The sequence below is a fragment of the Salmo trutta genome, chromosome 3 (genome assembly GCF_901001165.1).
Source record: "Salmo trutta chromosome 3, fSalTru1.1, whole genome shotgun sequence".
Lineage (NCBI taxonomy): Eukaryota > Metazoa > Chordata > Actinopteri > Salmoniformes > Salmonidae > Salmo > Salmo trutta.
Genome location: NC_042959.1, coordinates 54,627,212 through 54,699,300, shown reverse-complemented (window position 1 = coordinate 54,699,300; position 72,089 = coordinate 54,627,212). Strand labels below are relative to the sequence as shown.

At 44.7% G+C, this 72,089-nt stretch overlaps 2 protein-coding genes and 1 pseudogene across 4 annotated transcripts; 1 reads left to right on the top strand and 2 right to left on the bottom strand.

Moving 5' to 3' along the window:
• Window positions 1–29,899: 29,899 nt before the first annotated feature.
• Window positions 29,900–30,622, bottom strand: LOC115165601 (fucolectin-7-like; annotated as a pseudogene).
• A 1,558-nt stretch (window positions 30,623–32,180) lies between these two features.
• Window positions 32,181–39,833, bottom strand: LOC115179227 (fucolectin-6-like). The gene is made up of 6 exons (XM_029740621.1): window positions 39,783–39,833; window positions 34,213–34,283; window positions 33,763–34,057; window positions 33,506–33,657; window positions 33,041–33,329; window positions 32,181–32,331 (listed from the first exon to the last, which is right to left on the bottom strand). The coding sequence occupies exons 2-6, from the start codon at window positions 34,277–34,279 to the stop codon at window positions 32,181–32,183; spliced, it is 954 nt and encodes a 317-aa protein (XP_029596481.1). The 5' UTR covers window positions 34,280–34,283; window positions 39,783–39,833.
• Window positions 39,834–52,136: 12,303 nt separating this feature from the next.
• LOC115179190 (SWI/SNF complex subunit SMARCC1) lies at window positions 52,137–69,895 on the top strand. 3 transcript variants are annotated; one of them, XM_029740561.1, is made up of 26 exons: window positions 52,137–52,380; window positions 53,484–53,603; window positions 53,840–53,925; window positions 54,143–54,317; window positions 54,423–54,492; window positions 55,057–55,126; window positions 55,239–55,314; window positions 55,474–55,599; window positions 55,857–55,975; window positions 56,124–56,257; window positions 56,762–56,821; window positions 56,939–56,976; window positions 58,064–58,185; window positions 58,287–58,358; window positions 58,542–58,655; window positions 58,942–59,095; window positions 59,383–59,553; window positions 59,654–59,912; window positions 60,151–60,312; window positions 61,757–61,839; window positions 65,258–65,399; window positions 65,503–65,669; window positions 66,063–66,197; window positions 67,585–67,852; window positions 68,049–68,165; window positions 68,266–69,895. In XM_029740561.1, the coding sequence occupies exons 1-26, from the start codon at window positions 52,195–52,197 to the stop codon at window positions 68,355–68,357; spliced, it is 3,318 nt and encodes a 1,105-aa protein (XP_029596421.1). In that variant the 5' UTR covers window positions 52,137–52,194; the 3' UTR covers window positions 68,358–69,895. The 3 variants fall into 3 exon arrangements, with proteins under 3 accessions (XP_029596421.1, XP_029596430.1, XP_029596440.1); XM_029740570.1 differs by having other exon boundaries at window positions 55,881–55,975; window positions 68,266–68,463; XM_029740580.1 differs by having other exon boundaries at window positions 52,138–52,380; window positions 61,784–61,839; window positions 68,266–68,463.
• The last annotated feature ends 2,194 nt before the right edge of the window (window positions 69,896–72,089 follow it).

Below are 72,089 nucleotides of genomic sequence, written 5' to 3'. Positions count from 1 at the left end.
TCTGGAAGTTTAGCGAGGATCTTTTGGTTTTCATTACAGTCATTAAGCACCTCCAGGCCCTTATTCTGAGACATAGCAGCCTCACAGCTGCGGAGAAAATCTACAAGGTCTCTAAGTTTAAGACTGTCCTTGGATCCTATCTTAGGCCATGCATTGAGCTTATCTCTGAAGGACTTGGCGATGAGGAATTTGTTTCCGTACCTTTCTTCAAGAATGGTCCACGCAGCATGGTAGGCTGACTCTGTTCCTAACATAAAGTAACTTTCGATGGCTTTCTTGGCAGGCCCACCGACATATTTTCTTAAGTAATATATCTTCTCAGTTGCTGGTATGTTCTTCCTGTCTATCAGAGTCTGAAAAGAGACCTTCCAGTCAGTGAACGAGAGTGGTTCTCCATTGAATGTCACTGGTTCTGGTATGGGGAGGCGGCTTTCACTGATTGATTCCGCTAGTAACCTGAACATGGTCTTAGTGCTATCTTCATGTTGTGTGCTTGTCACAACATGTTGTGGTGACCCTACTTATGTGAGAGTTCAGACATGCACAAGGAATTGCTGTCCTTCCAGTGCAGCTCTATCTGGTTACTTTGACCTTCTTCCCTGACCTTTAAATGACACCTTACAGTCTTGATAATAGACATTGTAACTGCTTCACACGTATCAACTCTGCGGTGTATATCGTTGTCGGGAATGTCAATTTGACGCAAATTTACATAAACAAGGTTTAGCTCTGTAGAGGTATGGCTGATCTTGTTTAAGAGGTCTTCTAGTAGGTCTTCAGAGCAACAGCCTGTCAGTGACAGTTTTGCTTCCTTTACCAGAGCCTTCCACTTCTCATAGCTGACCCTGAAACGATGTTCGAGCTGTCTCCACCTTTCGTCGCGCAGTTCTCTGCCCTTTTAAGTTAACCTGCGGACCCTCTCACCTTTTCGTGGCTCTTGTTGTGATGTCTCATTAGCAGCTTCTGTATCATCATTCGCTGGCAGCCGTGACTCAACACCAGTCTGGGTCTCTTCCTGCTGCTCTGTTTGTTCTGATGAAGGTTTGAAGTTTGCGAGGTTTTGCTGCAGCTGCTCAACTTGACCCACCCCATCTCTATCTCCTTTAGTGAAACTACCCTTTTCTGACATTCTAAATCAAATCAAATCAATTCTAGGTAAGGTTTGGATAAGTGAGTAGGTAATTTAAACCTTAGTACGTGGTATAAACATGTATAATGCTTGTAACAAAGGCTTGAACAAACACCTTACCAAACAATTACACTATTAACTTACAGGTGAAAATATAATGAATAGGTGTACGCTGACCCTTAATGTATTGTAGCAATATATATATTGTTTTAGTAAGTATCAAATAATATTTTTCCAGTAATACACATAATAGCGATACATTAAGATAGAAAGAGCAAATGCATAATACCAGCGTCTTGATGAAATACACAACTATCTCCAGTCCTTACGAATTGTAATCTTAAAGTCTCTAATTAGCAGTTCACAAGGCTAGGGCCACCTTCAAACGCATTGACTTGTACCTGTGTGTCTGACTTTCCTGTTAGCCTTGACCTTATGTTGCCTCACGATGCTTCCTTATGTGGAGATTTTCTTCTTAGGTTGCAGGTAGGTGAAAAACTCTTATCTGGCAGATGACAGGGCCTACCAGGATTTGGGTATCTTGTAGACTTTACAGCTGGATGAGATTCTTCTTTCTCTCTTGCTCGTGAAGAGCACTGAGTTCTCACTGTAGCTCCCTCCAGTAACCACGAGCACAACCGTTCCTTGATTTTGACTGCCGGCTTTATTCTGTAGTTTAGTGAGAATTATCACCTTCCGTGAGAACTATAAAGTAAATGAAAATACAGTTTAAGCACACTCTTACACCTTCTTGTCTTATGAGTGACTTATTAGCTTGGTATAACTCTGAAGTACTTACATACATAAACAGTTTAGCCGGAGCTATAACAGTATCAGATTGAACACACGAATAAAGGAAAAAATACCTCATTGGCTGCTTATTACAGAAGGGAGGAAATCAAACTTCACACTTATTATTCCTGGCATGAATTCACGCTTCATCCTAACATACACATATCAACCTTTACGAACTACACCCGGTAACATGAAAATTTAGCTAACACCGTGCAGGAATGCCTTCCCACCCAAAGATGTGTTGCTACGATAATGATCCCCGTTACAACAGTTATTAGCCACGTAGTTCCACCTGTCTTATCATTTCCCCCGCATAGCGAACACGTAAACAATTCAAACAAAAAAACAACGACATAGACTTACAGATTAATTGTCAGTTACACGGGGGGCCAGGTCTAGGACCAAAAGGCTTCTCAACAGCTTTTACCCCCAAGCCATAAGACTCCTGAACAGCTAATCAACTGGCTACCCAGACTATTTGCATTGCCCCCCCCCCCCCCCCCCTTTTACCCTGCTGCTACTCTCTGTTTATTATCTATGCATAGTCACTTTAACTCTACCTACATGTACATATTACCTCAATTACCTCAACTAACCTGTGCCCCGGCACATTGACTCTGTACCGGTACACCCTCTATATAGCCTCGCTACTGTTATTTTACCACTGCTCTTTAATTATTTGTTATTTTTATTTTTTACTTAACAATTATTTTTCTTAAAACTGTATTGTTGGTTAAGGGCTTGTAAGTATATCACTGTAAGGTCTACACCTGTTGTATTCGGCGCATGTCACAAATAAAAATGTATTTTTTTGATATACCACAGCTTTCAGCCAATCAGCATTCAGGGCTCGAACCACCCAGCTTATAAACATGAATATTGCATGGCCCAGTGACATTCTGCGCAATTACTAATTTTGTTCAACTCTCCTTTGTTCTCCAGAAAACATGCAGTTTATTTTATTAAAAGATTTTTTTTTTATTCAAGGCCCATATACAATGGTTCACAGTGCATTTTTGCATAGACAGTTATGCAACCACTTTTGTTCTTCAGTAATGTTGATGCAATGTTGCACATGTATACATTCGAAAGTAGTTGTAATTAATTCAAATTCTTAGTCTCATTACTTAATGTACACTTTATGTAACAACATGTTTCCTAAGTCTGTGTGGTTTTATTTGTTTTTGTGTGAAATATTTGCTTTTGGTGGATCCTTGTTGCAACAGAGCTTATGTCTAAAATGTTTGATGAGAGCACTTGGCAAATTGACTTTGTGCTGTATGACTAAGTCTGTGAAAAGATGGACACCTGCCTAATGACCTGCTCGCTTCCACTGGCATACCACACACACCTACAGCCCCTGCAAGGTGGGGGTGGCCCACGGGCTTTGGGCGGATTGGCCGTCTGGCATTTCTAGCAAATGCCCGAAGGACCATCCTTTATTAGGGTGGGCTGATCGAAATTGACAACAACAAAAAAGTATATATATATTTTTAAACAATGGACATGGCTGGTGGCCCATGAGCGAGTTATTTTATGACCTTTGTGCTATTTCTCTGTTGTCATAATCAATATTGAGCATTTGGCTGACCAGTGGTTAACGGCCAGCCGGTTATCTGATTCGCTAAGCTGAGGTTTCGCAAATTGACATTCAAAGTCCAACTTGCATCTTCAAAGAGAGTGAGACCCGCTCTGACTTTGTCAGTCACTCAGTCAAAACAGAAAACAAAATGAGGGTGCCAAAAAGGGCTCTTGAGGCTGATTTTGCGAAATGTGTGAAATGAATCTACTTATTTCCTAAAGGTTCTGGTTCTGCTGGTCCGAGTCCTGCGTCTGTGTCTCTGAGAAATGACAGATAATTTGCTGTGGTGCAGTCGAGGTTGGAAGAAAAAAGAGAAAGACACACACAAATCATGTAGGCTACTACTGCCAGTTAGGCCTAATATTATGACTGTATATTGTATGAAATATACAATATACAGGCACTATGTATATACAATATACAGGCATTGTATGAAATATACAATATACAGGCACTATGCATATACAATATACAGGCATTGTATGAAATATACAATATACAGGCAGTACAGAGGGTAGTGCCTACGGCCCAGTACATGACTGGGGCTAAGCTGCCTGCCATCCAGGACCTCTACACCAGGCGGTGTCAGAGGAAGGCCCTAAAAGTTGTCAAAAACCCCAGACACCCCAGTCATAGACTGTTCTCTCTACTACCTGTAACGCCCTGGCCATAGAGAGGGGTTTTTGTTCTTTATTTTGGTTAGGCCAGGGTGTTACATTGGGTGGGCGTTCTATGTTCCTTTTTCTATGTTTTTGTATTTCTTTGTTTTGGGCCGTGTGTGTGGCTCCCAATCAGGCACAGCTGAAGCTCGTTGCTGCTGATTGGGAGTCACACATAAGGAGCATGTTTTTCCTTTGGGTTTGTGGGTAATTGTTTCTGTCAGTGTTTTGTACCAGACAGGACTGTTTGCTGTCGGTTTACTCTTTTCTTGTTTTGTATAGTGTTCATGTTGTTTACATTAAATTCTAATAATGAACACTAACTCCGCTGCACCTTGGTCCACTTCTTCAGACGACAGCCGTTACAGAATCACCCACCACCAAAGGACCAAGCAGCAGGAGAACAGCATGGATGGATGGACGTGGGCGGATTTAAGGATGTTCGTGTCCAGGGCTATGGAAGAGTTAAGGGAACCCGAGAGGCAGCCCCAAGAAATTTTTTTGGGGGGGCACAAGGGCTGTGAAGAGGGGCAAGGATGGAGCCCCAGGCCAGCTCCCCGCACTAGCCCTGAGGTACGTGTCTCCAATCTGGTACGCCCAGTACCAGCACCCCGCACCAAGCCCAAGGTGCGTGTCCCCAGCCCCGCCAGTCAACAGTCGTCGGAGCTGCCCGCCAGTCAACAGTCGTCGGAGCTGCCCGCCAGTCAACAGTCGTCGGAGCTGCCCGCCAGTCAACAGTCGTCGGAGCTGCCCGCCAGTCAACAGTCGTCGGAGCTGCCCGCCAGTCAACAGTCGTCGGAGCTGCCCGTCAGTCAACAGTCGTCGGAGCTGCCCGTCAGTCAACAGTCGTCGGAGCTGCCCGTCAGTCAACAGTCGTCGGAGCTGCCCGCCAGTCAACAGTCGCCGGAGTGGTCAGACTGCGCCGAACTGCCGGAGTGGCCAGACTGCGCCGAACTGCCGGAGTGGCCAGACTGCGCCGAACTGCCGGAGTGGCCAGACTGCGCCGAACTGCCGGAGTGGCCAGACTGCGCCGAACTGCCGGAGTGGCCAGACTGCCCCGAACTGCCGGAGTGGCCAGACTGCCCCGAACTGCCGGAGTGGCCAGACTGCCCCGAACTGCCGGAGTGGCCAGACTGCCCCGACCTGCCGGAGTGGCCAGACTGCCCCGACCTGCCGGAGTGGCCAGACTGCCCCGACCTGCCGGAGTGGCCAGACTGCCCCGACCTGCCGGAGTGGCCAGACTGCCCCGACCTGCCGGAGTGGCCAGACTGCCCCGACCTGCCGGAGTGGCCAGACTGCCCCGACCTGCCGGAGTGGCCAGACTGCCCAGACCTGCCGGAGTGGCCAGACTGCCCCGACCTGCCGGAGTGGCCAGGGACGCCCGCCAGCCCGGTGAGTCCTGTGCCTACGCCTAGGGCCAGGCCTCTGTCATGTCTCCCCAGCCTGGTGAATCCTGGGTCAGTGCCGTCAGAGAAGCCAGGGTCGCCCGCCAGCCAGGCGCAACCATCGCCGCCCGCCAGCCGGGCGCAGCCAGGGTCGCCCGCCAGCCGGGCGCAACAAGGGTCGCCCGCCAGCCGGGCGCAACCATCGCCGCCAGCCGGGCGCAACCATCGCCGGCCGCCAGCCGGGCGCAGTCAGTGTCGCCCACCAGACCTTCGGCGCGGCCAGGTGCGCCACCGAAGAGGGCGACGTCAAGGGTGGAGCAGAGGCCACGTCCCGCACCTGAGCCGCCGCCGTAAGAAGGCCCACCCGGACCCTCCCCTTCAGAGTCAGGTTTTGCGGCTGGAGTCCGCACCTTTGGGGGGGGGGTACTGTAACGCCCTGGCCATAGAGAAGGGTTTTTGTTCTTTATTTTGGTTAGGCCAGGGTGTTACATTGGGTGGGCGTTCTATGTTCCTTTTTCTATGTTTTTGTATTTCTTTGTTTTGGGCTGTGTGTGTGGCTCCCAATCAGGCACAGCTGAAGCTCGTTGCTGCTGATTGGGAGTCACACATAAGGAGCATGTTTTTCCTTTGGGTTTGTGGGTAATTGTTTCTGTCAGTGTTTTGTACCAGACAGGACTGTTTGCTGTCGGTTTACTCTTTTCTTGTTTTGTATAGTGTTCATGTTGTTTACATTAAATTCTAATAATGAACACTAACTCCGCTGCACCTTGGTCCACTTCTTCAGACGACAGCCGTTACAGAATCACCCACCACCAAAGGACCAAGCAGCAGGAGAACAGCATGGATGGATGGACGTGGGCGGATTTAAGGATGTTCGTGTCCAGGGCTATGGAAGAGTTAAGGGAACCCGAGAGGCAGCCCCAAGAAATTTTTTTTGGGGGGCACAAGGGCTGTGAAGAGGGGCAAGGATGGAGCCCCAGGCCAGCTCCCCGCACTAGCCCTGAGGTACGTGTCTCCAATCTGGTACGCCCAGTACCAGCACCCCGCACCAAGCCCAAGGTGCGTGTCCCCAGCCCCGCCAGTCAACAGTCGTCGGAGCTGCCCGCCAGTCAACAGTCGTCGGAGCTGCCCGCCAGTCAACAGTCGTCGGAGCTGCCCGCCAGTCAACAGTCGTCGGAGCTGCCCGCCAGTCAACAGTCGTCGGAGCTGCCCGCCAGTCAACAGTCGTCGGAGCTGCCCGCCAGTCAACAGTCGTCGGAGCTGCCCGCCAGTCAACAGTCGTCGGAGCTGCCCGTCAGTCAACAGTCGTCGGAGCTGCCCGTCAGTCAACAGTCGTCGGAGCTGCCCGTCAGTCAACAGTCGTCGGAGCTGCCCGTCAGTCAACAGTCGTCGGAGCTGCCCGCCAGTCAACAGTCGCCGGAGTGGTCAGACTGCGCCGAACTGCCGGAGTGGCCAGACTGCGCCGAACTGCCGGAGTGGCCAGACTGCGCCGAACTGCCGGAGTGGCCAGACTGCGCCGAACTGCCGGAGTGGCCAGACTGCGCCGAACTGCCGGAGTGGCCAGACTGCGCCGAACTGCCGGAGTGGCCAGACTGCGCCGAACTGCCGGAGTGGCCAGACTGCGCCGAACTGCCGGAGTGGCCAGACTGCCCCGAACTGCCGGAGTGGCCAGACTGCCCCGAACTGCCGGAGTGGCCAGACTGCCCCGAACTGCCGGAGTGGCCAGACTGCCCCGAACTGCCGGAGTGGCCAGACTGCCCCGACCTGCCGGAGTGGCCAGACTGCCCCGACCTGCCGGAGTGGCCAGACTGCCCCGACCTGCCGGAGTGGCCAGACTGCCCCGACCTGCCGGAGTGGCCAGACTGCCCCGACCTGCCGGAGTGGCCAGACTGCCCCGACCTGCCGGAGTGGCCAGACTGCCCCGACCTGCCGGAGTGGCCAGGGACGCCCGCCAGCCCGGTGAGTCCTGTGCCTACGCCTAGGGCCAGGCCTCTGTCATGTCTCCCCAGCCTGGTGAATCCTGGGTCAGTGCCGTCAGAGCAGCCAGGGTCGCCCGCCAGCCAGGCGCAACCATCGCCGCCCGCCAGCCGGGCGCAGCCAGGGTCGCCCGCCAGCCGGGCGCAACAAGGGTCGCCCGCCAGCCGGGCGCAACCATCGCCGCCCGCCAGCCGGGCGCAACCATCGCCGCCCGCCAGCCGGGCGCAACCATCGCCGGCCGCCAGCCGGGCGCAGTCAGTGTCGCCCACCAGACCTTCGGCGCAGCCAGGTGCGCCACCGAAGAGGGCGACGTCAAGGGTGGAGCAGAGGCCACGTCCCGCACCTGAGCCGCCGCCGTAAGAAGGCCCACCCGGACCCTCCCCTTCAGAGTCAGGTTTTGCGGCCGGAGTCCGCACCTTTGGGGGGGGGTACTGTAACGCCCTGGCCATAGAGAAGGGTTTTTGTTCTTTATTTTGGTTAGGCCAGGGTGTTACATTGGGTGGGCGTTCTATGTTCCTTTTTCTATGTTTTTGTATTTCTTTGTTTTGGGCTGTGTGTGTGGCTCCCAATCAGGCACAGCTGAAGCTCGTTGCTGCTGATTGGGAGTCACACATAAGGAGCATGTTTTTCCTTTGGGTTTGTGGGTAATTGTTTCTGTCAGTGTTTTGTACCAGACAGGACTGTTTGCTGTCGGTTTACTCTTTTCTTGTTTTGTATAGTGTTCATGTTGTTTACATTAAATTCTAATAATGAACACTAACTCCGCTGCACCTTGGTCCACTTCTTCAGACGACAGCCGTTACACTACCGCATGGCAAGCAGTACCGGGGTGTAGCTCCCTCCAGTAACCACGAGCACAACCGTTCCTTGATTTTGACTGGCGGCTTTATTCTGTAGTTTAGTCAGAATTATCACCTTCCGTGAGAACTATAAAGTAAATGAAAATACAGTTTAAGCACACTCTTACACCTTCTTGTCTTATGAGTGACTTATTAGCTTGGTATAACTTTCGAAGTACTTACATACATAAACAGTTTAGCCAGAGTTATAACAGTATCAGATTGAACACACGAATAAAGGAAAAAATACCTCATTGGCTGCTTATTACAGAAGGGAGGAAATCAAACTTCACACTTATTATTCCTGGCATGAATTCACGCTTCATCCTAACATACACATATCAACCTTTACGAACTACACCCGGTAACATGAAAACTTAGCTAACACCGTGCGGGAATGCCTTCCCACCCAAAGATGTGTTGCTACGATAATGATCCCCGTTACAACAGTTATTAGCCACGTAGTTCCACCTGTCTTATCATTTCCCCCGCATAGCGAACACGTAAACAATTCAAACAAAAAAACAACGACATAGACTTACAGATTAATTGTCAGTTACACTCCCACCAATCACCTGTGATTTCTGTGAAAGGGGTCTGCAGGGTTTTTGATCGGCTTCCAGGAGGGTGACTGTCTTATGGATGGGCCTCTCCAGATAGGTGGGTTTGGTGATGCGTTTACCTTTCTCATCCAGGGTTGAGTCGCTGATCAGTAACTTGCATCTTCTCACCCGGCCATCCTGTCCCGGGTACACTTCTGTATCCTTTGCCAATTTCCACTGGTTGCGTGGTACAGTATCATCTTGCAATATGACAATGTCATTAATACTTGCGTTTCTTCTGTCTTTATTCCATTTCTGCCTGTGTTGGAGGTTTAGGAGGTACTCTTTCTTCCACCTTGCCCAGAATTCATTGGCTAAGAATTGTACTCTGCGCCATCTCTTGCGGAGATAAAGATCTTCCTTGATGAACTGTCCAGGTGGTGGTAAGAGAATTGTGGACTTCATTGTCAAGATGTGATTTGGTGTGAGCGGTTCTGGACCTAATGGATCATTCAGATATTCCCTAGTTAGGGGCCTACTATTTAAAATCGCCATGACTTCATAGAGAAAGGTACGCAGAGAAGCGCTGTCGAGTCTTCCGTCTGACTGATCAAGAATGGATGTCAAGACACTTCGTATCGTGCGGATTTGCCTTTCCCAAACACCACCCATGTGACTTGAAGATGGGGTGTTCATGATAAACTCGCATCCAAGTTCCTTCAATCGTTCTTGATCCATTTCTTTCCGGGCGTCCACAAACTCGCGTCTTGCGCCAATGAAGTTGCTGCCTTGATCACATCTGATTTGACGAACATTACCACGTATGGCGATGAATGAACGCAGGGCATTGATAAAGGCATCGGTGGTTAAGTCATGAAGCATTTCAATGTGAACTGCTCGAGAGCCCATGCAAGTGAGTAGGAGCCCATAACGCTTTAACTCTCTTCTTCCGTCCTTGGCATAGAAAGGTCCAAAGCAGTCCATCCCGCAGTATGTGAAGGGAGGCGTGGTCTCCATGCGTTCCTTCGGAAGATCTGCCATCCTTTGCTCTTCTGTACATCTTCTGAATTTCCTGCATTTCACACATTTGTAGATGTTCGAGGAAATTGCATTGCTGCATCCTAGGATCCATATACCGTTGGATCGCAGCTCATTGATCGTTATTCCACGTCCTTGGTGTCGTAGTCTTTCATGATAGTGCTTGACGAGCAGCACTGACAAGTGGCTATCTCTTGGCAGGATTGCAGGATGCTTCACGTGGGAATGAAGAGTTGCATGAGCCAAGCGACCTCCCACCCTGAGGATACCTTGCTCATCCAGAAATGGACTCAATTTATGCAACTTGCTTGGTTTATCTTTGGTCTTGATGTCTTTCTGGTGCCTAAGTTTGTGTATCTCATGGGAGAAGGCTGCTTCTTGAACCATCCTTATAATGGTGAGCTCTGCCTCTCTCCTTTCTTCTATGCTTGTAGCTTCACTAGACCTCAATTTTAAGCCTATGGCTTCCTTGACACGTCGTTTGAGCCTGGCAATAGCTTTTACCACTCTTGCCCAGTCTGAGAACTTGTGAAGGTGATCTAGTAACGATCTTTCTTCCTTTGCCTGGGTATCATGGACCAGGGATTTCTGCAGCTCTGGGTCATTGTCTGAGAACTCTCCCCCCTTGGCTTGTCCTTTGGGAAGTTCTTCTTGCCAAAGAAAGTCTGGACCTGTGAACCAGTTAGAAGCCATGAGCTGTTCTGATGTGAGACCTCTGGAAGCATGATCCGCAGGATTCTCTTCAGAGGTCACATATCTCCATTGTTCGGGATCTGTGCTTTGCTTAATGTGTTGGATACGGTTAGCTACAAAGACGTGGAATCTTCTGGCTTCATTGTTGATGTAGCCAAGAACTACCTTCGAGTCTGTCCAGAAGTATTCCTGTAGACCTTGTATCTCTAGCTCCCTTTTGAGCATGTCACTTGTTCGAACAGCTACCACCGCTGCTGAAAGTTCCAGTCGTAGTATGGTCGTAATCTTGGAAGGGGCGACTCTCGACCTCCCCATAACTAGGGAGCAATGAACTTCTCCTGCTGTGCTGATTGTTCTGAGGTATGAGCACTCTCCATAACCTGAGGTACTAGCGTCGGAGAAGTGATGGAGCTCATAACTCTGCACTTCCTTGAAACTTGATGGCAAGTAGCCTCGTTGGATCCTTACTTCCGACAACTTTTGCAGACTTTGGAGCCAGAATTCCCACTGGAAAGTAGGTCATCTGGAATGGGGTCATCCCAGTCGATCTTGTCACGACACATCTGCTGCAAGATCTGCTTCCCTGCCAGGACAAAGGGTGCCACAAACCCAAGCGGATCATATACAGAGGCTACTGTAGACAACACTCCTCTTCTTGTGAGTGGGCGTTCCTTAACAACTACCCTAAACTGGAACTTGTCTGATGCGACACACCATAGTACACCAAGCGCCCTCTCCATGTGTGGTTCACCCAGAGCCATATCCAGGTCTTTGGCACCCTCAGCACATTCTTCCTTGGGAATTGTGGCTATAACTTCCTTGCTGTTAGAGATAAACTTGTGCAACCGAAGTTTGCCGATGCTGCAAAGCTCTCTTGCCTCTTTCACCAGCTGGGCCGCTTCAGCTTCAGACGATACGCTCGTCAACCCATCATCAACATAAAAGTTCCTTTCTATGAACTGGATAGACTTCTCGCTGAAGCTTCCTCGTCCTTCGGCAGCGAGATCTTTGAGACCATAGTTGGCGCAACCAGGAGATGAAGCTGCGCCGAACAAGTGGACCTTCATACGATACACTGAGGGTTGAGACTCTAGATCTCTGTTCTCCCACCAAAGGAACCGCAGATGATCTTGGTCTTCTGCTTTCACATGAAACTGGTGGAACATGCGCTCTACATCACACATGATTGCAACTGGACCCTTACGAAAACGACAAAGGACACCCAGCAATGTGTTTGTCAACTCTGGACCGGTGAGGAGATGGCCATTCAAGGACGTCTCTCGAAACTTAGCTGAGCAGTCAAAGACGACTCGTATCTTCCCAGGCTTTTGTGGGTGATAAACCCCATGATGTGGGATGTACCATGCTGGATGCTTGTTAATTTCTTCCTTGGAGACCTTCTCAGCATCTCCACGAGCTATGGTCTCTTCCATAAATGCTGTGTAGTCCTTGTAGTACTGCTTGTCTCTCCTCAGCCTCCTTTCCAGGCACTTGAGACGGTGAACTGCACATGTTTTATTGTTCGGCAGGTTGGGTCTTTCTTCCTTAAACGGCAGTGGCATCTCGCAATGTCCATTGTCCTTGCGTCAGAAGCCCGCTTTCATTTTTGTCAGGAACCGGATATCCTCTTGAGATATGAGGTCCTCTTCTGCAGCTCTCTCATTGAAGTCGGATTCAAGCGTCTTGATAACGTCCAGTGCTGTGATTACCTCTCTTACGCGTGTTCTACAAACATAGTGTACTTGATTTGTGAGGTTGGAAGAAGATTGAAGACTTGGCATCACCTGTCTAACGATAACCTGATGACTCACTCCAATAGCGTCGCCATAGTCGATACATGGGTTTCCATAGCCGACTATGCTCCAGCCAAGGTCTGTTCTCTGAGCAAAAGGCTGATTTCCCTTACCAGACACAATTTCTCTTGGAAGGAGAGCCTGGGAGCAGTTGTAGCCAATTAAGAGACCGACATCACAGCTCTGTTGAGGAGCAATCTCCTCTGCAATGTGTTCAAGATGAGACCATGCTCTTGCCGTCTCTGGAGTAGGAATATGATCTCTGTTTGCAGGAATAAACTCTCTCGAGTAGGTAGTTGGCAGAGGGATTTTCTTCTCCAGGTAAAACCCTCTAACCTGCAAACCAGACAGCTTCTGGCTGGGCACGATGGTATTCCTTGAAGCCATTGTAGAGAGTTTCAGTTGTACTGGCTCCTTCTTTGTATTGAGAGCCTTTGTTGTCTCTTCAAGGATAAAGGTGGTGTCGCTCTGGGTGTCAAGAAGTGCATACACGAGAACTTCACGATCGGGCTCGCTTGTGGTTGACACCCATACTGGAATGATTGTGGAGGTGTGAGTGTTGTTAACCTCTCTAGGGTATGTGGGACGAAATCGTCCCACCTACTCAACAGCCAGTGGAATCCCGTGGCGCGATATTCAAATACCTTAAAAATGCTATTACTTCAATTTCTCAAACATATGACTATTTTACACCATTTTAAAGACAAGACTCTCGTTAATCTAACCACACTGTCCGATTTCAAAAAGGCTTTACAACGAAAGCAAAACATTAGATTATGTCAGCAGAGTACCCAGCCAGAAATAATCAGACACCCATTTTTCAAGCTAGCATATAATGTCACATAAACCCAAACCACAGCTAAATGCAGCACTAACCTTTGATGATCTTCATCAGATGACACTCCTAGGACATTATGTTATACAATACATGCATGTTTTGTTCAATCAAGTTCATATTTATATCAAAAAACAGCTTTTTACATTAGCATGTGACGTTCAGAACTAGCATACCCAACGCAAACTTCCTGTGAATTTACTAAATTACTCACGATAAACGTTCGCAAAAAACATAACAATTATTTTAAGAATTACAGATACAGAACTCCTTTATGCAATCGCTATGTCCGATTTTAAAATAGCTTTTCGGCAAAAGCACATTTTACAATATTCTGAGTAGATAGCTCGCCATCACGGGCTAGCTATTTTGACACCCACCAAGTTTGGCACTCACCAAACTCAGATTTACTATAAGAAAAATTGGATTACCTTTGCTGTTCTTCGTCAGAATGCACTCCCAGGACTTCTACTTCAATAACAAATGTTGGATGCCTCCTCTGACATGTGTCACAGGTGTTCCTGTTATCACAATCTTTCGAACGATGCCCAGGCCTTAAACAGCCGAAGCACAATTTATTCTCTTGAACAAACTTCTGTCGCTCTGCGGTGGGCTTATCCATGAACTTCCAACATTTGTGGAGACTATGACCTAACTTCTCACAGAAGACACAACTAGTGACAGTATCTTTCTCATCAGAGTTAGTTGCTAATACCCTTGCTCCAGGGCTTTGAATCCTTGGCGTCTTAGGTTTTCCATCTTCGCTTGGTTTCAAAGCGTGAAGGGATGTTACAGGATTGCAAGCGATCTTGGCTTCTTTCGTGTGAAACTTCACAAACTGACTGAAGCTGGGAAAGGTCTCAGTTTCTCCTAGGATGTCTATGACCTTTCTATTCTATCTTGAAATTAGCCAATCTGGAAGTTTAGCGAGGATCTTTTGGTTTTCATTACAGTCATTAAGCACCTCCAGGCCCTTATTCTGAGACATAGCAGCCTCACAGCTGCGGAGAAAATCTACAAGGTCTCTAAGTTTAAGACTGTCCTTGGATCCTATCTTAGGCCATGCATTGAGCTTATCTCTGAAGGACTTGGCGATGAGGAATTTGTTTCCGTACCTTTCTTCAAGAATGGTCCACGCAGCATGGTAGGCTGACTCTGTTCCTAACATAAAGTAACTTTCGATGGCTTTCTTGGCAGGCCCACCGACATATTTTCTTAAGTAATATATCTTCTCAGTTGCTGGTATGTTCTTCCTGTCTATCAGAGTCTGAAAAGAGACCTTCCAGTCAGTGAACGAGAGTGGTTCTCCATTGAATGTCACTGGTTCTGGTATGGGGAGGCGGCTTTCACTGATTGATTCCGCTAGTAACCTGAACATGGTCTTGGTGCTATCTTCATGTTGTGTGCTTGTCACAACATGTTGTGGTGAGAGACTGTGAAATGAGCCACTTCTGTGCATGACTTCTTTCACAGATTTGCAGTTAGAGAGTCCTTGAGTCCTCTGAGTTTTCATCTTGCTCATACACTTGCTTCCGCGCCTTGGCAGTATTTAGTTTCTTGAGCACTTCTAGGCGCTCTAACTCTCTACGCTTGTCTTCTAGCGTCCTTCGTCTGGCAGCATTTTCTACCTCTAACTTGACTCGCAGCCTAGCTTCTTCTAAGCTGCGTTTCACAGCCTCAGCTTCTTGCTCCGCTGTCCTCTTCTTATCTTCATCTTCGAGTCTCTGAAGCTCTTCTAGTTGGCGTTCTTGCTCAACCATTACTTCTAAAGCTGCTTGGTTAGCTTCCGCCGCAGCCTCTTGTCTCTTAACAGATGACACGCTTGAGTGTCTGGAGTTGACCTTTGAGACTGGGAGGAAGCACTTGAGGGCTGATAGTTGAGACTTGACTTATGTGAGAGTTCAGACATGCACAAGGAATTGCTGTCCTTCCAGTGCAGCTCTATCTGGTTACTTTGACCTTCTTCCCTGACCTTTAAATGACACCTTACAGTCTTGATAATAGACATTGTAACTGCTTCACACGTATCAACTCTGCGGCGTATATCGTTGTCGGGAATGTCAATTTGACGCAAATTTACATAAACAAGGTTTAGCTCTGTAGAGGTATGGCTGATCTTGTTTAAGAGGTCTTCTAGTAGGTCTTCAGAGCAACAGCCTGTCAGTGACAGTTTTGCTTCCTTTACCAGAGCCTTCCACTTCTCATAGCTGACCCTGAAACGATGTTCGAGCTGTCTCCACCTTTCGTCGCGCAGTTCTCTGCCCTTTTAAGTTAACCTGCGGACCCTCTCACCTTTTCGTGGCTCTTGTTGTGATGTCTCATTAGCAGCTTCTGTATCATCATTCGCTGGCAGCCGTGACTCAACACCAGTCTGGGTCTCTTCCTGCTGCTCTGTTTGTTCTGATGAAGGCTTGAAGTTTGCGAGGTTTTGCTGCAGCTGCTCAACTTGACCCACCCCATCTCTATCTCCTTTAGTGAAACTACCCTTTTCTGACATTCTAAATCAAATCAAATCAATTATAGGTAAGGTTTGGATAAGTGAGTAGGTAATTTAAACCTTAGTACGTGGTATAAACATGTATAATGCTTGTAACAAAGGCTTGAACAAACACCTTACCAAACAATTACACTATTAACTTACAGGTGAAAATATAATGAATAGGTGTACGCTGACCCTTAATGTATTGTAGCAATATATATATTGTTTTAGTAAGTATCAAATAATATTTTTCCAGTAATACACATAATAGCGATACATTAAGATAGAAAGAGCAAATGCATAATACCAGCGTCTTGATGAAATACACAACTATCTCCAGTCCTTACGAATTGTAATCTTAAAGTCTCTAATTAGCAGTTCACAAGGCTAGGGCCATCTTCAAACGCATTGACTTGTACCTGTGTGTCTGACTTTCCTGTTAGCCTTGACCTTATGTTGCCTCACGATGCTTCCTTATGTGGAGATTTTCTTCTTAGGTTGCAGGTAGGTGAAAAACTCTTATCTGGCAGATGACAGGGCCTACCAGGATTTGGGTATCTTGTAGACTTTACAGCTGGATGAGATTCTTCTTTCTCTCTTGCTCGTGAAGAGCACTGAGTTCTCACTGTAGCTCCCTCCAGTAACCACGAGCACAACCGTTCCTTGATTTTGACTGCCGGCTTTATTCTGTAGTTTAGTGAGAATTATCACCTTCCGTGAGAACTATAAAGTAAATGAAAATACAGTTTAAGCACACTCTTACACCTTCTTGTCTTATGAGTGACTTATTAGCTTGGTATAACTCTGAAGTACTTACATACATAAACAGTTTAGCCGGAGCTATAACAGTATCAGATTGAACACACGAATAAAGGAAAAAATACCTCATTGGCTGCTTATTACAGAAGGGAGGAAATCAAACTTCACACTTATTATTCCTGGCATGAATTCACGCTTCATCCTAACATACACATATCAACCTTTACGAACTACACCCGGTAACATGAAAACTTAGCTAACACTGCTCGGGAATGCCTTCCCACCCAAAGATGTGTTGCTACGATAATGATCCCCGTTACAACAGTTATTAGCCACGTAGTTCCACCTGTCTTATCATTTCCCCCGCATAGCGAACACGTAAACAATTCAAACAAAAAAACAACGACATAGACTTACAGATTAATTGTCAGTTACACGGGGGGCCAGGTCTAGGACCAAAAGGCTTCTCAACAGCTTTTACCCCCAAGCCATAAGACTCCTGAACAGCTAATCAACTGGCTACCCAGACTATTTGCATTGCCTCCCCCCCCTCTTTTACCCTGCTGCTACTCTCTCTTTATTATCTATGCATAGTCACTTTAACTCTACCTACATGTACATATTACCTCAATTACCTCAACTAATCTGTGCCCCGGCACATTGACTCTGTACCGGTACACCCTCTATATAGCCTCGCTACTGTTATTTTACCACTGCTCTTTAATTATTTGTTATTTGTTATTTTTTACTTAACAATTATTTTTCTTAAAACTGTATTGTTGGTTAAGGGCTTGTAAGTATATCACTGTAAGGTCTACACCTGTTGTATTCGGCGCATGTCACAAATAAAAATGTATTTTTTTGATATACCACAGCTTTCAGCCAATCAGCATTCAGGGCTCGAACCACCCAGCTTATAAACATGAATATTGCATGGCCCAGTGACATTCTGCGCAATTACTAATTTTGTTCAACTCTCCTTTGTTCTCCAGAAAACATGCAGTTTATTTTATTAAAATATTTTTTTTTTATTCAAGGCCCATGTACAATGGTTCACAGTGCATTTTTGCATAGACAGTTATGCAACCACTTTTGTTCTTCAGTAATGTTGATGCAATGTTGCACATGTATACATTCGAAAGAAGTTGTAATTAATTCAAATTCTTAGTCTCATTAATTAATGTACATTTTATGTAACAACATGTTTCCTAAGTCTGTGGGGTTTTATTTGTTTTTGTGTGAAATATTTGCTTTTGGTGGATCCTTGTTGCAACAGAGCTTATGTCTAAAATGTTTGATGAGAGCACTTGGCAAATTGACTTTGTGCTGTATGACTAAGTCTGTGAAAAGATGGACACCTGCCTAATGACCTGCTCGCTTCCACTGGCATACCACACACACCTACAGCCCCTGCAAGGTGGGGGTGGCCCACGGGCTTTGGGCGGATTGGCCGTCTGGCATTTCTAGCAAATGCCCGAAGGACCATCCTTTATTAGGGTGGGCTGATCGAAATTGACAACAACAAAAAAGTATATATATATTTTTAAACAATGGACATGGCTGGTGGCCCATGAGCGAGTTATTTTATGACCTTTGTGCTATTTCTCTGTTGTCATAATCAATATTGAGCATTTGGTTGACCAGTGGTTAACGGCCAGCCGGTTATCTGATTCGCTAAGCTGAGGTTTCGCAAATTGACATTCAAAGTCCAACTTGCATCTTCAAAGAGAGTGAGACCCGCTCTGACTTTGTCAGTCACTCAGTCAAAACAGAAAACAAAATGAGGGTGCCAAAAAGGGCTCTTGAGGCTGATTTTGCGAAATGTGTGAAATGAATCTACTTATTTCCTAAAGGTTCTGGTTCTGCTGGTCCGAGTCCTGCGTCTGTGTCTCTGAGAAATGACAGATAATTTGCTGTGGTGCAGTCGAGGTTGGAAGAAAAAAGAGAAAGACACACAAATCATGTAGGCTACTACTGCCAGTTAGGCCTAATATTTTGACTGTATATTGTATGAAATATACAACATACAGGCACTATGTATATACAATATACAGGCATTGTATGAAATATACAATATTCAGGCACTATGCATATACAATATACAGGCATTGTATGAAATATACAATATACAGGCAGTACAGAGGGTAGTGCCTACGGCCCAGTACATGACTGGGGCTAAGCTGCCTGCCATCCAGGACCTCTACACCAGGCGGTATCAGAGGAAGGCCCTAAAAGTTGTCAAAAACCCCAGACACCCCAGTCATAGACTGTTCTCTCTACTACCGCATGGCAAGCGGTACCGGGGGGCCAGGTCTAGGACCAAAAGGCTTCTCACCAGCTTTTACCCCCAAGTCATAAGACTCCTGAACAGGTAATCAAATGGCTACCCGGACTATTTGTATTGTTCTGCCCCCCCAACCTCTCTTTTACGCTTCTGCTACTCTCTGTTAATCATATATGCATAGTCACTTTAACCATACCTACATGTACATACTACCTCAATTAGCCCGACTAACCGGTGCCTGTATATAGCCTCGCTACAGCATATAGCCTCGCTACTGTTGTTTTTCACTGTCTTTTTACTGTTGCTTTTTATTTCTTTACTTATCTATTGTTCACCTAATACCTATTTTTTACTTGAAAATTGCACTGTTGGTTAGGGCCTGTAAGTAAGCATTTCACTGTAAGGTCTACACCTGTTGTATTCGGGCACACGTGACAAATAAACTTTGATTTGATTTGATTTCATACCCACCATGCCAACTATGGAAGGGGGATTCAGGGGAACATTTAGACACTGGGCAATGTGCAATATAGCCTAACAAGTCATTAGATTGGCTTTTACAACACATAGGTAAGGCAATAGCCAGCCATCTACTAGACATTTACACAGTGCATTTAATTAAACACAAGTCATCATGCATTACAATAAAGGTCAATTAGGGAACTGTGTATGTTAATTGTTTTATCAATGTATATTCGCTTCTGAATCTCAGTCTGTTCAGCCCATGCAAGTGAGTTCATGACCTGTAGTAACAACTGACTCTGGTGTCGGCTTACATTACATAGCCACCCCAATGAAGGCTGGAAAGTCCTGCCCATCTCCTACTCAACCTCCTGTCTGTTTCATTCGCAGAATGGACTGTCACTTCTTGGCCTGAAGATATGCATCCGCACTGTCAAACGAAGCACAAAGCTGGAAATCTATTGGCATCCACATGAACTAGTCTGGCATCTTTCTTTGACAAAAACAGATGGTATTGTAATGACCTGGCTAGATCATAAAGGAACAATTGTCCAGACAGACGATTGAGTTTACGAATTCCCGGTTTATTAACCCAACTCCACACAGGCTACTGTTTGGCCGTAGCCCACGCCAAATAAATTAAAGATACCCGTCTAAAACAGCCGTACACCTTCTCTTGTCAAGACCAGACGTAAGAGAGAGAACAATGGCTAAAAATAGTCTTAACTTGCAATGCTCCACCCCCCCACGCCACTCCACCAACCATGTCATTTCCAGAGAGGGGAATTGTGGGGGTCCCTGGGGTTTGGGGAGAAGAGGCCCCTCTGTACGGGGCAAATCTGTCCCGGTGCCGTGCCACATTTCTCCAGGATGCTGCAGGGCCACCCAGTGGCTGTCCAACTTGGGGCATCTGCCTTTCTTTCTCAGGGGGCTGTAGACCCAGACCAGCTCCCCAGCCACAAAGTGCCTTCCCCAGGTGTGCACGTCATAGTTCCTCTTCTGCCTCACACCTGCATTCACCAGCTGCTCTCTGGCGAAGTTGTGGGCTGTCTCCAGGCGGTCCTGGAGTCTCCGGGCATACTCCGGCCCCGGGGGAACAGCAGGGCTATCCAGGGCCCGCCAAACGCCATCTCTGAAGAGGTGCGGATCTCTCTCCCCAGCATGAGGAGGGCAGGCGTGCAGGAGGTGGAGCCTTGGATAGCGGAGCGGCATGCCATGAGGATCAAGGGCAGGTGCTTGTTCCAGTTTTGCTGGTGTTTGGCAGAGACAATGGCCAGCTGCTGTCCAAGCGTTTTGTTGAAGCGCTCAACAAGGCCATCACTTTGAGGATGGAGAGGAGTAGTGTGGGTCTTGTGCATACCCAACACATGGGACTCAAAGTTTATGCCTTGGTCACTGTGAATGGACTCTGCAGCTCCAAACCTGCTGAACATCCCGCTGTCAGTGCATCGATGATGGTCTCTGCCTCCTGGTCAGGCAGAGCATAGGCCTCGGGCCATTTTGTGAAATAGTCTATGGCCATGAGCACCTAGCGGTTTCCACTGTCTGTGGTGGGGAATGGCCCAACTACATCCACTCCCACTCTCTCCATGGGGGCCCGACTGGGAACTGTTGGAGTTGAGCATGAGAGTGGCCTGGAGGGCCCTTTCTCGCTGTGCAGTTGTCACAGCGGCGGCAGTCCTCCATATCCCTCTTGTGCTGCCCCCAGTAAAAGCCCTGACGGAGGCGGCGGAGTGTTTTTGTGACCCAAAGGTGTCCAGTCCCCACCCCCCCATGAGTGCTCTGGAGCACAGCCTCCCGCAGTGCTTTTGGGACCACCACCTGCCACCTCTCCTCTCCCGTAACTGACTCCTTCCATGCCCGCTGTAGCACGCCATCAGCCAGCCGCAGTCTCTCAAACTTTGACCACAACCCTTCGGTCACGAGTGAGAGCGCTGCCACCTCTTCCCACGATGGCCTCAGCTGTGCCTCTACCCACTGTAGCACCGGCTGTAGGTCTGTGTCCCGTCCCTGCTGCTGCCCCCATTCAGCCACATCGACAGTCTGCAGCTCACAGCAGACAGGCCCGCTCGCCCGACACACTGTGGCACAGACCCCTTCTTCTGCACACAGCTCTCTCTCACGGCCCTCTCTCCGCTCACAGTGGTAGAACCCGTCTGCAGTACAGGGCCGATGGGACATGGCGTCGGCGTGGGAGTGGCGGGCCCCTGCCCTGTGCACCACTGTGAAGTCATACGGCTGAAGCTCCTCCAACCAGCTTGCCACCTGCCCCTCTGGCTCTCTGAAAGACATGAGCCACTGGAGAGCAGAGTGGTCAGTCCTTACAGTAAAGGGCAGGCCACCTAGGTAGTACTTGAAGTGTTTGATGGAAGCCACAACAGCAAGGAACTTCTGCCGGGTGACACAGTAGCAGGGCTCATGTTTGTTGAATGTTTTGCCGAAGTATGCCACCACTCTCTCCCCCTTTGGCCCCACCTGGGCCAGCACCACACCCATGCCCACATTGCTCGCGTCTGTGTCCAGGATAAAGGGCAAGATGAGGTCAGGGGGGCAAGCACGGGGTCCCGATCAGTGCACATTTGAGGGTGTTGAAGGCCTCCTCACACTCCACTGTCCAAGTGAAGGCCTTGTCCTTCGGCAGCAGGCGGTTCAGGGGAGCAGCGACATTTGAGAAGCCCCGTACAAACCTCCTATAGTACGAGGCCAGGCCCAGGAAGCTCTTCAGCTGATGCTGGTCGGTGAGGGTGGGCCAGTCTCGGACAGCCCCCACCTTGTCCTCCATGGTGCTGATACCCTCCTTCCCCATTCAGCTATAGGTTGTTGTTACATTTCAACTTAAAACATTACATTTTGTTGCACTGCGTGCATCGCCAGTGTGGTTGAATGCAGCATTTCTGTATGGTGCACTGAAAATTGATTGTAGTTGAATAGCCAGTCTAGGCTACCGCTCAAATGTTTCTGTAATAGGCCTACATTTTTCTCCTTTGCATGGTGTTTTGTTGAAAGTTTGTTTTTTGGTTATTCATTGTCAAACTTTAAAAACTGAAGCCAGACTGCAACATTTTAGTAGCTTAGCTAGGACTGTGGCATGTGTCTGTACGCTTTCCCTCCGCTGCGCGCTCTTAAAAGGACCTACAAAAGCAGCACAATTGAAGTTGAATTCACATATGCGAGCACATCAGGCTGTAATTTCATAAAGTAGATGACTCAACTGTTGACTCGCTTGTGTGTGCTATTCAGCCCCGCGGGCTTTGTTTGACAAATGTAAGCTAGCCTATTAGCCACGTTTTGATGGACTTGTGGTCATTGCCCCTGCTAGTTTGATTGTATTGACATTCGTAAGCCTTAGTTACAGTCCACCGTTTTTGTTCAAAATATTGAGCAATTGAAACTGAAACAGTGCATCCAGAATGGGTGGAGGCAGCAAACAATGTACCAGGCCAGCTGTGATTTACAACTGATAGCAATATTTTTGGTACTACCGAGAAATATATTGGTTCATTATATTAATCATACATTAACCTGCATCCATCTATTATGCCAACAATGCCTTACTGTACGTTATGGAATGTTTAGTGAAATATAACCTATTTTTTTAAACGTCTTATAAAGTTGGTTTTAGAAGAATAAACTGGGAATTTGATATTTTTTACTGCTTTTATGATTGTCCATTTGTTCTCTTCATATCCGAAAAGTAGTTAAAACGCTGTCAGTTCCACTTCAAGGAAGTTATAAAAAAACTCAAAATAACCTATAATTTCCATTCTTAGAGCATTAATAAAACCTCTCAGGAAAACTTTCAAGAACCAGAGTAAAACGTTATCCATTTTCCTGGTCAGGAAATGCATGGTTTCATTCCCATAACCAATGTGAAACCAAAAACATACATTCCCACAACAGTGCAAGAGGCGTCACTACAGTTCCAGGTTCAAATCCAGGCTGTATCACATCTGGCTGTGATTGGGAGTCCCATAGGGCGGCGCACAATTGGCCTAGCATCGTCCGGGTTTGGCCGGGGTAGGCCGTCATTGTAAATAAGAATTTGTTCTTAACTGACTTGCCTAGTTAAATAAAGGTAAAATGAATTTTATTCTTGGCTGTATTGCTCTCTTTTGAGAGTATTGGTTCCTTATACTAACGCCTCCTTTTTTTATTTGTACATGTGTTTTGTTCTAGTAGAAATACATATGTAACTTTTTCTATTCTACCTAGTACTTGTATTTCTGTCTGATAGTAGGACATCTAGTGGCCATTTTGTGTAATAAAGATTATCACAGGTTTCTGTAAATATACCTGGCTCACTGTGTGGGCTTATCTGTCGCACTATTGTTTGTGGAGACAGGCTCTGATGAATGTTGACTGACTGAAAGTTCAGCCACTATTAAAGAAATGTGGATCTGACTGGAAGTGTGTAGAGATTTTTTCATGTAACACCATCTGCTCAAAAATTTGCTCACTGACAATATGCATAATTCAAAACAACACTGTACTTCAAAACAACATTGTGCATAACTAGGAAGATCTAAATGCATATTCCCATAAAACCAGTGGTGTAAAGTACTTAAGTAAAAATACTTTAAAGTACTACTGAAGTCGTTTTTTTGGAGTATCCGTATTTTACTTTACTATTTAAATGTTTGATTAGTTTTATTTCACTACATTCCTTAAGAAAATATACAAATATACAATTTCACAGTGGGTGTGAGACACTGTGGCTTGAAGGCCTCTCCAGGTCTCACACCCACTGTGAAATTTGGTGGAGAATCGTTGATGACCTGGGGGTGCTTCAGCAAGGCTGGAATCGGGCAGATTTGTCTTTGTGAAGGACGCATGAATCAAGCCACGTACAAGGTTGTCCTGGAAGAAAACTTGCTTCCTTCGGCTCTGACAATGTTCCCGAACTCTGAGGATTGGTTTTTCCAGCAGGACAATGCTCCATGCCACACAGCCAGGTCAATCAAGGTGTGGATGGAGGACCACCAGCTCAAGACCCTGTCATGACCAGCCCAATCTCCAGACCTGAACCCAATTGAAAACCTCTGGAGTGTGATCAATAGGCCAGCATCCCGGAGTCGCCTCTTCACTGTTGACATTGAGATTGGTGTTTTGCGGGTACTATTTAATCAAGCTGCCAGGTGAGGACTTGTGAAGCTTCTGTTTCTCAAACTAGACACTCAAATGTACTTGTCCTCTTGCTCAGTTGTGTGCACCGGGGCCTCCCACTCCTCTTTCTATTCTGGTTAGGGCCAGTTTGCGCTGTTCTTTGAAGGGAGTAGTACACAGCGTTGTACGAGATCTTCAGTTTCTTGGCAATTTCTCGCATGGAATAACCTTCACGAGTTTCAGAAGAAAGTTCTTTGTTTCTGGCCATTTTGATCCTGTAATCGAACCCACAAATGCTGATGCTCCAGATACTCAACTAGTCTAAAGAAGGCCAGTTTTATTGCTTCTTTAATCAGAACAACAGTTTTCAACTGTGCTAACATAATTGCAAAAAGGTCTTGTAATGATCAATTAGCCTTTTAAAATGATGAACTTGGATTAGCTAACACAATATGGCATTTGAACACAGGAGCGATGGTTGCTGATAATGGGCCTCTGTACCCCTATGTAGATATTCCATAAAAAATCTGCAATTTCCAGCTGCAATAGTCATTTACAACATTAACAATTTCTACACTGTATTTCTGATACATTTTCTGTTATTTTAATAGACAAAAAATGTGCATTTCTTCAAAAACAAGGACATTTCTAAGTGAAAGTGACCCCAAACTTTTGAACGGTAGTGTATCTCTGACCATAATCCAGTTTTGATTTCTATTTGCCATATATTTTTAAACTGTGCTATGATGTTTTTTTTAAAGTTCTGAACCTTTCTATTCTCATAGTTTCTACAGATTGTAAGTTAAAGATAAAAAAATTGCTAAGAGTATTATTATATTATTGATCGATTGACTATGACTTTTCAAATCACCCAGCAGTCCTATTTTGCAGAGTTAACTCCAGGTAAATGTTGCAATTCTTCAGCCAGTCCTGAACCTGCGACCAAAAACATGCTACATATGGACTGTACCAAAACAAATGATCAGCCAAATCTGTAGAGCTGGGATGGTTGTTTCCTCATATATATAACATTCTATTGGTTGCAAGAATTTCATATAATAATTTAAATTGAAAAACTCAAAATGTTGAATCCGGCACCGCTTTTTGCATCAGTTTATAAACCATGTACCATGGAATCGGTACATCGGAAATCTCTTCACAACTATTTTGCAATCTGTATGGCACAGCTGTAAATGTTTTGGTCCTTAAATGAAACTGGTACACTTTTTTATTTATCACAATTTTCTTTATTAACCAATTTTGGTCCTTAATGCTGGACCGACAGACAACTTCCTTACGTTCTCCCCCTTCCATTTGCCTTTTCCATTTTTGCGGTAATGCTGCAATTAGTTGGTTGTAATATTGGATAGAGCAGACATTTCCATATATTTTTGTTAGCTGCATGTGTGACATAACTTCACCAGTCCTATTTATGATATAATTTACAAAGATTATACTGTTTTTAAACATATTTTCCAAAATAGAGATATTTTGGAGATTATTTCATTTTCAAATAACCAAAAGTGAGAGGTTCTAATCTGAATAAAGGGAAACAGGCCATTCTTGAACATGGCTGAGCCATTCATACTAATTTGCTAGAGAACCAGTTTGGATTTAATATAACTTTTGTATAACTGAAGCCTTTAGTGAGAGGTATAACACTTTAATATTTAATAATTACTCTCCTCCAAATTCTAATTCCTTACATAAATAGACCCGTAAAAAAAATGTCTGGTTTCCATGCCAAATACAATTTAATATATTTTCCTCTAATTATTAAAAAAAACAGGTCGTTAGGTGTAGGCAGGGCCATAAACAAATTGGTAAACTAGGATATGACTAAAGAGATAATCAGGGTGAATTTTTCACAAATAGACAGGTTTTTTCCTTTCCATGGTAGCAAGAGCTTATCTATATTTGCTAACGTTCTATAAGAAATGTATTGTAGTGAGATCCTTTCTTTCTTTCGTGATATGAATACCGGGTATGTCCACTTCACCATCGAACCATTGTGTTGGTAAACTACACAGTAATGTAAAAGTTGTATTTTTTTGTGACCCAATACATAATGTACTACATGTATCATAATTTGGTTGTAATCCAGAGAGGTTAGAAAAATGATCTAGATCCTCTATGAGACTATGGAGGGATCCAAATTGTGGATGTAAAATAAAACATGTATTATCAGCATACACCTTTGTTTTTAAGCTCTGGATTTTTAGCCCCTTGATATCATTGTTGGATCTGGTTTCAATAGCTAACATTTCAATGGCCATAATAAATAGATATGCGGATAGTGGAGAACCTTGTTTTTCTCCTCTTGACAGTTCAATACTTTCTGAGAAATAGCAATTTTTGACTATTTTACACCTAGGGTTACTATACATAACTTTAACCCATTGTATAAGAGATTTTCTAAAATTGAAATATTCCAGGCATTTATATATAAATTCCAGTCGTACTTTTTATTTTATTTATTTTATTTATTTCACCTTTATTTAACCAGGTAGGCAAGTTGAGAACAAGTTCTCATTTACAATTGCGACCTGGCCAAGATAAAGCAAAGCAGTTCGACAACATACAAAAACACAGAGTTACACATGGAGTAAAACAACATACAATCAATGATGCAGTAGAAAAAAATAAGACTATATACAATGTGAGCAAATGATGTGAGATAAGGAAGGTAAAGGCAAAAAAGGCCATGGTGGCAAAGTAAATAAAGTATAGCAAGTAAAACACTGGAATGGTAGATTTGTTATTTGAAGAAAGTTAAAAGTTAAAATATAAATAATATGGTGCAAAGGAGCAAAATAAATAAAATAAATAAATACAGTAGGGGAAGAGGTAGTAGTTTGGGCTAAATTATAGATGGGCTATGTACAGGTGCAGTGATCTGGGAGCTGCTCTGATAGCTGGTGCTTAAAGCTAGTGAGGGAGATAAGTGTTTCCAGTTTCAGAGATTTTTGTAGTTCGTTCCAGTCATTGGCAGCAGAGAACTGGAAGGAGAGACGACCAAAGGAGGAGTTGGCTTTAGGGGTGACTTTATCAAAAGCCTTTTCAAAGTCAGCTATGAATACCAGGCCTGATTTCCCAGATTTTTCATAGTGTTCTATTGTTTCCAGAAATTCTCAAATTCTCAAAGAGAATAGTCTTTTTTCACTATCTAATCAATGCATGGGGTTGTTCAATAGACAAGTATTTATTTGAAATATATTACTTGATGGTTTCATTTACATTTTAGTTGTTTAGCAGACGCTCTCACCCAGAGCTCATAAGTCCATACATTTTCATACTTTTCTTTCATACTGGTTCCTTGTGGGAATTGAACCCATGACCTTGCAAGCACCATGCTCTACCAACTGAGCAACACGGGATATCAGAGAGACAAATAATCATGTTTTTTTTTTGCAAATTGCCTCACTCAGAGAAATAAGTAGTACTGCTAGGTTTTATACAGTCAAATGTAACAAAACAAATAACTCATTTTTTTTGTTATGAATCAGTACAGTAATATGAGATCTGTATGTAAGACATTTACATTCGACCTTAGTCATTTAGCAGATGCTCTTATCCAGTGACTTACAGTTAGTGATTTGATATTAAGATAGCTAGGTAAGAGAACCACATATCACAGTCAAATATACAGCATACAAGCATTCCATTCCAGCTAAATAATGGATATGTAGCGTTTTACAAAACGACACATTTTAATACACATCTTAAATCTATGAATAAAATATCTGAGAACAGTAATATTTTACACACACATGAAGGTACCCATAAGAAATACTTTCTAGTGAAAAAGCACAAATGTGAAAAATATAGTGTTTTGGAAATAAACTCTTCATTTTATTCCACTTCAGATATTCTACTGCAGTTGATGTTTCACGTCTACTCCTGCTCCCTCCCTCTCTCCGGCGCTCGACGTCGCCGGTCTACTAACCACCGGTCCTGGCAACCCATCATTACGCACACCTGCGCCTCATCATTAGGCACACATGAACTTCATCACTTCCCTGGTTACTCCCCTTTATCTAGCACTCCGTTGTTGTCACCCATTAGGCAGTATTGTTGCTGTGTTGTGTTTAGGCGCGACTCTTGTTCCTGTATCAACGCTATGTTTGTTCTTATTAAACTCACCACCTGCATTCATGACTCGCTGCATCTTCCTTACATGATGACTAAATTCAATTAGATTTGTAGTAGGTCTCCAACTTAAAGTGTCTAAAAATCATATCTGATTCCGGTGGAATGCATTGAAATGCGTGGCTTTCTTTTTGCAAATTAATGATTCTTTTTTTGCATTTATTATGTTACTTAACCCCTTGAATGTCTCAATCAATCAGAGAAGGTTACTGCTGGCAGCCAGCACTGCTGAATTTTTAGTTGTTGGACTCTAAGATGACAACCAGGTCACTCTCTCCCATTTAACCCGTGGATTCAGTTACTATTACAAGTTATAACATTAGAATTATCTACAGTGAGAATGAATGGTGCCAGTCAGGGAACAATTGAGCAGCCAGGTCACCAGTGATACAAGTCAGCATTTGACATCGGGAGATGTGGGAACCGACCATTATGGGGCAAACGTGAGCGTTATCTTGAAGTAGATTTCAGTTTTGCTAGAGCATTGTGGATGGGGATGGTGAATGGGCATACGCATCTGATTCCAAAGGTTGCATGTTCATATCTAGTGATAGAAAGTTGGTTTTTATATTTTTTTTGTGTTAAGCCTATACTAAACCTTTACCTTAACCATTCAGAGTTAATGCCTAACCCTAGAAATTTGGAGTTAATCCCTAAACTTAACCTTAAACACTTCGAAATGTGATGTTTGGAACAACATTTTATGTTTAAGAAACATGGATGAACGTCTAATTCTGATGTGAGACCTTGTAGCAATTGAGGCCTGGAAAAATACAGTAGACTGTAAAGAATAATCGCAGCCAAAGCCCCACACATAAAAACCAATTATATATATACATTTACTTAGACTTTTGTTACTTTCGTTGCTTTGTGCCGGTAACCCCCCCTCTGAAAAAAATGACAAAATAAAATACTTAAATGTTTCCTTACATCTGCAGGCCTGGTGCAATTGCAAAGCACATTATTACATAACCAAGTGTGTGTGTGTGTGTGTGTGTGTGTGTGTGTGTGTGTGTGTGTGTATGTTTTGTATGAGATGTGCATGTTCTAGATAAATGGTTGAACTGATTCCTGTCTCCCGTCTCATCATTGAATTATTACACAGACGTGGTTATGAAACCCATAACACATATGCCATAATATTCCTATTAAAATGCCATTGATCATTGTTTTCTAGAACGCATGAAGAAATGCTTCTGAAACGTAGGTGTTGTGTTACACTTTTATCTTCTCCACGTACATACAATAGCACAATGATAGGAGCAATTGCAGTATGTACACTTTTAAGAAAACATAGCTAAATTAATGTACTCAATATAACAATATTTACGGAGTGAAATAAAAAACTAAACTGTCAATGAATTTAAACATGGATTTTTCATACACATAGAGAATGTTACCTACAATATACACAATATTTCAAGTCCAGAAAACAGTGTATCCTGTGGTCTAGATTACATGATTGGTAATAGGTGCTCTGGATCTGCCAGTCCAGTGGTGACCCATAGACCTCCACCTCACACAGACTCAGGAGTTCACTTCTTCCTGGAATGACCACGTTGATGTTTCGACCCTCCATCCCGTTACACTGGAAGGTGCTGGAGAAGCCCCCAGGTATAGGGGAGATCACAGCACACCTGCACAATCAAACACACTGATAAGTTACTGCAGCAAAGGTATCTATGACACTATTTGCACCCTGTCATATGTGAATTACACACTTTAGCACTAACCAATTTTAGACTTTACCGACTGTAGCAAATCTAGTCAGTTAGAACGCTTATTGGTTCCTGGTATAACTCTTTTAGGTTCAGTGTAGAACCCTCTGTGTAAAGGGCTTTACACTTTTGTTCCCCTGGGATTGTTGTTGCCATTGTTGTTGTCCAGAGAGTCTCCGATGCGGATCGCAGCTCCATTCAGTCTGTTGTGAACACTGTCCACTGTGTTAGTGATGATGACGGAGAACACTTTGAGGTGTTCAGGAGGTCCAGTCGCTTTGGTGTGGGTGCAGGAACAATCGCCATAAAAACCATTTCAGTTCCCATCGATGGCATTGTTAGCAAACTCAAAACCCATACCATGATGACTGGGTGGCCTTTCCTTTCATCACCACATTCATTCCTGTTCTGAAATATCTGTGAAACACTTCATTATAACGGTTACGCTTTATATGAAGGGGATAAACATAATGCGTTCATAACACCTTTATGAAACCGTTCATGACCCTTTCGTCAATGTTGCAGTTTCATTCATAATAACCTTCATAAAACATTTGTTCAACATCAAGAACCTTAAAAATATAGAAATATTCATTACAAGTTATTGTAGTAGAAAAATCTAGTGGAAGTGAGCTGGATGGTTGTTGATCTTACTGACTGGGTTAGTCCTGCACACCACAATGCCTCTGAGCTAAAGCCAGGGCATTAGCTTGTGGAGCTAATGCAAGTTCTCATGTCTTGGTCAAGGTTACTCAACACATTACAATAACATCAATTGCTCTGGTGCCTTCCAGACCTGAGATCAAATAGCATTTGAAATCTTTCAGGGTTTGCACTTTTGGGACTATTCCAATGGTTCCACTGTGCCAGGCAAGCTCAATCATTTCACATGTACTATTTACACCCAGGTCTGACTGCTACCCCTAAAGCAGGGGTGTTAAACCCAATTCCTGGAGGGCAGAGTGTCTGCGGGTTTTAGGGCCTTCCTTTATTAATCAATTAAAATAATTGATTAGTTAGGAACTCCACTCACCTGGTTGTCTAGGTGTTTAACAAAGTAATAACAAAAATCATTAGACACATGCTCCAGGAGTTGATTTTGACACACTTGCCTTACTGTCATTATGGCCTTGAGCAAGGCATATAAACCCCTTCACTGCTACCTGGGCAATGCTCTGAGGCTTACCCGGTGCTCCCAGACTGTTGCGTGAATAGTGTGTCAAGGGGTTGGGTACTGTTACAGTATATACATTCATTTCTGTGAACTGATAAATAAAGAGCTATTCGAGGGGTCTTTTATTCAGAAAATGTCTTACGAATTATGTTGAATAAATGTGTTATGACTGTTGTTATGAATGCCACTGCATCACTTATAAAGCTGTTATGACTGGTTTCATTAAGGTGTTTTGTATAGGTAACCGCCAAAATAATGGAAACACTTGTGCAAATTAGGGATACAAAGTACTGTGCCTTTAGAAAGTATTCACACATTTTGTTGTGTTACAGCCTGAATTTAAAATGGATTAGATTGAGATTGTTTGTCACTGATTCCCATCTGACGTGGTTATGAAACCCACGTGAATAGACATAACACAGGCCATAATATTCCTATCAAAATTTATTTGATCATTGCTTTCTAGATGACATTAAGAAATGATTCTGAAACGTAGGTGTTGTGTTACACTTTATCTTCTCCAAATACATTAACACACAATACGGTACAATGTTAGGAGCCGTTACAGTATGTACAGTTTCAATAAAACAGATCTAAATGAATGTACTCAATATAACCATATTTACCATGTGAAATTAAAAAGCTAAACTGTTAATGAATTTAAACATGGCTTTTCCTTATAGAAAGAATGTTACCTACATATAAGTTATCTAAGTACATTAAGCCCACAAAACAGTGTGTCCTGCACTTCACATTCAGTTTTAGGAATAGGTGCTCTGGATCTGTCAGTCCAGTGGTGACCCATAGACCTCCACCTCACACAGACTCAGGTACTCCTTCCTTCCTGGAATGACCACGTTGACATGTCGACCCTCCATTCCATTACACTGGAAGGTGCTGGAAAAACCCGCTGGAATAGAGGAGATCACAGCACACCTGCAGGATGAAACAGAAACGGATTTAGTACAGCAGTAACAAACAGTAAGTGCCACATCTTACACAGCCCCTTGTGGATGTACAGCGAGCCATGTCAATGATATTGAAAATTGTACACATTACTTGATGTAGTATATCTAAAAGTCAGTGTGCACAGAGTAACGTAAAACAGTCCGAGGTTATATCGTTAGTATGGACTGATAGTCGCATAGTTCACCTGGGATTAATCTCTCGCGAACAGACTACGTAACATAAGGTATTGTAATGTCTGTCATAAGAGTCCAGGATACGACAACTAATGAGCAACGGTATATCCGCTGCTTTGGTTTTCTGTCACTGTTTATTTGGACGTATCAGGGTTGGGTTAAGGTGGTTGGGTTAAGGTGATTGGGTTAAGGTGGTTGGGTTAAGGTGATTGGGTTAAGGTGGTTGGGTTAAGGTGGTTGGGTTAAGGTGGTTGGATTAAGGTGGTTGGGTTAAGGTGGTTGGGTTAAGGTGGTGGGGGGATTTCAAGCGACGATTTCAAAACATTATTTCAAGCTAAAGGTTTTCAGAAGTGGGGGGACTAGGCTGAGGCTTTCCGATCAGGGGGATGGAGCCTTTGCTAGTCTCACCAGAATATTTTCCATAAATCTCCTCTTAAAACCTAATTGAGCATCTGACGCAATTACTGTACGCAAGATTTTAGTTCTGGGTTTCCGAGATTTACCTGGGATTGTTGTTGCCATTGTTGTCTTCCAAGGAGTCTCCGATACGGATCTCAGCACCATTCAGTCTGCTGGAATAAGAAAGATTATTTCTGTTGGTGATGGTGATGGAGAACACTTTGGAGATATTAAGCAGGTCCAATCGCCACCAGGGGTTAAGGTCACCAGAAGTGTGAGTGCAGGAGCCATGTTCCATAGCACTGTCACGGTTCCCATCAATGGCATTGTAAGCAAACCCAAACCCATGCAATGACGACTGGGTGGCTTTTCCCCGTAGAGCCACATTCTTTCCTGGATAGAACAGGGCAAAAGAGTTGTAGGGATTTCAGCATGGCTATAGGTGCCACCAGGCAAATGTTACCAATCTTTGCTATATTTTCAAGTAGATGTTAAACAAATGCTCTGAATATTGATTACTTGTAATTATAATAATAACCTATAAGAGTGATAGTCTTACTTATCCTTACCAGTTGGGGCGAGGTACCCATAAACCTCCACTTCGCAGAGTACTAGAGTGCTTGTCTTTGGTAGAACCACAGCCACATAACGTCCTTCAATACCTTTGTTCCAACTCAGAGTGAGAGATCTACCTGCTGGAATGGAGGAAATCACCCCAGCTCTAGAAGAGAGTGAGAGAGAATGAGAGAGAATGAGTGAGAGTGAGTTTTACATACAATCGCAATAATATTTTAATTTAAAAAATTTAACGTTTTTGTGATCTTACAGTGTGTTGTGAATGCCATTATCCCGTAAGGATTTCCCGATGCGAACTTCAGCGCCGTTGATATTTGTATGGCAGCAGTCCCCTCTGTTGGTGATGGTGACGGAGGTGACTATGTAGGTATCAAGCAGGTCCACTCTCCACCAGGGGTTAGTCTGGCTGTCAGTGTGAGTGCAAGACCCATGATAAAAATCTGAATCGCTGTTCCCATCAATGGCATTAGAGGCATGACTCCAACCGTTATATGGGTTATCGACGAGGTCTGACTGGGTAGCTTTTCCCCACAAGGCAAGATTTTCTGCAGGAGGATAAAATTGTTTGACTGCAGGGGAGCATTTTAATGGTGCATATGAGACAGAATAACGTGTGGTTATAATTTTCTAAATGACAAAAAGACCTGCCAATCTAAAGGGCATCATATATCTAGAGATAACAACAAAAGGAAGTGTTTACTTGGAACAATGGCACCAGATGGTGTTACTAGGAGAGTCAGCAAGAGGAAGAACATGTCCTGTCTCATCCTCCTGGAGTGGAAAGAAAAAGCCAATGTACCGATACTGTGGCATGATAGACAGAGGTACAGGCACATTGCAGATTCAGACAACTAAGTTTCACAGTCTCACGTCAGAATTAGACGTTCATCCATGTTTCTCAATCATCAAATTTTTAAGTTGTTGCAAACGTAACATTTTGAAGTGTTTTAAGGCAAAATGTAGGCATTAACTCAGAATTTTTAAGGGTAGGGTAAAGTTTAGGCATTAACTCCAAAATCTTAAGGTTAGTCATTAACTCAGAATGGTTCAAGTAAGGGATAAGGTTTGGGATAGACTTCACACATAAAGCTCAAAAACAGCTTTCTCTCACTGGATTTGAACTTGCAACCTTTGGCCAATTAGAGGCAGATGCTTATGCCTATCTGCGGTCTCTACCCACCTTTCCCAAGCAAAACTGAACGCTAATTGAAGGTAACAGCGCTCACTGCTGCTCCTAGTGGTCGGTTTCCACATTATCTCCCGATGTCCATAGACATGGATGAACGTTGTCTGAATCTGCAATGTGCCTGTACTTCATTCAAAGACTTGATCATGGACACTTACTGACAGTTGTAGCTGCTTTGTGTGATGTATTGTTGTCTCTACCTTCTTGCCCTTTGTGCTGTTGTCTGTGCCCAATAATGTTTGTACCATGTTTTGTGCTGGTACCATGTTGTGCTGCTGCCATGTTGTGTTGCTACCATGTTGTTGTCATGTTGTGTTCCTACCATGCTGTGTTGTCATGTGTTGCTGCCATGCTATGTTGTTGTTTTAGGTCTCTCTTTATGTAGTGTTGTGTTGTCTCTCTTGTTGTGATGTGTTTGTCTTATATTGTTATTTTATGTTTTTATTTTTAATCCCAGCCCTCGTCCCCACAGGGGGCCTTTTGCTTTTTGGTAGGCTGTCATTGTAAATAAGAATTTGTTCTTAATTGACTGTCTGGATTCGGTGGTACAACATTGCTCAGCAGCCTGTTCTCATAGACTAGACATAGCACAGTAATTTAAATATGTGACCCTTCAACTAACCCTTCCCCTAGCCCTAACATTAACCCTTTAATCTAACTCCAAAACTTAACCCTAACCTTAACTCTAACCCCTAACCCCTAACCTAGCTAACGTTAGCCAGCTAGCTAACGTTAGCAACCTAGCTGGAATTCATAACATATAAGGTTAGGAAATTCGTTACATATAGTGCGTTTTGAAATTTGTAATTACGTTTTGAAATTCATAACATGTAGTACAGATTGCAAATTCATAATATATATTACCTTTTGCAAATGTCTAAAATATCATGGGTTTGGCAAATTCATAACAAATAATTGAAATTGTAATTCGTAACATATCATACGAAATGGGTCATGGACATCCACAAGTTAAAACAAACCAAGTGAACTAAATGGAAGTTCTTGGATTTACATACAGAATAATACGAGGTGTTCTGAGACCAGGTTGGGCTCAAACACATGGCTCACATTGCAGTAACATATAAACAGACCCATATTACACCAGCATAAGCCTACATTTGTTCTTTGATACCATTTATATTCTTTACAAAGAAGTGCTCCCTGTTTTATATATTTGTAGGTATGTATAATAAAACAAAAGAGCAAATAGACTTTCCTCACAGATACAGTTGAAGTCGGAAGTTTACATACATTTAGGTTGGAGTCATTAAAACTCGTTTTTCAACCACTCCACAAATTTCTTGTTAACAAACTATAGTTTTGGCAAGTCGGTTAGGACATCTACTTTGTGCATGACACAAGTAATTTTTCCAACAATTGTTTACAGATTATTTAACTTATTATTCACTGTATCATAATCCCAGTGGGTCAGAAGTTTACATACACTAAGTTGACGGTGCCTTTAAACTGCTTAGAAAATTCCAGAAAATGATGTCATGGATTTAGAAGCTTCTGATAGGCTAATTTACATTATTTGAGTCAATTGGAGGTGTACCTGTGGATGTGTTCAAGGCCTACCTTCAAACTCAGTGCGTCTTTGCTTGACACCATGAGAAACTCAAAACTCAGCCAAGACCTCAAAAAACAAATTGTATACCTCCACAACTCTGGTTCATCCTTGGGAGCAATTTCCAAACGCCTGAAGGTAACACGTTCATCTGTACAAACAATAGTACACAAGTATCAACACCATGGGACCACACAGCTGTCATAACGCTCAGGAAGGAAACGCGTTCTGTCTCCTAGAGATTAACGTACTTTGGTGCGAAAAGTGTGAATTAATCCCAAAACAGCAAAGGACCTTCTGAAGATGCTGGAGGAAACAGGTACAAAAGTATCTTATCCACAGTAAAACGAGTCCTATATCGACATAACCTGAGGCCACTCAGCAAGGAAGAAGCCACTGCTCCAAAACCGCCATAAAAAAAAGATTACGGTTTGCTACTGCACATGGGGACAAAGATTGTACTTTGAGAAATGTCCTCTGGTCTGATGAAACAAAAATAGAACTGTTTGACCATAATGACAATCATGTTTGGAGGAAAAAGGGGGATGCTTGCAAGCCGAAGAACACCATCCCAACCGTGAAGTATGGGTGGCAGCATCTTGTTGTGGGGGTGCTTTGCTGCAGGAGGGACTGGTGCACTTCACAAAATAGATGACATCATGAGGCAGGAAAATTGTGGATATATTGAAGCAACAAGACATGTCAGGAAGTTAAAGCTTGGTCGCAAATGGGTCTTCCAAATGGACAAGGACCCCAAGCATACTTCCAAAGTTGTGGCAAAATGGCTTAAGGACAACAAAGTCAGGGTATTGGAGTGGCAATCACAAAGCCCTGACCTCAATCCCATAGAAAATTTGTGTGCGGAACTGAAAAGTGTGTGCGAGCAAGGAGGCCAACAAACCTGACTCAGTTACACCAGCTGTCAGGAGGAATGGGCCAACATTCACCCAATTTATTGTGCGAAGCTTGTGGAAGGCTACCCGAAACATTTGACCCAAGTTAAACAATTTAAAGGCAATGCTAGCAAATACTAATTGAGTGCATGTAAGCTTCTGACCCACTGGGAATGTGATGAAAGAAATAAAAGCTGAAATAAATTACTCACTATTATTCTGACATTTCACATTCTTAAAATAAAGTGGTGATCCTAACTGACCTAAGACAGGGAATGTTTACTAGGATGAAATGTCAGGAATTGTGAAAAGCTGAGTTTAAATGCATTTGGCTAAGGTGTATGTAAACTTCAACTGTAAGTAGTTTAATTGTGTAAAATACAATACCACAAAAAAATATTAATGTCAGGTTTGATTAAATCTACAATACCATTCACTGCTGAATTATTACGCCATAACTGTTATGTAAATCAATGGTTGATATAAGGTTGTAGTAAGACAGAAAATAGAATAGTGTAACGGCTGTTGAATGGAGTAGACCAAGGCGAAGTGTGGTTAGTGCTCATCTTTGTAATTTAATTGAAAAAGAACACTTTACAAATAAACAAAAGACAGACAAACAGTTCTGTCAGGTAACAAATGACTAAACAGAAAATAACCACCCACAAAACCCAAAGGAAAACAGGCTACCTCAGTATGGCTCCCAATCAGCGACAACGATGTACAGCTGTCCCTGATTGAGAGCCATACCAGGCCAAAACAAAGAAATACAAACACATAGAAAAACACCCCCTGACCAAACTACAATAACCCCTTTTACTGGTCAGGACAGTACACCCCCCCCAAAAAGGTGCAGACCCCAAATCCACCTGAAACAAACTCACAAAACAATAACCCCAAACTAGAGGGAGGGAAGGGAGGGTGGCCACCGTCAATGACGGTTCTTGTGCTACATCCCCCCCCCCTTCCCAATCCTCCCCCCTACGGAGGTGGCTCAGGAGCGGGACACAGACCCCGCTCCACCACTGGCTCACCCCACTTAGGTGGCGCCTCTAGAGCGGGGTCCCGCTGCGCCGGATAGGCGGGCGGCTCTGGCTGCGCCGGACTCACCAGGCTGGGGAGACATGCAGGAGGCCTGGCTCTGGGCGCCGGCACAGGACTCACCAGGCTGGGGAGACATGCAGGAGGCCTGGCTCTGGGCGCCGGCACAGGACTCACCAGGCTGGGGAGACATGCAGGAGGCCTGGCTCTGGGCGCCGGCACAGGACTCACCAGGCTGGGGAGACATGCAGGAGGCCTGGCTCTGGGCGCCGGCACAGGACTCACCAGGCTGGGGAGACATGCAGGAGGCCTGGCTCTGGGCGCCGGCACAGGACTCACCAGGCTGGGGAGACATGCAGGAGGCCTGGCTCTGGGCGCCGGCACAGGACTCACCAGGCTGGGGAGACATGCAGGAGGCCTGGCTCTGGGCGCCGGCACAGGACTCACCAGGCTGGGGAGACATGCAGGAGGCCTGGCTCTGGGCGCCGGCACAGGACTCACCAGGCTGGGGAGACTTGCAGGAGGCCTGGCTCTGGGCGCCGGCACAGGACTCACCAGGCTGGGGAGACTTGCAGGAGGCCTGGCTCTGGGCGCAGGCACAGGACTCACCAGGCTGGGGAGACATGCAGGAGGCCTGGCTCTGGGAGCAGGCACAGGACGTGCAGGGCTGGGGAGGCGCACAGGAGGCCTGGTGCGTGGGGCTGGCACAGTCTTCACCAGACGGCTAGCACGCACCTCAGGACGAGTATGGAGATCTGACTCAGGTGACATCAATTCGAGGACACGCTCTGTAGGGCGAATGTCGTGCCTCATGCGCCAACACAGCAGCTCTCTCATACGTCTCTCCTCCAATCTCCCCATCAACTCCTTCACTGTCTCTGCTTCGCTCCCTTCGCTCACCTCCAACTTCACCCCGAATGGCTCTGGTTCCATCCTCGGCACCGCCGACCGTCCCGTGTGCCCCCCCCCAAAATAAAATCTTGGGGCTGCCTCTCCTCCTCTTGCCGTGCCAGCCAATCCTCCCAGAAACGCCGTTCTGCCTTCGCTGCCTCTATCTCCTCCGGGCGGCGGTATTCTCCAGCATCTCTTCCCAAGTCCAGGAGTCCTGAACCCTCTGCTCCTCCTTACCACGCTGCTTGGTCCGCTGAAGGTGGGTGATTCTGTAAACGGCTGTTGAATGGAGTAGACGAAGTGTGGTTAGTGCTCATCTTTGTAATTTAATGGAAAAATAGAACACTTTACAAATAAACAAAAGACAACAGCCAAACAGTTCTGTCAGGTAACAAATGACTAAACAGAAAATAACCACCCACAAAACCCAAAGGAAAACAAGCTACCTAAGTATGGCTCCCAATCAGCGACAACGATGTACAGCTGTCCCTGATTGAGAGCCATACCAGGCCAAAACAAAGAAATACAAACACATAGAAAAAAGGACATAGAATGCCCAAAACACACAGAAAAACACCCCCTGCCACACCCTGACCAAACTACAATAACAAATAACCCCTTTGACTGGTCAGGACGTGACAAATAGAATATAAAGCAATTCCAAATACTATTAGATTGTCATATCCTCTTACCTTCACACTCAAAATAATGAAGTCACTGTTGATGTTGATGTGATGTTGATGTAGGTAAAGGATCTGTAGACTAAGCTGAATCTGACAGTTATTTATACACCAGTCACCAAGTTAATGACCATGTGATCTTTGTTTTCTACATGTACATTTGTAGCACGTGCTATTATCAGAATAGATAAGGCTGAGTAATCTTGGAGACAAATAGCTAAAACGTGATTCCAATTTATGGAGCTATACAGTATAATTGAATGATCAGGATATAGTGATATGGAAAGGAATAACAGGAAACATCTACACATGTTAAACATGTAACAGAGTAGTTAACATTACTACACATAGAATCTCAAGAGCATTTACAGGAACCAGGCAACATACTGCATGTATACTTGTACACTCCATGTATACTCCACATCAGATATGTTACTGCAGTTGATGACTAAATTCATTTAGATTTGTGGTAGGTGTCCAAATTTAAGTGATCAATTATTAAATTAGTTCAATGTTTCCTTACATCTACGGTCCTGGTGCAATTGCAATCCACACTCTTATACATCACCAAGTGTGTGTGTATATGTGTGTGCATGCGTGAGTACGTGTGCGTGTGGGTGCGCATGTGACTTAACTAAATTACTTGGTTTTGAGAATAAAAAAGACATAGCCCGTAATATTCCTGTCAAAATATCTTACAGAAAGAATGTTACCTACAATATAAATGATCTAAGTATGTTGAGCCCAGAAAATTGTATCCTGTGCTTCAGATTAAGTTATGGGAATAAATGCTCTGGATTTGTCAGGCCAGTGGTGACCCATAGACCTCCACCTCACACAGACTCAGGAGTTCACTTCTTCCTGGAATGACCACGTTGATGTTTCGGCCCTCCATCCCGTTACACTGGAAGCTGGGATAGAGGAGAGCACAGCACACCTGCAGGATGACACAGAAACAAGATTTAGAACAGCAGCAGCAGTAAGTGACATGTTTAATAAACATACAGTGAACCATTCAATAATGTTTACAAATGGTACACATTTCTAGATGTAGTAAATCTAAAAGTCTATTTGTACAGAGAAGCGTAAAACAGTCAATCTGAGGTTATGTCATTATTATGGACTCATAGTCCCATAGTTCACCTGGGATTGTTGTTGTCATGGTTGTCATCCAGGGTATCTATGATGCGGATCTCAGCTCCATTGAGTCTGCTGTAATAATGAATGTTCTTTCTGTTGGTCGTGGGGAACACTTTGAAGTTATTAAACAGGTCCAATCGCCACCAGGGGTTTAAGGTCATGGCAGGATCCATGTGCCAAATCACTGTCAAGGTTCCCATTAATGGTGTTTTGAGCATAATAAAATTCCCACATTGATGACTTGGTGGCTTTCCTCATAAAGCCACGTTCTTTCGGTACAAGATAGTACAAAAAGAGTTGTGAGAAACAACCTAATTGTGGTTACACATTTTAATGAGTCGGTCGAAGAGATGATTGCTCTGAATTAGTTAATAATTACCTTTATTATTCCTTACTCCAACAATACTAAATTGGAATTAGAAGTGATGGGGCTTATCCTTACCAGTTGGGGCAAGATACCCATTAACCTCCACTTGACAGAGTTTTATAAGTCTGTTCTGTGAATCTGTTCAATGATCTGTTCAATGATTCCCAACCAAATTTCCTGAGCTTGAGCAATTTTGACAAATATAGTGAATATACAGTATGTTGCCTTAAGAGGTTGGTAGAATCTTATTCAAAATGATTCACAACTGTAATGGCTGCCAAAGGTGCTTCCACCAAGTGTTAACTCTGGGGTGTGAAGACATACACAATAAACGCATCTTCATTTTTGATCAATTTGTAAAATGTTCTATCATTTTTCTTTCACTTTGAAAATGTGGAGCAAGTTATGTAGATCGGTAGAGGGGAAAAAAATCAAGTTTAATCCCTTTTTAGATGTAATTTAACGCAGCAAAATGTGAAGGCTGCAAGGGGTGTGTACACTTTCACTAGCGGCTGTATACACCAGTCAGATACCAGTTCAAAGAGAGTGAGACGTTTATTGCTTTGTTTTTTCACACAAAACATGCATGGTATTTTTCAGAACAGATAAGGTGCAATAACATTCAAGATAAATAACTGAAACGTGATTCCAGTTTATGGAGTTTTACAGTACGTGATCAAATGTATGGGATGATGTGTGATACAACAACAGGAAGCATTTGCAGAAAAACAACGGAGGACTGAGGGCAAAGGACAGCCATAGCAACAAGGAAACTGTTATACTTAGTGTACTTACATTACATGCTCTCTTATACCACTTCACATATTTAAATGTAATATGTCCTCAATTTAAAAATGATACCAGTAGAATATGTATATGAGGCTAATAATTTTACTAGATTTTGTAAATGCCTTATGCTGACATTAAATGTTTTAGTGCAAATCCAACCCTTGTAATGTAGATATGTATACTGTAGCTAAGAAAGTAATAGTAAGTGTATGTTGTATAGTAAGCTGTTAGTAGCCCATGTGCCTCACCCTAATAATTTGGTCTATTTTCACCAACGCGGTATTGTAAACACATCGTTCGTGGCCAATGTGTGCTTGTTTGCAAACTTTTTTTGTACAGCTTTGACAGTGCTACTGATCGTAGTAGTGGTGTTTGGCTTGCACATGCAAATTCAGCACACACAACATTCTATAATAGAATTGTGCTATTTGACGAGTCAAATTAAAAGCTTATTTAATGCACCGAGGTAAAGACAGTTGAAGTTGGATATTCGACGGATATTCGCGCTTTCAAAACTCAATAGCTTTCAAACCATTTGAGCCACAGAATCCAAAAAAGTGTCATGATGTTGAAGAAATTGCGCACAACATTGCAAAGGTCTGATATCCACGATTTGGACATTAATTCACTTTCCAAAGCTAATAAACATGTGGAAATGTGAGCAGTATATTGTATTCCAAGTTGAATTAGTTAGGGAGTGTAAACAAAGCTTATTGGTCATGTGACCTGGTGACTTCAAACAAGGTTCAGAATGTCCACTCAGTGGCCCTACACATTGCACACCATTTAGTTTGTACACTTTCATCTCACATGGTTTTACATGAATTTCTCAAAAGGTTCAATTTCAATAGCTCCTTGGTCATGTGACCTACTGACCTCAAACAAGGTTCAGAATGTCCACTGACTATACCTTCATATCGCACACTCCGATGTTTGTCTACTTTCATCTCACGCTATTAGACTTAAATCTTTAAGCTTTGCAGGCCTTCATTTTACATGGGTGTTAAATGTTTTTATTTAAGTCAACAAATGTTCCATCCTCGCAATAACTCTCTTTCACATGGACACTGAAAAGATCCGCAAATGGCTATATGTGGTATGGATCAAGGACAGGAGAGGTGTTCAAACAGAGGTGCTTAAAGGAAGGCGCACAGGTAGGCCTCATGTAAAACAATGTTTCATATGCTCTTTTTAATCACAGTAATAGGCAGTGATTTGTCAGTCACAGTGAGCTTGATAACGTGAAAGAATCCTTTTCATAGCATCACTTTCATATCCTGTACATTAAGACAAATCCTTCTACTTTGAGTATTAGAACGCAGTTTACATAACCTGATAGACTTGATATTTGAGTGCATTCACAACAAGCCACCTGCAGACAACTTACAAAATGCAATATTCCATTTGAGGGTTTGTTTTTCTGATGAAAATAGTTATTTGATGCATGGCCTACTATTTCTAACTGGAAAAATTAATTCCTATGTCTTTTGTGAGTAAAATCCTTTTTCCCAAATTGATTTAGGTACATTTTTGTGAAGAGGTATGAGGGTTGTGATATGGGTAATTTAATAGTAAAACCATTTAAGGGATCAATACATTTCTATATAGCTTCCCCAGTATCTTCATGAACCATCAGGCCAAGTGTTTTTGGTTGACCCTGCTGGACAGAAAGAGAAGGAGGAATCGGAACACGCTGCATTCAAATTCAGGTCTTAGTTATTCCAATGTACTGGATCTAATTCACATTAGCATTTTACATACATTCATAAGTGTAATACTTTTTTATGACATACTGTGAAAAACTCTCTTGGCTGCTGGCTCTGTCACTTTCAGACATGCGCAGAGCAGACTGAAAGGGGAAGGGTAGCTCTTGACTTGAACCACAGGGGTTCTCTGTAAAGAGAGACTAATCCAAAAGGCACTGACACACCCCTTGACTTTCAATTGGCACCCTTGACCTGTATGTATTCTCTCCTGATTGGCTCTGTGGTGCACAGTCTGGCAGTCTGACTAAAGTGCCAGAGGTATGAGGAGAGACATCCTCCTTTGTATTTATGGGAACAAATATTTCCTAACACTTTGGATCCTATTTTTGGACAGTTAGAGACAATGCATCAATGCAAAACATTTTTTATTACTAATTACTGTCCATGAGTAACCTCAACCTTGTGGGTCTGTGGGTGTTTGGGCCAATAAAGTGCCAACTCAATTCTACCAGTGACGAGTCTCTCATGCACCTATGAACGGGGACACATGGCAATAGTTTTTAATCTAAACCAGCCCTTTTTTACTGGAGTACACTAACCCCTAATTGGGGCTCTTTTCTTGACACACAGTAGCAGTTTACCAGATAAGAAGTCAAGAAGATCAAAAAGTAGATTGTTGTAAGGGTGTATTACGTCCTGTGCTGGCCCCATTGTCATATCCATTCTGGATTCTGAGTGGTAAAATCACAGCTGATATGTGTGTATACATTTTCCGCCAAGACAGAACTGCCAAAGTGGGTGGAGTTGCAATCTACTGCAGAGACAGCCTGCAGAGTTCTGTCATGCTCTCCAGGTCTGTGCCCAAACAGTTCGAGCTTTTACTTTTAAAAATCCACCTTTCCAGAAATATGTCTTTCACTGTTGCCGCTTGTTACAGACACCCCTCAGCCCCCAGATGCGCCCTGGACACCATATGTGAATTAATTTATCTTCAGAGTTTACCATTTATCTTCAGAGTTTGTACTGTTAGGTGACCTAAACTAGGGTATGCTTGCCTGCCGTCCTACAATCGAAGCTAGATGCCCTCAATCTCACCCAAATGATCATGGAACCTACCAGGTACAATCCGTAAACTTGGGAACCCTCATAGATATCATCCTGACCAACCTGTCCTCTAAATACACCTCTGCTGTCTTCAACCAGGATCTCAGCGATCATTGCCTAATTGCCAGCGTCCATAATGGGCCGCGGTCAAACGACCACCCCTCATCACAGTCAAACGCTTCCTAAAACACTTCAGCGGGCAGGCCTTTCTAATTGACCTGGCCCGGGTATCCTGGAAGGATATTGACCTCATTCTGTCAGTAGAGGATGCCTGGTTATTCTTTAAAAGTGCTTTCCTCACCATCTTAAATAAGCATGCCCCATTCAAACAATGTAGAACCAGGAACAGATATGGTTCACTCCAGAACTGAATGCCCTTGATCAGCACAAAAACATCCTGTGGCGTACTGCATTAGCATCGAATAGCCCCCGCGATATGCAACTTTTCAGGGAAGTTAGGAACCAATATAAACAGGCAGTTAGGAAAGCTAAGGCTAGCTTTTTCAAACAGAAATTTGCATCCTGTAGCACAAACTCCAAAACATTCTGGGACACTGTAAAGTCCATGGAGAATAAGAGCACCTCCTCCCAGCTTCCCACTGCACTGAGGCTAGGAAACACTGTCACCACTGATAAATCTACGATTATCGAGAATTTCAATAAGCATTTTTCTACGGCTGGCCTTGCTTTCTACCTGGCTACCCCTACCCCGGTCAACAGCTCAGCACCCCCCACAGCAACTTGCCCAAGCCTCCCCCATTTCTCCTTCACCCAAATCCAGATAGCTGATGTTCTGAAAGAGCTGCAAAATCTGGACCCCTACAAATCAGCTGGGCTAGACAATCTGGACCCTCTCTTTCTAACATTGTCCACCGCAATTGTTGCAACCCCTATTACTAGCCTGTTCAACCTCTTTCGTATCGTCTGAGATCCCCAAAGATTGGAAAGCTGCCGCGGTCATCCCCTTCTTCAAAGGGGGAGACACTCTAGACCCAAACTGTTACAGACCTATATCTATCCTACCCTGCCTTTCTAAGGTCTTCGAAAGCCAAGTTAACAAACAGATCACCGACCATTTCGAATCCCACCGTACCTTCTCCGCTATGCAATCTGGTTTCTGAGCTGGTCATGGGTGCACCTCAGTCACGCTCAGGGTCCTAAACGATATCATAATCGACATCGACAAAAGACAATACTGTGCAGCCGTATCCATTGACCTGGCCAAGGCTTTTGACTCTGATAGAGTGCAGTGTGTCAAATGGGAGGGCCAGTTGTCCGGACCTCTGCCAGTCTCTATGGGGGTGCCACAGGGTTCAATTCTCGGGCCGACTCTTTTCTCTGTATACATCAATGATGTCGCTCTTGTGGCTGGTGATTCTCTGATCCACCTCTACGCAGACGACACCATTCTGTATGCTCCTGGCCCTTCTTTGGACACTGTGTTAACAAACCTCCAGACGAGCTTCAATGCCATGCAACTCTCCTTCCGTGGCCTCCAACTTCTCTTAAATGCAAGTAAAACTAAATGCATGCTCTTCAACCAATCGCTGCCCGCATCTGCCCACCCACCTAGCATCACTACTCTGGACGGGTCTGACTTAGAATATGTGGACAACTACAAATACCTAGGTGTCTGGTTAGACTGTAAACTCTCCTTCCAGACTCATATTAAGCATCTCCAATCCAAAACGAAATCTATAATTGGCTTCCTATTTCGCAACAAAGCATCCTTCACTCATGCTGCCAAACATCCCCTCGTAAAACTGACTATCCTACCGATTCTTGACTTCGGCGATGTCATTTACAAAATAGCTTCCAACACTCTACTCGGAAAATTGGATGCAGTCTATCACAGTGCCATCCGTTTCGTCACCAAAGCCCCATATACTACCCACCACTGCGACCTGTATGCTCTCGTTGGCTGGCCCTCGCTTGTAACGGGTGTCGTGTGTGGAGGACCAAGACGCAACAGGGAAGTGTATACTCATCTTCTTTTTTATATTGAAGAAGGTGAAACAAAATGAAACACGTATACAATTACAAAAACGACACTAACAGTTCTGTCATGTGAAGAACACAAAACAGAATACAACTACCCACAAACCACAATACAAACACACCCCTAATTATAGGACCTTCAATCAGAGGCAACGATAGACAGCTGCCTCCAACTGAAGGCCCCAACACCAATTAACTAAACATAGAAATACAAATGACTAGACAGAACATAGAAATAAACTAACATAGAACAATAACCAAAACCCTGGACTAATAAATCAAATACCCCTCTCTACATGGACACATACACACAACCACCCTGAACCACATAAAACAAATACCCCCTGCAATGTCCTGATCAAACTAAACACTAACAAATCACACCTTTACAGGTCAGAACGTGACATCGCTTCATATTCGTCGCCAAACCCACTGGCTCCCCGTCATCTATAAGTCCTTGCTAGGTAAAGCCCCGCCTTATCTCAGCTCACTGGTCATCATAGCAGCACCCACCCGTAGAACGCGCTCCAGCAGATATATTTCACTGGTCACCCCCAAAGCCAATTCCTCCTTTGGCCGCCTTTCCTTCCAGTTCTCTGCTGCCAATGACTGGAACGAATTACAAAAATCACTGAAGCTGGAGACTCATATCTCCCTCACTATCTTTAAGCATCAGCTATCAGAGCAGCTTACAGATCATTGCACCTGTACGTAGCCCATCTGTAAATAGCCCATCCAACTACCTCATCCCCATATTGTTATTTATTTTATTTATATATATTTTTTGCTCCTTTGCACCACAGTATCTCTACTTGCACATTCATCTTCTGCACATCTCACTCCAGTGTTTATTTGAGAAATTGTAATTATTTTGCCACTACGGCCTATTTATTGCCTTAACTTCCTAATCTTACTTCATTTCCACACACTGAATATCGACTTTTGTATTGTGTTATTGACTGTACGTTTGTTTATTCCATATGTAACTCTGTGTTGTTGTTTGTGTCACACTGCTTTGCTTTATCTTGGCCAGGTCGCAGTTGTAAATGAGAAATGGTTCTCAACTGGCTTACCTGGTTGAATAAAGGTGAAATATTTTTTTTTTAAATACTTTATGTGGGAATGTCTTATGTCCGTCCTATTTGTAGTGTTGGTACATGGAATATTCCTCAACTGCACATATCATAAATTGCTATTGCAAATAGAAGTATTATGTTCAACAGCTGACATTTTTAGATATTATTTTTACAAACACACTTTGGTGCTTATTCTCTATTGTCATAGATTTGGTGGACACTGTCATCTGTGATCTTTGTGATATGACTTTCTTTAAGCACGTACTGATGAAACTGTTACTTCATATTTTTTTCTTAAAGTCTACAAACGCTCTACATTTATTCACTCTGTGATAGGGTTGGATCCTATATGCTACTTTTATTATTGTCCTGTAAATGGTTTAGTGCCTATAATTTAGGCAGTGTGTAGAATGGGGCATAAATGAAATTACCTCTACTACTAAATTACTACTAGATTATAGTGATAAGGAAAACAGCATACAAATTTGGCTTGTGTATTAATTTGCCTATAACTAATCATAATTCCATTATTTTTACATAAAAAAAGAGAATACTTCAAAATGAGAAGATCCTGCCATGGAAAAGATGACTGGGCAGGTTTGATAGTTATAATGAATGGTTAGCTGTTATGTAACAATTAGGTCAAAAACTCTATTTAATTTTTTGGTGAAGATGGACAAGGAAGTTGTACAGAACTTCCCCAACATCCCCTCCCAAATTGATATGGAACCTTCAAAAACACATGGAGCAACTGCGAAAAGAAATGGCTGAGGATATAATAAAATGTCTGGTATGTAATGACGTGTGGGACAGCCATATGTTCAGTTCATGCCTATGATTTCAGAGTTCAACAAAGCCAACAACTGCTTCATGTGTGCCAGTGATAAAGAACCTGGATGTGGCCCAAAGACTGACTGGGTTGGTGGCCAATGACAAACGTTGGCTGGAGTGGTGTAAAGCTTGCCGCCATTGGACTCTGTAGCGATGAAACCCTAATTGGTCTACACTGTCAAGTTCTTGCCTGGTTTAGATGTTATCTGTCAGAAAGATAAAGTTCTTCTCTGAACATGGTACAGCCCCAAAATTGCCTATCCTGGAAGCCTGTGTTTCAGACATAAGAAAGTGGATGGCGGCATTTTTTTAAACTTGAAAACTCAGACAAAACAGAGATGCTAATCCTAGGTCCAAAGAAACAAAGAGATCTGCTGTTGGATCTGACAATTAACCTTGATGGTTGTACAGTCATCTCAAAAAGAACTGTGAAGGACCTCTGCGTTACTCTGGACCATGATCTCTCTTTTGACATACATATCAAGAATATTTCAAGGGCAGCTTTTTTTCCATCTTTGTAACATTGCAAAATTCTTAAACTTTTTGTCCAAAAATGATGCAGAAAAGATAATCCATGCTTTTGTCACTTCTAGATTAGATTACTGCAATGCTCTACTCTCCACCCAGATAAAGGACTAAATAAACTTCAGTTAGTGCTAAACACGGCTGCTAGAATCGTGACTAGAACCAAAACATTTGATCATCATACTCCAGTGCTAGCTGCTGGCTTCCTGTTAAGGCTAGGGCTAATTTCAAGGTTTTACTGCTAATCTACAAAGCATTACATGGACTTGCTCCTACCTATCTCTACGATTTGGTCCTTCTGTACATACCTACACGTACGCTATTGTCACAAGACACAGGCCTCCTTATTGACCCTAGAATTTCTAAGCAAACAGCTGGAGGCAGGGCTTTCTCCTATAGAGTTCCATTTTTATGGAATGTTCTGCTTATCCATGTGAGAGATGCAGATTTGGTCTCAACCTTTTAGTGTTTACTGAAGACTGCTCTCTTCAGTAGGTCCTATGATTGAGTGTTTTCTGGCCCAGGGATGCGAAGGTGAACGGCACGGCACTGGAGTGACGAATCACCCTTGCTGTATCAGCCTGGCCGGCTCCCCTCTCTCCACTGGGATTCTCTGCCTCTGACCCTATTATGGGGGCTGAGTCACTGGATTACTAATGCTCTCCCATGCCATCCCTAGGAGGGGTGCGTCACGTCGTGCCAGGCTTTTTTCGCTATACTTGACTTGAGTGGGTTGAGTCACTGACATGATCTTCCTGTCCGGTTTTGCGCTCGCTTGGGCGGTGGGGAAGATCTTTGTGGGCTATACTCAGCCTTGTCTGAGGGTAGTAAGTTGGTGGTCTGTTGATATCCCTCTAGTAGCGTGGATGCTGTGCTTTGGCAAAGTGGGTGGGGTTATATCCTGCCTGGTTGGTCCTGTCCGGGGGTATCGCCGGACAAGGCCACAGTGTCCCTGACCCCCCAGTCTCAGTCTCCAGGATCTATGCTGCAATAGTCTATGTTCTGGGAGAAAACGGTCAGTCTGTCCTATCTGGTGTAATTCTCCTGTCTTATCTGGTGCTCCCTCTAATTCTACCATCTCTCTCTCCCTCTACCCTCCTGCAGGACCTGAGCCCTAGGGACATGCCTTAGGACTACCGGGCCTGAGGACTCCTGGCTGCCCTTACGAAAAAAGATTGCAGTCAGAGTGCAGTATAACTGCAGTATGCTGCAAATACTGCATCAAAAATAACACCGTCAACTGCAGTTACTGCACGTTTCAAAACTGCAATCTTTTTTTGTAAGGGTGTTCCCGTCCCCAGTCCACCTAGTCATGCTGCTTATCCAGTTTCTGTTGTATTGCCTGTCGCTATGGAACCCTGACCTTTTATTTTATACTTTTTTTATTGTATTATTATTTATATTTTGTATTTATTTTTATTTATTGCAGAAAAACCAGTATACATACAAGAAGAATACAAACAGACAATGATAACATATGCTAGGGGGTACAACAAATTACAGATTACACAAAGACCTTAAAAAATGCACACATATTGATTGTTTTAACAGCTTTCTTATTATAAAAATGTAGAATGGTCTTAATGTACTGCTCGAATTCCTTATAGAAAACACGGAATAGTGTTTTTTAATAGTGAATTTACATTTCTGAATATGAAAATTTCCCATTAGCACAATTACATTTATGAGGTACATTTTTTTCCTTTATCCTTTTTATAGTTAAGGAAACTGAGCAGCACATTCTCCCATAAAAAACAAAAGTCATCAAGAATATTAACAATTATAAAACAATGAATATCTTTCCATGATTTCTTTACATATAGACTATGCCAAAATAAATGCAAAACTATTTCTGGATGTTCAACACAAAAAGTACAGTTAATGTTAGTCTTTTTGGAGTTTCTTCAGGTAATGATTTGCAAGACAATACTTATGGATCATTCTGAAAGAGACCTCTTTGACCTTGTTAACAAGTAGGCATTTGTGTGGTAATAACCATACTTTTTCCCAACAGATATTATTGACAAATGTATTCCAGTAAGTTGAGACATAAGGAATGGATACAATATACCTTTGAAATAAAGTACATACAGATCTGTTGTTCTGAGGGAGAAGGAGAAACAAATGTTTCCTATTGGAGAGTTTAATGGATTAAGAGAGGGTAGGTCAAGAAGGTGAGGTCTGGCTACACCTCTAAACAACATGAGAGTTCCAGATGGAATAGCATCAAAGACTACGGGAACTCTCTAGGTGTAACAGGGATATTGTAACGAGATAAAAAAATCCTCATAATTCAGTAACAATCCTTGTGCATTAAAAAGTTGACTCACCAGCAGGATATGATTATCTGACCAGTTCTTAAAAAATAAAGACTTGTTTCTATACAAAATATCCTTATTGTTCGAAATTAAATACCTATGCGGGGAAAAAATATGTTTTTATATTAACGACCACGCTAAAAATACTTGTCTAAGAAAAGCAGATCATTGTGTAGGAATCTTATCAATGTTATAGTTACAATGTAACAAAATTTAAGCCACCAAAACGGGAGAAGATATAATGACGGATGAAATTCCAAATTTAAGTAGGATTCTTTATGAAATGTTTAGCCCAATTTATCTTAAAAGTATTATTCAAAGTAGGAAAATCCCCAAAATGGAGACCACTATATTCATATGTGTTCATAACGACAGATTTCCTAATATAATGTGTACGACTTTTCCAACCCTGACCTTCACACTGACTCTTCCCAAATGAACCCTCTTTATCGCGAGATTCAATAACTTTGCATTATTTACAGATCTGCGCATGCGCATTTTTTATTCGAAAACTTGCTTGGTGAGTGACGCGGTTGAGAAGCGTAACAGCAGCGGACAGGACAAGAAACAATGGCGACAGCGGCAACTGCAGCGGGTGGAACGGGTTCAGGGGGACCAGCAGTCGGCCCTATGGGCGTCGGTACTGCAGTGGGCCGTAAGAAAGATGGAGGTCCTTCCTCGAAATACTGGGAGAGCGCAGAAACGGTCTCTCAGATCGATTCGGTGCGCCAATGGATCGGGAAACATTACAAAAAGGTTAGCGAGTGCTAGTTTTAACCTCCATTTGATTTCCAACATCAAGGCACGCGTCTCTAGCACAATGGAAGTGCTATCTAGATATATCTTTCAATCTATCGCTCCTATTAGGTACTTGTGGCAAACTAGATATTAATAGATAGTTAGCTTCATGCATCTTAAGATGTCCATCACAACATTACCCAACTACATGAACATTACATGTCAAGAGATAGCTAGGCTAACTAACGTTAGCTGCTAACTGAACAGCCTTAGCGTACCGTTCGTTTGTTTTGTTACACGGCCAACACACTAGCTGAAGAGTTGTCTGTTTGTGTAAGCTACCCATCTAGGGTATCAAGGTAGCTAACGTAATTACTTTTGTTTTCATCTGACTCTATCTATCTGAGCGTAGCTGGCTAGCTAACGTAACGAAAACTAGCTTCGGTAGGTAAGATAACTAAATTAGCATGTTTTGAAACGGTATCATAGATGTAAACATTGAGGTGATCCGGCAAGGCACGGGACTTGATGTAACTAACGTTCGTTAGCTACGGTAACGGTTGGTAACATTGTGATTGACCAGATAATAGCAGACGGATCATTGGTCCATTGATGTCTTACATTTATGTCTAGCTAATTATCTGCATCGTTTTGAAGGGAAACCTCGACTATCTCGTGTTCTGAACTACTTTGAGCTTGGAGACAAACTGTTCCACACATAACCAAGCAAAGGCTGCCTTTGCAGCAGCAAAACATCTCCGCGTGGTCGTGGATTTCCCAAAACAAATGTATTGAAAAGAAGTAGCTAGCTAGCTACTGTAAACTATTTTCTGCTGTATTTAATTTCTTGACGGGGAGACACTTTTCAGTGACCAGTGAAGATGCCTCACTGAAAGAAAAAGTGACGTAATATCACCCTGCTTTTGTTTTCTAAGAAAGGCTGCTGTTTTGGTCTTATAGTATGAGCTATCTATTCATGAGATCTTGTGTGTGCCTGCGTTGGCCATGTGTTTGTCTGACCATGTAGCCTAACACTTCCGTGGTCTCACAATATTCGATCCCTCCTTTGTCACACATGAGTGTGTCGCCCTGACTAACACAGTGGTCTTGTGGTGTCTCAGTATGTACAGGCAGACTCTCCCTCCAATAAGTCCCTGGCAGGGCTGGTGGTGCAGCTGCTTCAGTTCCAGGAAGATGCTTTCGGGCGGAGGGTCAACAACCCTGCCCTCACCAAGTTACCTGTGAGTATCTCCTCCACACACATCTTTACACCTGACAGGGATGGGACCTACACACACAGTGAAATTGAAATGAAGCCTAGACCTTTTTTGGGCAAGGGAAGAGTGGGCTATAGAGGGTTGGAGGGCTTCCCAATCACTTCTGCACATTTTGTGTCACAGTAGTTTGCCCTGTCTTTATCTATCTGAGCCAGCTTGTGTGAACGTCCCTCACCTTTTCTTCTGTGTTGCCTCATCAGACCAAGAGCTTCCTGGACTTCAAGGCAGGGGGTGCTCTGTGTCACATCCTGGGCTCCACCTACAAGTTCAAGAGCGAGCAGGGCTGGTGAGTAGGGTCTTGATTGAATACTTTAAAATGCATCATTCCCACCTTGGACTAATCACTTTTATGATTTGTAGAATGAATAGTTGAAATGTTCTTTCTCCTATGGAATCACAAAGAAGGCAGTGGTTGCTTCAAGAGAGGGAGGGGGGAAAAGGATGCCCTGTTGAGTTGAGACTGTAAGTAACAAAAACATGTTCTATCCCTCCTTTCTGTGCAGGCGTAGGTTTGACCTGCAGAACCCCTCCAGGATGGACAGGAATGTAGAGATGTTCTTGAATGTAGAGAAGACCCTGGTTCAGAATAACTGCCTGACTCGACCGACCGTATTCCTGGTGCCTGACATGGAGCAGAAGCAGGCCAATAAGCTGAAGGACATCATCAAGCGACACCAGGTAAGACACGCCCACCCAAATCGCACCAACCAATGGTAGGATTGTGTCACCACTTGCCAGACATTCAAATGGCATCGTCAGCTAATCCTAACTTCTTTCCTTTAGGGCTCCATCACTGAGGACAAGTCTAAGGCCACCCATCATATCTACCCCTCTCCAACCCAGCAGGAGGATGGTAAGTGATGTGCTCTACTGAGAAAGGAAATAAAGCCACCCCTTGCAATGTATATATCATCTACTTTGTTGCTTGATCCCATGAGGCTCAGTTGGTAGAGCATGGCGCTTGCTACGCCAGGGTTGTGGGCTCAATTCCCACGGGGGACCAATACAGAGAACTGTATGAACTCACTACTGTAAGTCGCTTGGGATAAGTGCATCTGCCAAATTACGAGAATGTACAAAAAAAAAAAAAAATATATATATATATATATATATATATATATATATATATATATATATATATATATACATACATACATACATACATACATACATACATACATACATACATACATACATACATACATACATACATACTGGTATGGGTTGGATTGTGCTGTCGTCTTTGAATCTAATTCCTTATGGTCATGTTACTGGGGCTTACTCTACTCTCATATCACGTTTCAAAGAAAGTGAAATGTGTGTATACAGTAATATACTATTATTAATACAGTAGTCGGTATGCATTACTTGAGGATGTGTGTGTACGCTGATAGCAAGGTGTGTGTTTGTCTTGCAGAGGAGTGGCTGCGTCCGGTCATGCGTAAGGACAAGCAGGTGCTGGTGCACTGGGGCATGTACCCAGACAGGTGAGAGACTGGCACCGTTAGACTTCAGCTTTGCTGGTTCACTCTGCCCTCTTACACGTCCACCCACTGTGACCTTTTACTGACCTTTAACCCCTCTTCTCTGTGCGGTCAGTTATGACACCTGGGTGTCCACCAGCGACGTGGAAGGGGATGTGGAGGACCCACCCATCTCTGAGAAGCCCTGGAAGGTGAGGATCGAGCATCCAGTCATGTTTTAATGTTTCATTTATATATATATTATATATATAATAGGCCAAATCAACCCCCGCCTCCAGCCTGAAAAGTACTAGCAGACAATACCACCCTTGAGTAGTGGATTGGTTTCGACCCCTCTCCTCCTCTCCTAGGTGCATGCCAAGTGGGTCCTGGACACCGACGCCTTCAACGAGTGGATGAATGAGGAAGACTATGAGGTGGACGAGAACAAGAAGACTGTGAGCTTCCGCCAGAGGATCTTCCCGAAGGAGGAGGAGGTAGGCCAAACTCTGGGGTGTGTCTTATGGATTCTTAGGAAGTGTGTGTCTCAGTGAGTTGCTGCACCACAGGGCTCTGCACGGTGGATTGTTGTCTTGTTCTTGTCTGTGTCGTCTCACCCATCCTTTCAAGCTCTCCTCTCCTCACCACCACATCCTCCCTCTTCTCCTCCTCCCCTGCTCCCCTCTGTGTGAGACTGTTCCATCTTCTCATTCTCTCTCTCTCTCATCTGGCCATCCCTCGTGGTTCTGATCAGTCTTCCCGTACACCCGATCGTAAGGAGCGCAAGGCCAACGCCGCCGGGAAGAAGAGGAGGCGCTCGCCATCTCCCCCGACCACCCCAGCCGAGTCCCGCAAGAAAGGCGGCAAGAAGGGGTGAGTCCCCTAATAACTACAGATCTAGGACCAGCTTAACCTTCCCAAATCATAACCTTAGCCATTAGGGAGAAAAACACTAAACTGACCCTGGATCAGTGTCTTTGGCAAACTTCACTGACTTTTTGACCTCTTCTCCTGTCCCCAGGAACCCTGGGTCTCACTGGAAGCGTCGTGGACACCGTGGCGAGGAGGAGGAGGAGGAGGAAGAGGACCTGACCAAGGACATGGAGGACCCCTCGCCTGTTCCCAGCATGGAGGAGGTTACTTTGCCCAAGAACGGTCAGTTGATTGTCGAACTCATCACTCTCGTTGTCTCCCTCTCCCACATCTGCTCTCCTCCCTCTCGATCCTTCACTCTGTCCTCTTTCTCACCCCTACCTCCCCGTGCCCCCCCCCCCCCCCTTGACTTGCAGTTTAATCATCTCTGTAGTAACTGCAGTTTGTTCTTCTCTGAATTAGTTACACACGTACACTCTGTCCTTGCCAAGATGGCAGGGAATTGCCCGGGGGAGACTTTCTTCAGTGGTGCATTGAATGGAGTGCTATTTGAGCTGAGAGTGCTCTAAGCCAAACACACTCAACTAAAAATTGTCTTTTTGGACCTAGTCCCACCTGCAATGTGCCACTTCTGCAACCTCGCCTCCCTGCTCTGTATCTATTTCCGTGGCTTGTTTTGAAAAGAGAGCTTACAAGAGGAGAGAGTCTATAGCTACTGTCAGTGTATTTCACCCCTACCATACTCTGGCTATTCTTCAGCCTTTTTTCCTTCTTCCCTGTCCTCAGTGAACCCTAAGAAAGATAGCGAGAACACCCCAGTGAAGGGAGGGGCAGTGGCTGATTTGGGTAAGTGTGTGTGCAGAACTATTTCAGTGTTTAAGTATCTAAACTGTCAATCACCGAGATGTATTGAGTCAAGCAATGGATAAAGTGATGTCATAACGTCCCCTCTCGGTCTTCCAGATGATCTGGAGGATGACTCTGTGGTCTCCGGAGGCAAGGTAACACCCGTTTTTCCTTAAAAACCTTTAATGATTGCCTCTAAATGCGGTTTCTTCTCCATCTTCATTGTAAACTGTTCCCTATTCATCCACAACCATAGCCGTCATTGATAGATCTAGGATCAGATTATCCTAACTCCCGCTTCTTAGCATGTCCAGAAGAGGGCTGGAAAAATATCTGACCTGGTGTCAGTGTTTAGAAGAAATGTCTACCCATTTGTGGATTTGGGCCCGGTTTCTCGATAGCGATGGAACTTAGGCCTGATAAGATTGAAAGAAAGGTAGTGCTTGTCTCGGGTCAGCTTTCTCCATTCAAATCTTTCCTTAAAATGATAATTATTTCACAATACTGATGACGGATCAGCTCCTATTACCACCTACGGCTGCAAATATTGAGTCCGCTTATTATAATGCTTATCCAATGACAATGCACTAAGTCCCCAATTTGGCACATTGTTAGGCTACACATCATGAAATATATTGAGGCAAATTAGACAGTAGCCTACGAGTAGCAAAATAGAACTCAGTTGAGTTTTTATATGTCGCTTGTTTGTATCCATTGCAAAGATATTGGCAAGTTTTGTATTTGTGGTGAACGTTGTTCTGAAGTTATCGGCGGTCACATAGACCCACATGGTTTATCAGTCTATGTTTAGCGGAGGTCTAGAAGTGACGCGGGAGTGCAAATAAAGCATCTGACGACGCACTTCCCTGTTCTACGATTGGCATGCATTAGATTAGGAGCGTTTTCAAGTGCAACGTTATTAATGATGGTTTTGGGGAAACACCTCTGAGATTTAACGATGCTCCCTATGAAGGTTCTAACGATGATCTTAGCCGTAAGATGTTTTTGAGAAACCTGGTCCTGCTCTGTAAGCAGTAAAGTAGCACCAGACCCAGTCTCATTCTGATTCAGTTCTCCTACATTTGGGATGGGATTATCCCTGATTAATCTGGAAATCCTTCATTTCTGACATTTATCCTCCATTCATATATATAATAGAAACCTACCCCCTAGGCAAAATTCTGCTCCTTGCTTGCCTATGTTGACCTGATCTCATCTGTGTGACTCTGTCTCCCCCTGCAGGAGGAGGAGGAGCAGGGCAAGGCCGAGGTCAACCGCCTCATCGACTCCAGCGAGGACAACGTGACCGAGCAGACCCACCACATCATCATCCCCAGCTACGCCGCCTGGTTCGACTACAACTGGTGAGGATGGGCCCACTGTTCTTAGTGTGTGGGTAGTGTCTTGGGTGGGGGTGTTGGGCTGTGTTTTATGTTTGTGTCTGTGTTTATCTCCCCCCCTTCAGTATCCATGAGATTGAGAGGCGTGCACTGCCGGAGTTCTTCAACGGCAAGAACAAGTCCAAGTCCCCAGAAATGTGAGTCAGCAAAGAACACTGCCCCACACACAACTCACTCAACCCATTAAAGAACTGCAGACGCACACTTTCGCAAAGAATTGTTCATCGTACACACACACCCATTTCTATCTAACACATTACGTCCTTATTTGTTCCCGACGATTCAGTGGTTTGTTTGTAAAATGTGTTTGTCCCTGTCAGATACCTGGCCTACCGTAACTTCATGATCGACACGTACCGGCTCAACCCCCAGGAGTACCTGACCTCCACCTCCTGCCGCAGGAACCTGACCGGAGACGTGTGTGCCGTCATGAGGTGAAAGGTCAAGGGGTCAACATGAAATGGATTCCTTAGGGCAGAAGCTAGGACATTGTTCGTCAGGGCACACCGTATGCGAAACGCTTTGTAACATGCGTGTTTTGTTTTTATAGGACTAGTTTAGGTTGTCCCTTACTGTTCCAGTCAGATTTCTTGTTTGGTGCCTAATGAATACGACCCAGGTTTAGTTGGACCGTTTTGTCTTGCTCTAAATCACTGATCAAGAGTGATGATTGTGGAGTATATTCTTTGCATGTATCTAACTGTCATGTCTCTCTACTAGGGTGCATGCCTTCCTGGAGCAGTGGGGGCTGGTGAACTACCAGGTGGATGCTGAGAGCCGGCCCCTCCCCATGGGCCCCCCGCCCACCCCCCACTTCAACGTGCTGGCTGACACCCCCTCTGGCCTGACGCCGATGCACCACCGGCCCCCACAGGTTAGACAACTACATGGAGCTTTGGTCACATTGCTTTCACCTATCCAGTCCTTTCAGGTCGTTGGATACTGAGGGAGTAGGGGAAGGGTCTTTAAACCCAAGCCTGTTGGTGCCGATAGCGAATTATATCCAAATACATATACTGGCGTTGTGTGTCTGTAACCATTGATGTTGATGATTTAGTGGGTTACAAATGTTGAGTGATTGTGTGAGAGTATTCACTGCATCCTCTGACCACAGTGTGATTCCTTTCAACCTCCTCCCCTGTCTCTCCTCCGTCCTTCTAGATCCCCTCCGGCCAGCAGATGCTCAACTTCCCAGAGAAGGGCAAAGACAAGCCCTCTGACATGCAGAACTTTGGCCTGCGTAACGACCTCTACTCCAAGAAGAACCCCAAGAGTAAAGGAACCAGCGGCGGCCGGGAGTGGACCGAGCAGGAGACTCTGCTCCTATTGGAGGTACGTCAGTCACAACAGACCAGCTGACCAATCGCAAACATAATCTAAAACCTACCAGCCTATCAGAGCCCTTCTCATTCCTCTATCTCCTCCCTACCAGGCTCTGGAGATGTACAAGGACGACTGGAACAAGGTGTCGGAGCACGTTGGTTCGCGCACTCAGGACGAGTGTATCCTGCACTTCCTGCGTCTGCCCATCGAGGACCCCTACCTGGAGAACTCTGAGTCGTCCCTGGGCCCCCTGGCCTACCAGCCTGTACCCTTCAGCCAGTCAGGCAACCCCGTCATGAGCACCGTGGCCTTCCTGGCCTCCGTGGTGGACCCCCGTGTGGCCTCCGCCGCCGCCAGGGCAGCCCTGGGTACGTGTTGTGGGGACTGGCTGTGTGGGTCATTTGCAAGGGTGTTATATCACAATGTGTTTATTCACAAATGTGTTTTCATTTGTATGTAATATCACGCTGCATGTAGTGTGTTGTAATGATACGGTTGTGTGTGTGTGTCTAATATCGCTGTGTGTTTGAACATATCTGTGTGTTTGGAGGGACTATCACATGGTGTGAGTCTGTAGCTAACTACAGTGTCTCCCTCTCTCTCTAGAGGAGTTTAGCCGTGTGCGTGAGGAGGTGCCAGCAGAGCTGGTGGAGGCTCATGTGAAGAAGGTGCAGGAGGCGGCCCGCAGCACGGGCAAGGTAGACCCCGCCTATGGCCTGGAGAGCAGCGGCATCGCAGGAACCGCCCCCGAGGAGCCCGAGAAGACCGGTAACACACACACACACTCAGAACAGAACACACGCATTCAGATACACGTACACACACATTCGCACATTAGCAAAGGTAGATAAAAAATACTCTCGTGCGTACTCAAAAACTTTCACAGTTGGTTGTACCTGCACCAAAACTCCAATATTTTTCCTTCATAGCTCGTTCTCCATCTTTTTAAATAGGGAGCCAATTTGATATCAGCGCTTTTATTTCCATGGCTGATCAAACGTGTTTTCTCATGGCTGTCTTGTCCCTCTGCAGAAGACATATGGTGAGCGATATGTTTGGAACATAGAATCTCAGTAAAGTCACAGTATCAAATAGCAATACATATAGAATTGTGTAAACACACAGGCCTTCATATAAACATACAAAAACATTCTCATCACATACATCAAACATACTCACGCATGCAATACTCACTCACACACACTAAATACCCACCCAGATACACACCCCCACATTTAGATGGAGTACTGAGTGTTACCAGTGGAGGGCAGCAAATAGCCAAGACACACAGGCCACAGCTAACAGGTTTTATTTATTTTATCTTTATTTAACTAGGCAAGTCGGTTAAGAACAAATTCTTATTTTCAGTGATGGCCTAGGAACGGTGGGTTAACTGCCTTGTTCGGGGGCAGAACGGCAGATCCGATCTTGCAACCTTTCGGTTACTAGTCCAACGCTCTAACCACTAGGCTACCTGCCGCCCCGGTTAGGTTAGGTTAGGTTAGGGCGAGGATGCTAGTAGCCAGCTGTCCGCAGGTCACCTAGACCTTATACCTACCTCCTGCATGTGTGTGTGTGCTCGTGTGGGTAAACCCAGATGTGTATTCTCACCAGAACATTTTGAGGTGCCAGCTGAAATCTAGATGGCCAATAGGGGGGGGGGTGACGTAGAGGTTTCTTCAGAGCGTGTTATATGTCTATGTGCTGGGCTGTCGTGGCGTCCAGTGGATTAGAACGGCAGATGGGGCGTGGGGGGAGGGGTTGAAACTGGGTCAACACACTATGCCATGTGCCACGGCCTCAATGCCCGCTACACACACACAGCAATCGCTCAATCGGCAATTACACATGAATAAATGCATGTTACACATACACGCATCAACAACCAATAAATGGCCTAAATGCATTCAATACCCTCCCCAAAGCAATCTACCATCTCTCATACAGGTCAATACTCGCATAGTAAAAAACGTACCCACATGCGTACGTGCTTTTTCAAACACACACCTTCATGGACTCTCACTCCGCATCGACTCGCTCACGTTCTCCCACATTTGCACATACCCACGCACCTACACACACAAATGCACACTGTCATTCCTAACCACCATAATGTCTGAGTCACGGCGAGCGTCTACTTACGATGCGTAATCTGTTTGGGATGATTTTCTCTGAGAAATGTCTTGTTCTTTGTCTATCCCTCTACTCTAAGCCCCTCCCTCTCTCTCTGTCATTGTAGAGCCAGCAGAGACCGAGAAGATGGACACAGACTCCGACTCCCAGCAGCCTGACAAGGTGAGACGGCCCAGGGATGAGAGGTCTTTAGCATAGGTTATTAATTCCACCACAAAAAAAAACATCTCACGTAACTTGAAAAAGCCATATAAACTCAGCAAAAAACACTGTCAACTGTGTTTATTTTCAGCAAACTTAACATGTGTAAATATTAGTATGAACATAACAAGATTCAACAACTGAGACATAAACTGAACAAGTTCCACAGACATGTGACTAACAGAAATTGAATGTGTCCCTGAACAAGGGGGGGGGTCAAAATCAAAAGTAACAGTCAGTATCTGGTGTAGTCACCAGCTGCATTAAGTACTGCAGTGCATCTCCTCCTCATGGACTGCACCAGATTTACCAGTTCTTGCTGTGATATGATACCCCACTCTTCCACCAAGGCACCTGCAAGTTCCCGGACATTTCTGGGGGGAAATGGCCCTTGCCCTCACCCTCCGATCCAACTGGTCCCAGACGTGCTCAATGGGATTGAGATCCGGGCTCTTCGCTGGCCATGGCAGAACACTGACATTCCTGCCTTGCAGGAAATAACGCACAGAATCGAGCAGTATGGCTGGTGGCATTGTCATGCTGGAGGGTCATGTCAGGATGAGCCTGCAGGAAGGGTACCACATGAGGGAGGAAGATGTCTTCCCTGTAACGCACAGCGTTGAGATTGCCTGCAATGACAACAAGCTCAGTCCGATGATGCTGACACACCGCCCCAGACCATGACGGACGCTCCACCTCCAAATCGATCCCGCTCCAGAGTACAGGTCTCGGTGTAACGCTCATTCCTTCGACGATAAATGCGAATCCGATCATCACTCCTGGTGAGACAAAACCGCGACTCGTCAGTGAAGAGCACTTTTTGCCAGTCCTGTCTGGTCCAGCGACGGTGGGTTTGTGCCCATAGGCGACGTTGTTCCCGGTGATGTCTGATGAGGACCTGCCTTATAACAGGCCTACACGCCCTCAGTCCAGCCTCTCTCAGCCTATTGCGGACAGTCTGAGCACTGATGGAGGGATTGTGCGTTCCTGGTGTCACTCAGGCAGTTGTTGTTGCCATCCTGTACCTGTCCCGCAGGTGTGATGTTTGGATGTACCGATCCTGTGCAGGTGTTGTTACACGTGGTCTGCCACTGAGAGGACGATCAGCTGTCCATCCTGTCTCCCTGTAGCGCTGTCTTAGGCGTCTCACAGTACGGACATTGCAATTTATTGCCCTGGCACATCTGCAGTCCTCATGCCTCCTTGCAGCATGCCTAAGACACGTTCACGCAGATGAGCAGGGACCCTGGGCATCTTTCTTTTGGTGTAGAAAGGCCTCTTTAGTGTCCTAAGTTTTCATAACTGTGACCTTAATTGCCTATCGTCTGTAAGCTGTTAGTATCTTCACGACTGTTCCACAGGTGTATGTTCATTAATTATTTATGGTTCATTGAACAAGCATGGGAAACAGTGTTTAAACACTTTACAGTGAAGTTATTTGGATTTTTCCGAATTATCTTTGAAAGACAGGGTCCTGAAAAGGGGACGTTTCTTTTTTTGTTGAGTTTATGTACATGAGTAAAATCATGGAGGATAACGCACAAAGTCTGGGACTTATTTCCATTGTGGTCCTTTTGAAACAAGATGGCAAGATCGAACGTGCTTGAACACAGTATGAGATAATAAAACGAAGAACATCTATCTCATCATTGTAGGATACATTCATATCTGCACAGAAGACATCAAACCGTTTTTAAACTTTATTTTTAAAGCTGGCAGTCGTACAGTCTGCCCCTCCAATTACTACTCTCCTTCTATCTTTCGCTTACTCTATTCCTCTCTCTCTCTCTCTCCATCCATCCTCCCACCCTATCTCTGTGTTTAGGAAGGCCACGGGGCAAATGCAACACCACAGATAACATTAGCAGGAGTCAGCCATGCATCAGTGACCACAGTAGAGGCTGAAATGTTCATTAACCTTCATTAGCCATCGCCTGTCCACCCTGGTTCTAGTCCTGGTGGCTTTACTGCAGGCTTATTGAAATGCAGGGCGTTAGCTTTGACCCTGGTTCGGTTTTGTATATTTTTCTCCTTAGTAATTGAGAGCTGTCTGGCTATAGTTTTCGGTTTGGTATTTCTCGGGTCTATATCACCTACATTTGTGTTTCTCAGTTCTGTGTGACCTGTATATACGGTGCATTCAAAAGTATTCAGACCTTTTTGACTTTTTCCTCATTTTGTTACGTTACAGCCTTATTCTAAAATTGAAAAAAAAGAGAATCTTATCAGTTGACACACAATACCCCATAATGACAAAGCAAAAACAAGTTTTTAGAATTTTTTTCCAAAAGTGTTTAAAAAAAAGTTATTTTTATTTTCACATTTACGTAAGTCTTCAGACCCTTTACTCAATACTTCCTGACTAGTCTCCCAGTCCCTGCCGCTGAAAAACATCCCCACAGCATGATGCTGCCACCACCATGCTTCACCGTAGGGATGGTGACAGGTTTCCTCCAGATGTGATGCTTGGCATTCAAGCCAAAGAGTTCAATCTTGGTTTCATCAGACCAGAGAATCTTGTTTCTCATGGTCTGAGAGTCTTTAGGTGCCTTTTGTCAAACTCCAAGTGGGCTGTCATGTGCCTTTTACTGAGGAGTGGTTTTGTTTTGCCACTCTACCATAAAGACATGATTGGTGGAGTGCTGCATAGATGGTTGTCTTTCTGGAATGCTACAGCTCTGTCAGAGTGACCATCTGGTTCTTGGTTACCTCCCTGACCAAGGGCCTTCTCCCCCGGTTTCTCAGTTTGGCCGGGCAGCCAGCTCTAGGAAGAGTCTTGGTGGTTCCAAACTTCTTCCATTTAAGAATGATGGAGGCCACTGTGTTCTTGGGGACCTTGAATGCTGCAGAAATGTTTTGGTACACTTCCCCAGATCTGTGCCTCGACACAATCCTGTCTCGGAGCTCTACGGACAATTCCTTTGACCTCATGGCTTGGTTTTTGCTCTGACATGCACTGTCAACTGTGGGACCTTATATAGACAGGTGTGTGCCTTTCCAAATCATGTCCAATCAATTGAATAAACCACAGGTGGACTCCAAGTTGTAGAAACATCTGAAGGATGATCAATGGAAACAGGATGCACCTGAGCTCAATTTCAAGTCTCATAGCAAAAGGTCTGAATACCTATCTAAATAAGGTATTTGTTTTTTATTTTTTTATACATTTGCTAACATTTCTAAAAACCTGTTTTCGCTTTGGCATTATGGGGTATTGTGTGTAGATTGTTGAGGAATTTTATTTATTGAATCCATTTTTGAATCAGGCTGTAGCGTACTACAATGTGGAAAAAGTGAAGGGGTCTGAATACTTTCCGAAGGCACTGTAAATATAATCAGCTGTGTAACACCACAGTCTTACCTGTCTCTGTTGTCTCAGGCTGAGTCTAAGGACGAGGCGGAGAAGCCCAGTGAGTCTGCTGAGAAGCTGGCCGAGGGAGAGAAGGTGAAGAGCGAGACGGCCGAACCGTCTGAACGGGAGGAGAGAGAGAGTGAGGGAGGAGAGGGCAAGGCTACAGCAGGTAGAGTAGATCAAAGCAGAATATACATTTTGTATTTGGTTTGTAGAAGTCCTGCATCGACCTGAATGATAATGTTTATTCAATGTTTTCGCAATGTTTTCAGACAAAGACAAGGAGGTGGCCATGGAGACCTCAGAGGAGGACAAAGAGAAGGAGGAGCAGGGAGCGATGGAGGAAGAGGAGAGGAAGAAGCTAGTGCCGGACGGGGGGGATGGGAACATTGCCACTGCAGCCGCTGCTGCCCTCGCCTCAGCTGCCACCAAGGCCAAGGTGTGCTTCTTCCAGAGGGCCAAGGGATAGCACTTTGTATATCGAACCCCGAAACTACACCGCAAGCATAGCGCTATTTTTCGTTATGCTCTGTTTTTGGCGTTCGAAACCAGAAGTAGCAAACGGAGGCAGATATCAAAAGCGAGAGCCGGCTTTTCAGTTGGGGAAGCTTGAACGAAATGCATGAAATAGACCTGAAGCCTTGGCAGATGCTTCGGCAGCTCCAGCTCCATTCACTCATGCTGTGCTTGCGCTGCCGGTGTAGCATCTCTCATTGATCGGTGTGTCAGTTTTGCCCACGGCTCAGAAGCTCTTGCGCTACGCTTGGCCGTAAGGCGACGCTTTATATTTCCGTTACATCTCCTTCCTCTGTATTCCTCGCTTTCCCTGTAGCACCTGGCGGCGGTGGAGGAGAGGAAGATCAAGTCTCTGGTGGCTCTGCTGGTGGAGACTCAGATGAAGAAGCTGGAGATCAAGCTCAGACACTTTGAGGAGCTGGAGACCATCATGGACCGAGAGAAAGAGGCTGTAAGTAGTGGCCCCGAGGTGAATTGTGGTAAATGTAGTTCAATGGGAGACGGCATGCGGGTTGAAGGTGCTTGTAGTTTCAGACCCCTTGGGGATGTGAAAGGATTGGATATGCATCTGAACTGTAGCGGTATATATATCAGTGTCAGTTGTCACCCATCCAGGCATTTCAGAGATGTGTGAGGGATAGCTGACGACCGATGGGTAACTTGGCTGAACAAATAGATGGTTTTGGGAGTGGACCTATATCTACAACATAAACAGAGGAAGTGAAGTGTCAATATACGACATTTGCATTAATACACCAGAATAAAGAGCATACAAGCATATGAAGGGAAAGCACTTGGGGAGGGGTCAGTCATCGTTGCTGTGCCCATTTGGATACACATGGTGTAAGAGCAATACAATAAGCTAGTCAACTAACTGCTGGGTAGATAGTGGGCCTCTAGTCCAGTGGAAAGTCAGGCTGTGCGTGTGTCAGGAGTGTAAAGCGTGGAGCTGCTGCGGACCACAGCCTAGTTGAGCAGCCTGATAAATAGTGCGTGAAAAAGCCAGCCAGCCGTTACATAACTCTCTGGACCAGCACCCAGGCTGCCTCCCTCCTACCGCTACCACAGGCTGTAAACACTGGGTAACACACACTCATACACACACCGTGTCTCCGTCTTAAACACACACACGCATATATACAAACACTAAATGAGGGCACGCCTCACTGTCTTTAGTACTCCATACTCTTCCTCCTCTACAAATGTACTTACCAGGGCACACACAGGGAATAGACTTCCTCACCTCCTTCCATCTCTTTTTCCACATCTCTCCATCCCTGTGTCTCTGTAGGGTTTCTGGTAATGGAATTCCCCCCATTGATTCCGTGTCAGAGAGCGTGTTAGTGGTTTATTGCATGCAAATCAATCCCTTTATCGACATTTCCAGCCATTGCTCCCTCTCTCCTTCCTGCTTCCAGAGTGGTCCTGTTTCACTGCCCCCTCTCTTCCTCCCCACAGTCTCATTCCATCGCTTTTCCTCTCCCGCTGTTCCGCTCTTCCCCTCTGTCATAATGTCCGCTATCGTGATCAGCTTGTCTTTATGGCTTATATTCGTTTGAATTATTTCCTTTCTCTTCTTATTCCTCTCCTTCATTCTTTGATTTATCAATCCATGAAAGGAAGCTGTTTCTGTATCGTCACCCTGCACCATATACCACTATTGACTTGGTGTATCATCCTCTCTCTCTCTAATTAAGTTAGCTTTATTGACATGATTCACTTTTCAAAGTGATACTATGAGTAATGATCATCCTTATACTTGTGGGCTTTTGAGAAGCGAAGGGGAATGATAATCTGGATTAATAGTATGATAAAATGATGGGCCCCCCCCCCTCTAGTTGGAGTTGCAGAGGCAGCAGCTGCTGACGGAGCGCCAGGCCTTCCACATGGAGCAGCTGAAGTATGCTGAGATGAAGGCCCGCCAGCAGATGGAGCAGCAGCAGGCCAACGCAGCGGCCCAGGGCCCCGCACCCCACCATGGCCCCCCGGGGCCAGGCATGCACCACGGACCCCCCCACCACGGACCCCCTCCCGCCATGCACTCCGGACATGGCCCCCCCGGCCCCGGGTTCCACCCCATGGGTCCCCACCACCCGCAACAGACAGGTAAGGACACACACACACTGGAGCACACCATCTCTCAGCAAAGAATCACACAAAGACCCCAAAGTCCTGGAACTATATCCAAGGGAATAACACCAAATATCAGCTAGGAAACATTAGTCTGTTTTCAAAAACATGTTCCAGCACACTGATTCTGTGATAGGCCAAGAGTCTCACCAAGCCTCTCCTTCTGTTTTAGGACCAATGGGAGGGCCCGGTCAACCCTTACCAGGACGCATGATGCCTGGCGGCCCCCCCACTGGCAGCATGCCTCCCATGATGGGTCCCCGCCACCCTGGCGCTCCCAACGGCATGTGTGAGTACACTATCCGTACCCGCCTTCCAGATCCTACTCAGCCAGAAAGTGTGTGTGTTGGTGTGTCCCATTCTCAAACCAGTGTGTTCTCTGTCCTCAGACCCTGGCCCCTCGCCTGTACAGGCTGATGGTATGCCCCCAGCGTCTGTGGGACCTCAAGCGGCAGCCCCAGCACGAGTTGCTGACAGCTAAGATCCCTGCCCCCAAGCAAACACACACCAACACACACTCACCTCTTATAAAACCTCAGCTCATTGATGGCCTTGCTACTGGCTGGGTGTTCTCTCAACTCCAAAAACTCCTCCTGGCTTACACACACACATACACACACACACACACACACACACACACACACACCTCCCTCTCTCAGGGCACAGCGTCAAGGGGGCTGTGGCTCTGGCCCTCCTAGTAAGAACACTGTTTTCTCCTCAGTCTGCTGTGGGGCAGATCAGATGGACTCCTCCCAGTCATTTTTAAGAATTTATTGTGTGTGTGTTCTCTATTTTAAAAGAATATGAAGCTGATATTCCTGGAGGAAATCGGAAAACTCCCACTTTTCCCTCTCACCTTTTTAGAATGACACAGTAGTCTCTTCCTCTCCTTCAGCGCAACACCAACTCCCCCTCTCTTCCTCCCCCTCCCTCACATCTTCCCCCAACACAACACCAGGGGGAGCTAGTTTGGTTTGAGGGCTAGTTGATCGTTTAGGGACGTGTGTTGTGTACTGTAATGAATGGGATCATGAAGGTTCCTTCGACACACAGAGGGGGCCAGTAACCCTCCCCTCACACACACACTCTACTCACTGAGAATCTACCTCTCCACTTTGCTCTTCTGAAGCTAAACACTGTAGTCCAAAGTGTGTGTTCATGTTTGTGTGTTCGTTGTTGGTGTGTCAGAAGAGCAGAATGTGCGTACAGCAGAGACAGGTGTTTGACTGTCTGCTCGCCCCCCCCCCTCCTATCACATGGGTCAAACCACCGATCGATGGGGGTGTCCAGAGGGCCCATAACTCGTACCCATAGCCCCCACCAGCCAGGCATAGCACTGTACTACTCACACACTTAGCTGAACCCTGCTCTAGTACACTGGAGGCTGCTCACACACAGGCCTAATATCCCACTGACCTTCAGCCATCCTTTTAGTGAGCTAGGTATGGTGATATAGTTCTAGTTAAAAACCACGTGCTCTTCCTCAGTGGTGGAGTGGGCTTCTAGCTGTTCTGGTGCTGATAATGTAGCCGCTAGCGCTACCTAGCGCTACCTCTCTTCATCCATCTCCATTCATTTTAACACCCCTCTACACCTCTCTACTACCTCTGCCTCCTTCTCTGTCTGTCTGCTACCTCTCTAGAACTGCTCTTGCTCTCTGCTAGCTACCTCTCAGCTCTGCACACCCCTCTAGCACCCCTCTCTCATTCGCTGCCCACGTGACTGCTGCGTTACTGTTACCCCCCCCCCCAGGTAGAAGATCACATACACACAGCGTCTCTCACGCTCTCACACACTTCCTCATTCAAGGTCTTTCCAGTCTGTTGTATCACATGATGAGAACCCTCTTTACATCGTGTATTTTTTAGTTTTATGGTCATGTATTTTTAACAATAAACTTTGTGTAGATTTGAGTTATCTTTGTTCTTGGAAGTTTGTAGCGTTGTTTTTATTGTTTATTCAGGCCTGTTGGTACATGGACCTGGACAATGTCTAATAAATTGTTTTTGTATTAAGTGATGTCTGTTTTAAGTAATTCATTTTATTCTGAACAAAATGTTGGATTTCGTGCTTACACTTGATTGAATTTATAGATTTGTATTATTTCCGGGAGTGACTACAATATCTAGACTAGAGCATGACAATGGTCATATTATCCTGGGAAATAGTTCAGAATATTCTCTTTCCTTCCTATCTTACTCTAAACATATTTCGGGGTAATCATTTTATGCTTGCATAAAAAATAACTAAAGCCATATTTCATATGTCGGACAGAAAACCACACCTCAAAGCAAAACAATCAGCTTTTGTTTGGTGAGGGGTCTAGGGCAAAGTGCTACAGGGGAGAGATGGTCTTTGTGGTTGTTTTGCTGCTTAGGCTCTTATGCAGCAGCTGCAAATGCATATGAGGAAAAATGATAACAGCATCTATTCATCCTGATGTCATTTAAGCCCTAATCCTAGGCTGCCAGCACTGTAATCTGGCGGGAGGGGGGATTTCTCTGCCCATGGAGATTGACCAGGAGGATGTTATTGAGAGGGATGAGGGGCGATTATGTCTTGGGTGGGGAGGGGTGTTTTTTTGTGCCATCTGAGCAGCTGTAGAGGAGGGAAACAGTGATCATGCAGTACAGATACAGTAATGACAAAGCATCACCCTTTAGAACAGAGTTAGGCAACCCTGCTCCTGGAGTGCCGCAAGCACTTCATGTTTTTGATTTAACCGACCTGGAAGACCAGGTGTGTTGAATTTAGGCAATCACTGAACTGATCAATCAGCTCAGTTAGTCAGGTGTGGTGCCTGAAACAGAACAGGGTTGCCTACCCCTACTCTGTAAGATCTACTTCTCTTCACATAAACAGGCTCAATGTTTTGAACAGCTCCTCTCCTCCAGATCTGAAGAGCATCTACACTGAACAAAAATATAAACGCAACATGTAAAGTGTTGGATTCATGAGCCGAAATTAAAAATCCCAGAAATGTTCCATATGCACACATTTCTCAAATGTTCTGCACACAATTGTTTACTTACCTGTTAGGGAGCATTACTTGGCAATATAGAAAATCTATCCACCTGACAGCTGTGGCATATCAAGAAGCTGATTAAACAGCACGATCATTACACAGGTGCACCTTGTGCTGGGGACACAACACAATGCCACAGGTGTCTCAAGTTTTGAGGGAGCGTGCAGTTGGCATGAGAGCTGTTGCCAGACATTTGAATGTTAATTTCTCTACCATAAGCCGCCTCCAACGTGGTTTTAGAGAATTTGGCAGTATGTCCAATCGGCCTCACAATTGCAGACCACGTGTATGGCGTTGTGGGTGAGCGGTTTACTGATGTCAACGTTGTGAACAGTGCCCCGTGGCGGTGGGGATATGGTATGGGCCGCTACGGACAACAAACACAATTGGATTTTATCGATGGCAATTTCAAAGCACAGAGATAACGTGCTGAGATCCTGAGGCCCATGGTCGTGTCATTTATCAGCCACCATCACCTCATGTTTCAGCATGATATTTGACGGCCCCATGTCACAAGGTTCTGTACACAATTCCTGGAAGCTGAAAATGGCCCAGTTCTTCCATGGCCTGCATACTCACCAGACATGTCACCCATTGAACATGTTTGGGATGCTCTGGATCGATGTGCACGACAGCGTGTTCCGCTAATATCCAGCAACTTCACACAGCCATTGAAGAGGAGTGGGACAACATTTCACAGGCCACAGTCAACAGTCTGATCTATGCGAAAGAGATGTTACGCTGCCTGAAGCAAATGGTGGTCACACCAGATACTGACTGGTTTTCTGATCCACGCCCCTACCTTTTTTATTAAAGTATCTGTTACCAACAGATGCATATCTGTATTCCCAGTCATGTGAAATCCATAGATTAGGGCCTAATGAATTTATTTCAATTGACTGATTTCCTTATCTGAACTGTAACTCAGTAAAATCTTTGAAATTGTTGTGTGTTGCGTTTACGTTTTGGTTCAGTATAAAAGCATGGCAATATGGTGGACAGGACACCTATCCAGTACTTGCGTTTATCAGTGGTCACAGAGGAAAGAAGACAAGGGGATCAACCTCCCGATCCACACTCCTTCTGTTGTCCCCCATACAATCTCCCTCCTTCCTCCACTCCTCTTCCCCAGCTGAGTGAGTGGTAGAGAGAGACGCAGCGAGAGAGTGTGCTGCTGATGGGCACGGG

Coding starts and splice junctions, on each gene's coding strand:
- LOC115179227 (XM_029740621.1), bottom strand. CDS start 34,279: ATGAGACAGGACATGTTCTTCCTCTTGCTGACTCTCCTAGTAACACCA. Junction 33,330..33,505: donor TGGGTACCTCGCCCCAACTG/GTAAGGATAAGT, acceptor TGTTCTATCCAG/GAAAGAATGTGGCTCTACGG. Junction 32,332..33,040: donor AATGGCAACAACAATCCCAG/GTAAATCTCGGA, acceptor TTCATCCTGCAG/GTGTGCTGTGATCTCCTCTA.
- LOC115179190 (XM_029740561.1), top strand. CDS start 52,195: ATGGCGACAGCGGCAACTGCAGCGGGTGGAACGGGTTCAGGGGGACCA. Junction 52,381..53,483: donor TCGGGAAACATTACAAAAAG/GTTAGCGAGTGC, acceptor GTGGTGTCTCAG/TATGTACAGGCAGACTCTCC. Junction 54,493..55,056: donor TCCAACCCAGCAGGAGGATG/GTAAGTGATGTG, acceptor TTTGTCTTGCAG/AGGAGTGGCTGCGTCCGGTC.